Raw genomic sequence first — 69,455 nt, 5'->3', positions numbered from 1 at the left:
ATTGGGTGCATGACCATAAACGATATTACTCATAGAAATAGAACAACCATTATTCTCTGACTTAAACGAATAACCGTCTCGCAATAAACAAGATCCAGATATAATGTTCATGCTTAACGCAGGCACTAAATAACATTTATTTAAGTTCATAACTAATCCTGATGGTAACTAAAGTGAAGTTGTGCCGACGGCGATTGCATCAACCTTGGAACCATTTCCCACGCGCATCGTCACTTCATCCTTCGCCAGCCTTCGCTTATTCCGCAGTTCCTGTTTCGAGTTGCAAATATGAGCAACAGAACCGGTATCGAATACCCAGGCACTACTACGAGAGCTGGTTAAGTACACATCAATAACATGTATATCGAATATACCTGATTTTTCCTTGGCCGCCTTCTTATCAGCCACATACTTGGGGCAGTTGCACTTCCAATGACCCATACCCTTGCAATAATAGCACTCCGTTTCAGGCTTAGGTCCAGCTTTGGGTTTCTTCATCGGATTGGCAACACGCTTGCCGCTTTCCTTTGAGTTACCTTTCTTTCCTTTGTCGTTTCTCTTGAAACTAGTGGTCTTATTCACCATCAACACTTGATGCTCTTTACGGAGTTCTGACTCTGCGACTTTCAGAATCGCGAATAACTCGCCGGGTGACTTGTTCATCCCTTGCATGTTATAGTTCAACACAAAGCCCTTATAGCTTGGTGGCAGTGATTGAAGAATTATGTCAGTGATAGCCTCTTGCGGGAGTTCAATCCCCAGCTCAGCTAGACAGTTTGAGTACCCAGACATTTTGAGCACATGTTCACTGACAGACGAATTCTCCTCCATCTTGCAAGCATAGAATTTATCGGAGGTCTCATACCTCTCGATTCGGGCGTTCTTCTGAAAGATAAACTTCAACTCCTCGAACATCTCATATGCTCCATGACGCTTAAAGCAACGTTGAAGTCCCGGCTCTAAGCCATACAAGATTGCACATTGAACTACTGAGTAATCCTCCTTGCATGTTAACCAAGCGTTCTTAACATCTTGGTCAGCCGCGGCGGGTGGTTCATCTCCTAGCGCAGCATTAAGGACATAATCCTTCTTCCCAGCTTGCAGGAGCAACTTAAGATTATGAGCCCAGTCTACAAAGTTGCTTCCATCATCTTTCAACTTAGCTTTCTCTAGGAACGTATTAAAATTCAGGGTGACTGTCGCGTGAGCCATTGATCTACAACACAAATATTTTCAAAGTGGACTTAGACTATGTCCAAGATAACTAGAGTTTAACTAATCAAATTACTTGCTAAACTCCCACTCAAAAAGTACATCTCTCTAGTCATTTGAGTGGTTCATGATCCAATTCCACTAGCTCAAGTCCGATCATCACGTGAGTTGAGGATAGTTTCAGTGGTAAGCATCCCTATGCTAATCATATCAACTATATGATTCATGATCGACCTTTCGGTCTCATGTTTTCCAAGGCCATGTCTGCACATGCTAGGCTCGTCAAGCTTAACCCGAGTGTTCCGCGTGTGCAACTGTTTTGCAGCCGTTGTATGTGAACGTTGAGTCTATCACACCCGATCATCACGTGGTGTCTCGAAATGACGAACTGTAGCAACGGTGCACAGTCGGGGAGAACACAATTTCGTCTTGAAATTTTAGGGAGAGATCACCTCATAATGCTACCGTCGTTCTAAGCAAAACAAGGTGCATAAAAGGATTAACATCACATGAAATTCATAAGTGACATGATATGGCCATCATCATGTGCTTCTTGATCTCCATCACCAAAGCACCAGCACAATCTTCTTGTCACCGGCGCCACACCATGATCTCCATCAACGTGTCGCCATCGGGGTTGTCGTGCTACTCATGCTATTACTACTAAAGCTACGTCCTAGCAATATAGTAAACGCATCTGCAAGCACAAACATTAGTTTAAAGACAACCCTATGGCTCGTGTCGGTTGCCGTACCATTGACGTGCAAGTCGATATTAACTATTACAACATGATCATCTCATACATCCAATATATCACATCACGTCACTGGCCATATCACATCACATGCATACCCTGCAAAAACAAGTTAGACGTCCTCTAATTGTTGTTGCATGTTTTACGTGGTTGCCATGGGTATCTAGTAGGATCGCATCTTACTTACGCAAACACCACAACGGGGATGTATGAATTGCTATTTAACCTCTCTCTAAGGACCTCCTCGGTCAAATCTGATTCAACTAAAGTTGGAGAAACCGACACTCTCCAGTCATTTTTTAGCAACGGGGTTGCTCGTAGCGATGAAACCAGTCTCTCGTAAGCGTACGAGTAATGTCGGTCAGAGCCGCTTCGATCCAACAATACCGCGGAATCAAGAAAAGACTAAGGAGGGCAGCAAATCGCACATCACCGCCCACAAAAACTTTTGTGTTCTACTCGAGATGACATCTACGCATGAACCTAGCTCATGATGCCACTGTCGGAGAACGTCGCATGGGAAACAAAAACTTTCCTACGCGCACGAAGACCTATCATGGTGATGTCCATCTACGAGAGGAGATTTGGATCTACGTACCCTTGTAGATCACATTGCAGGAAGCGTTAAGAAACGCGGTTGATGTAGTGGAACGTCCTCACGTCCCTCGATCCACCCCGCGAACCGTCCCACGATCCGCTCCGATCTAGTGCCGAACGGACGGCACCTCCGCGTTCAGCACACGTACAGCTCGATGATGATATCGACCTTCTTGATCCAGCAAGAGATACGGAGAGGTAGATGAGTTCTCCGACAGCGTGACGGCGCTCCGGAGGTTGGTGGTGATCTATCCCAGCAGGGCTCCGCCCGAGCTCCACGGAAATACGATCTAGAGGGAAAAACGTGGAGGTATATGGTCGGGCTGCCGTGGCAAAGTTGTCTCAAATCAGCCCTAATACCCCAATATATATAGGAGGGAGGGGGGAACTTGCCTTGAGGCTCAAGGGAGCCCCAAGGGGTCGGCCGAACCAAGGGTGGAGGAGTCCACCTCCAATCCTAGTCCAACTAGGATTGGAAGGTGGTGTCCTTCCCTTCCTTCCCACTTCCCTTTTTTTATTTTTTCTTTGATTTCTTTACCTCCTGCACATAGGGCCTCTTGGGCTGTCCCACCAGCCCACTAAGGGCTGGTGCGGCACCCCTAAGGCCTATGGGCTTCCCCCGGGTGGGCTCCCCCCCCCCCGATGAGCATACGGAACCCATTCGTCACTCCGAGTACATTCCCGGTAATGCCCGAAAACTTTCCGGTAATCAAATGAGGTCATCCTATATATCAATCTTCGTTTCCGGACCATTCCGGAAACCCTCGTGACGTCCATGATCCTATCCGGGACTCCGAACAACATTCGGTAACCAACCATATAACTCAAATACACATAAAACATCGTCGAACCTTAAGTGTGCAGACCCTGCGGGTTCGAGAACTATGTAGACATGACCCGAGGGACTCCTCGGTCAATATCCAATAGCGGGACCTGGATGCCCATATTGGATCCTACATATTCTACGAAGATCTTATCGATTGAACCTCAGTGCCAAGGATTCATATAATCCCGTATGTCATTCCCTTTGTCCTTCGGTATGTTACTTGCCCGAGATTCGATCGTCAGTATCCGCATACCTACTTCAATCTCGTTTACCAGCAAGTCTCTTTACTCGTTTCGTAATACAAGATCTCGTGACTTACATTAAGTCACATTGCTTGCAAGGCTTGTGAGTGATGTTGTATTACCGAGTGGGCCCCGAGATACCTCTCCGTCACACGGAGTGACAAATCCCAGTCTTGATCCATACTCACTCAACGGACACCTTCGGAGATACCTGTAGAGCATCTTTATAGTCACCCAGTTACGTTGTGACGTTTGATACACACAAGGCATTCCTCCGGTGCCAGTGAGTTATATGATCTCATGGTCATAGGAATAAATACTTGACACGCAGAAAACAGTAGCAACAAAATGACACGATCAACATGCTACATTCATTAGTTTGGGTCTAGTCCATCACATGATTCACTTAATGATGTGATCCAGTTATCAAGCAACAACATCTTGTACATAGTCACAAGACCTTGACTATCCTTGATCAACTGGCTAGCCAACTAGAGGCTTGCTAGGGACAGTGTTTTGTCTATGTATCCACACATGTATTTAAGTCTTCATTCAATACAATTATAGCATGGATAATAAACAATTATCATGATACATGAATTATAATAATAACTTATTTATCATTGCCTCTAGGGCATATTCCAACACTTCTTCCGCCTATAAATCTCCGAAAAATCCAAAACCATGGGAGAGTGCCACGAAAATACTTTTCCGCCGCCGCAAGCTTCTGTCTCCGCAAGATCCCACCTGGGGCACATTCTGGTGCCCTGCTGGAGGGGGGATTCGGACACGGAGGGCTTCTTCATCAAAACCATTGCCTCTCCGATGATGCGTGAGTAGTTCACCATAGACCTTTGGGTCCATAGCTACTAGCTAAATGGCTTCCTCTCTCTCTTGGATCTTCAATACAAAGTTCTCCATGATCTTCATGGAGATCTATCCGATGTAATCTTATTTTGCGGTGTGTTTGTCGAGATTCGATGAATTGTGGATTTATGATCAGATTATCTATGAATCTTATTTGAGTTTCTTCTGATCTCTTATATGCATGATTTCATATCCTTGTAATTCTCTTTGAGTTGTGGGTTTTGTTTGGCCAACTTGATCTATGATTCTTGCAATGGGAGAAGTGCTTGGTTTTGGGTTCATACCGTGCGGTGACCTCACCTAGTGACAGAAGGGGTAGCGAGGCACGCATCGGGTTGTTGCCATCAAGGGTAAAAAGATGGGGTGTATATCTATTGCATGAATTTATCCCTCTACATCATATCATCTTGCTTAAGGTATTACTCTGTTTGTCATGAACTCAATACACTAGATGCATGCTCGATAGCGGTCGATGTGTGGAGTAATAGTATTAGATGCAGAAAGTATCTGTCTACTTGTCTCGGACGTGATGCCTATATGTACGATCATTGCCTTAGATATCGTCATGACATTGCGCGGTTCTATCAATTGCTCGACAGTAATTCGTTCACCCATCGTAATATTTTCTATCATGAGAGAAGCCTCTAGTGAACACTATGGCCCCCTGATACGTCCATTTTGCATCATGTTTTCATGTTGATATTTATCTTTTTTTGGATGTTATTTCACTTCACGGTACTATTCTTATGCCTTTTCTCTCTTAGTTTGCAAGGTTTACATGAAGAGGGAGAATGCTGGCAACTGGAATTCTGGCCTGAAAGTGGAGCAAAGTTGAGATACCTATTCTGCGCAACTCCAAACGCCGTAAAAATCAATGAGGATTTTTTTCCCGATTTATCAAAAATACTCGGCCGAAGAAGTGCCAGAGGGGGGCGTGCAGGTGGCCACAAGCCTGCACGGCGCCCCCCCCCCCCCCGGACGCGCCATGAGGGCTTGTGGGCACCCTGTAGGCCCACTTGCCCCCCTCTTTTGCTATATGAAGGGTTTCGTCCAGGAAAAAATCAGAGAGGAGCTTTTTCGTGGTTTCGCCGCCGCCACGAGGCGGAACTTGAGCACAACCAATCTAGAGCTTTGGCAGGACGATCCTGCCGGGGAAACTTCCCTCCCTTAAAATCTGGCAGACCCTTTCCTCGTTCTTGCTACCGCTCAAGATAGCTTTTGTCCCATCATATTTGGCAGACCCTTTCTCAATACTGTCAATGCTCATATTGATTGTGAGAAGCAAACTGTCACTGTTGGCTTTGAAGGTGTGTCACATGAATTCAATTTCTCCAAATTTGGTAGACAGCATCATGAAAAGGAGTTGCCTGGTAAGGATGAAACTATTGCCTTAGCTTCTATTGTCGTGCCCCCTACTGATCCCTTAGAGAAATACTTGCTTGAGCATGAAAATGATATGCATATGGATGAAAGGGATGAAATAGATAGAGTTGTCTTAGAACAATATCCCATCCTTCAGAATAATATGCCTGTTGAACTGCTTGGGGATCCACCTCCACCAAAGGGTGATCCTGTGTTCGAGCTTAAATAGTTGCCTGATACTCTTAAGTATGCCTATCTTGATGAAAAGGAGATATATACTATCATTATTAGTGCTAGCCTCTCAGAGCATGAAGAAAATAAGTTACTAAAAACTCTGAGGAAGCACTGTGCTGCTATTGGATATACTCTTGATGATCTTAAGGGCATTAGTCCCACTCTATGCCGGCACAAGATTAAAATCGATCCTGATTTCAAACTAGTTGCTGATCATCAAAGGAGATTGAATCCTAAGATGAAAGAAGTAGTAAGAAAAGAAATACTAAAGCTCCTGGAAGCGGGTATTATCTATCATGTTGCTCATAGCGATTGGGTGAGTCTGGTGCACTGCGTCCCTAAGAAGGGAGGCATTACCGTTGTCCCTAATGATAAAGATGAATTGATCCCACAGAGGATTATTACTGGCTATAGGATGGTGATCGATTTTAGGAAGTTGAATAAGACCACTAGGAAAGATCATTACCCTTTGCCTTTTATCGACCAAATGCTAGAAAGGCTGTCTAAACACACACACGTCTGCTTTCTAGACGGTTATTCTGGTTTCTCCCAAATACCAGTTGCACAATCTGATCAGGAGAAAACCACTTTCACCTGTCCTTTCGGTACCTTTGCTTATAGACGTATGCCTTTTGGCTTATGTAATGCACCTGCCACCTTTCAAAGATGTATGATGGCTATATTCTCTGACTTTTGTGAAAAGATTGTTGAGGTTCTCATGGATGACTTCTCCATTTACGGGTCTTCCTTTGATGATTGCCTTAGCAACCTTGATCGAGTCGTACAAAGATGTAAAGACACCAACCTTGTCTTGAATTGGGAGAAGCGCCACTTTATGGTTAATGAAGGCATCGTCTTAGGACATAAAATTTCTGAAAGAGGTATTGAAGTCGATAAGGCTAAGGTTGATGCAATCGAGAAAATGCCATACCCCACAAATATCAAAGGTATAAGAAGTTTCCTTGGTCATGCTGGTTTCTATAGAAGGTTCATTAAAGACTTCTCTAAGATTTCTAGGCCTCTTACTAATATCTTGCAAAAGGATATTCCTTTTGTCTTTGATGATGATTGTGAGGAAGCCTTCGAAATACTTAAGAGGGCTTTGATAACTGCACCTATTGTTCAACCACCTGATTGGAACTTGCCTTTTGAAATCATGTGTGATGCTAGTGATTATGCTGTTGGTGCTGTTCTAGGGCAAAGAGTTGATAAGAAGTTGAATGTTATTCACTACTCTAGTAAAACTCTAGACAGTGTCGAGAGAAACTATGCTACTACGGAGAAGGAATTTTTAGCAGTCGTGTTTGCATGTGAAAAGTTCAGGTCTTACATAGTTGATTCCAAAGTCACTATTCACACTGATCATGCTGCTATTAAGTACCTCATGGAGAAGAAGGACGCTAAACCTAGACTTATCAGATGGGTTCTCTTGCTACAAGAATTTGATTTGCACGTTGTCGACAGAAAGGGTGCTGATAACCCCGTAGCAGATAACTTGTCTAGGTTGGAGAACGTTCTTGATGACCCACAACCTATTGATGATAGCTTTCCCGATGAGCAATTGAGTGTCATCAATGCTTCATGTAGTGCACCGTGGTATGCTGATTATGCAAACTATATTGTTGCCAAATAAATACCACCTAGTTTCACGTACCAGCAAAAGAAGAAATTCTTCTTTGACTTGAGACACTACTTTTGGGATGATCCTCACCTTTATAAGGAAGGAGTAGATGGTGTTATTAGACGTTGTGTACCTGAACATGAACAGGGACAGATCCTACAAAAGTTTCACTTCGAGGCCTACGAAGGACACCTTGCGGGAGATAGAACTGCACACAAGGTATTGCAAAAAGGTTTCTATTGGCCCACTCTCTTCAAGGATGCCCGTGATACGTCTCCGTCGTATCTACTTTTCCAAACTCTTTTGCCCTTGTTTTGGACTCTAATTTGCATGATTTGAATGGAACTAACCCGGACTGACGCTGTTTTCAGCAGAATTGCCATGGTGTTGTTTTTGTGCAGAAATAAAAGTTCTTGGAATGTCCTGAAAATTTACGGAGATTTGTTCTGGAATAAAAGAAAAATACCTGCACAAAGATCCACCGGAGGAGGTGGACCAGCGGGCCACAAGCCCACAGGCCGCGGCCACCCCCCCTCGACCGCGCCGTGAGGGCTTGTGGGGCCCACGTGGCTCCACCGCCCCCAAACTCAGCTCTATTTATTCCGTCTCGCCCGGAAAAAAATTAGAGAGAAGGTTTCATCGCGTTTTACGATACAGAGGCGCCGCCACCTCGTGTTCTTCATTTGGAGGGCATATCTGGAGTCTGTTCCGAGCTCCGGACAGGGGAAATCGTCGCCATCGTCATCATCAACCTTCATCCATCGACAATTCCATGATGCTCTTCATCGTTCGTGAGTAATCTCATCGTAGGCTTGGTGGACGGTGATGAGTTGGATGAGATCTATCATGTAATCGAGTTAGTTTTGACGGGGATTGATCCCTAGTATCCACTATGTTCTAGATTGATGTTGCTACTACTTGGCTATGCTTAATGCTTGTCACTAGGGCCCGAGTGCCATGATTTCAGATCTGAACCTATTATGTTGTTGCCAATATATGTGTGTTTTAGATCCTATCTTGCAAGTTGTAGTCACCTACTATGTGTTATGACCCGGCAACCCCGGAGTGACAATAGCCGGAACCACTCCCGGAGATGACCATAGTATGAGGAGTTCATGTATTCACCACGTGTTAATGCGTTGGTCCGGTTCTTTATTAAAAGGAGAACCTTAATATCCCGTAGTTTCCATTAGGACCCCGCTGCCACGGGAGGGTTGGACAATAGATGTCATGCAAGTTCTTTTCCCTAAGCACGTATGACTACATACGGAATACATGCCTACATTAGATTGACGAACAGGAGCTAGTTACATATCTCTCCGTGTTATAGCTGTTACATGATGAATCACATACGGCATACTCATCCATCACCGATCCACTGCCTACGAGTCTTTTACTTCTGGTCCTCGCTACGTTACTTTGTATAGGCTTGTCCCTTGCTACAAAAGGGATTGGGCCACTTTGCTGCTGATGTTACTCTGCTGCTGCTACTACTGTTGTTCCTTGCTACTTCGCTGTTACTTGTTTCAAGATCCCTTTTCCGACACTGTTGTCGGGGAAGAATAGTTACTCGTCCACGTGCAACTTACTGGCGCCATTGATACAACAGTTAGGAATAGTCTGCCGTCAACACATCATTTCTAGCACCGTTGCGATCATACTACTTTGCTACTCATACTTTGCTTGCAGACACTAATCTTTCAGGTGTGGTTGAATCTGACAAACTCAACTGCTAATACTTGAGAATATTCTTTCGCTTCCCCTTGTGCGAACCAACATATTTGGGTTGAATACTCTACCCTCGAAAACTGTTGCGATCCCCTATACTTGTGGGTTATCAAGACATTTTTCTGGCGCCGTTTCCGGGGAGTCCAAGTCAAGAATATTCTCCCGTCAACGTGCTTTTTCTGGTGCCGTTGCCGGGGAAGCACAGCTGTATCCTCTGAGTCGCTTGGGATTGATGTTTGCTGATCACCATGAGGAATTCGAAAGATCCAAGAACTAAAATATTGCCTTCCACTACGATGAGATGTAAGGAACTACCATCTAGCTCTGCACTTGATTCACCTTCAGTTTTGAGTAAGTTTGCGACTTCGCCTCCTGCTAGAAATCTTGATATGTCGCATGTGCTTGATGATGCTACTTCTGCTTCCCATGATGCTATGCTTGATACTATGTCTGATGATGCTATGCCTGATACTGCTTTGCCACTAGGTGCATTCCTTGATGCACAAATTGCTAGAGTTGCTGCTAGATGTAATGATACTTCTGAAACTGCTGATGCTATTGAAGTAGAACCTGCTACTATGCCTGAATTGCCTGTTATGCCTGATACGCGATATGTTATGGAGGGAGAGATAGCTGAGGACTTTCTTGTGTGTAAGGATAGCTATGATGTTGAGAAACTACTGCGCAAGTGGAAAGAAAAATCTCTGAACGCTAGGATGAAATACGACCCGAAGTTTGCTACTTCGCCTATCTTTGTGACCGATAAGGATTATGAATTCTCTGTCGACCCTGAGTTAATCACTCTTGTCGAATCTGATCCTTTTCACGGTTATGAGTCTGAAACGGTTGTAGCCCATCTTACCAAACTGCACGATATAGCCAGCCTATTCACTAGTGAGGAAAAGATCCGCCACTACTACATGCTCAAGCTGTTTCCTTTCTCCCTAAAGGATGATGCTAAGACTTGGTTCACTTCTCTTGCTCCTGGTTGTGTGCGTAGCCCCTAGGATATGGTCTACTACTTCTCTGAAAAATATTTCCCTGCCCATAAGAAGCAAGCTGCCTTGCAGGAAATATACAACTTTGCTCAAGCTGAAGAAGAGAGTCTCCCACAAGCTTGGGGAGGCTCATCCAACTACTGAATGCTTTGCCTGATCACCCTCTTGAGAAGAATGAAATACATGATATATTCTATAATGGACTTACCGATGCTTCCAAAGACCACCTAGATAGTTGTGCTGGTAGTGTTTTTAGGGAATGAACCGTAGAACAAGCTGAGATTCTATTGAATAACATATTGTGCAATGAGAATGCTTGGACTATTCCCGAACCACCTCCTAAGCCAACTCCGAAGAAAAGAGGTATTCTATTCCTCAGTCCTGAAGATATGCAAGAAGCCAAGAAATCTATGCGAGAGAAAGGCATTAAATCTGAAGATGTCAAAAATCTACCACCTATCGAAGAGATCCATGGTCTCGATAACCCGATACAGGTAGTAGAAGTAAATTCTCTGCGTAGGTTTGATGAGAGTGATATTCCCTTTTGATAAACCTGCTAGCCTATGCATGGATGAATTTGATAACTTTGTTGCCAAACAACAGAGTTTCAATGATTATGTTAGCAGACAATTGGAAAAGAATGCTCGTATGCTTAGTCATTTAAGTGCTTGTGTGGACAGAAATGTCAATGATCTTAAGCTTCTGAGTAAACATGCCTCTATGGTTACTACTCAGGTAGAACAAGTACTTAAAGCTCAGAATGACTTGCTCAATGAGTTGAATGAAAATTCCGTCAGAGTCGCTACTAGAGGCGGTAGAATGACCCAGGAACCTTTGTATCTTGAGGGTCACCCGAAGAGAGTTGAACAAGATTCTCAAGGAGTTAGCACTGATGCACCTAGTCATCCTAGAAAGAAGAAGAAAGATGATAGGAACCTGCACGCTAGCAACCATGTTGCTGCTACACCTGAGAGTCCAAACGATGCCTCTGTCTTTGATGCTGAAACACAATCTGGTGATGAACATGAGCCTAATGCTAATATCAATAGTGATGTTCATGATGATGCTCAACCTAGCAATGATAAGGATGTGGAGATTGAACATGTTGATCTTGATAACCCACAGCCTAAAAATAGAAGATACAATAAGAATGACTTCGCTGCTAGGAAGCATGGTAAAGAAAGGGAACCATGGGTTCAGAAACCTATGCCCTTTCCTCCCAAACCATCCAAGAAAAAGGATGATGAGGATTTTGAGCGATTCGTTGAAATGATCAGACTTGTCTTTCTGCAAACGCGTTTGACAGATATGCTCAAAATATCTCCGTATGCTAAGTACATGAAAGATATTGTGACTAATAAGAGGAGGATACCTGAGGTTGAGATTTCCACCATGCTTGCTAACTATACCTTCAAGGGTGGAACTCCTAAGAAACTAGGTGATCCCGGTGTGCCCACTATACCTTGCTCCATCAAAGGCAACTACGTTAGAACTGCGTTATGCAACATTGGAGTCGGTGTTAGTGTTATGCCTCTCTCTCTTTATCGTAGACTTGAACTGGATAAGTTGACACCCACTGAAATCTCTCTGCAAATGGCCGACAAATCAACTCCTTTCCCTATCGGCATTTGCGAGGATGTGACTGTTGTGGTTGCTAATGTCACTATCTTAACAAACTTTGTTATCTTGGATATTCCCGAGGACGATGCCATGGCGGTCATCCTTGGAAGACCCTTTTTAAACACTGCAGGGGCTGTTATAGATTTCAACAAAGGCAATGTCACTTTCCATGTCAATGGTAATGAGCATATAGTGCACTTTCCGAAGAAACAATATCGAGTACATTGCATCAATGCTATCGAAAAAACTTCATCGATTCTTATTGGGATCTTTGAATGCCCTATTCCTCGTGTCAAGATGAAGTATGATTTGCTTGTTGGGGAGATACATATCCCCATTGAGGTAACCTAGTGACTATTCGAAAATTCTCCGTTCTCTTTTGTGATTCGAAAAGGTTTGTCGAGGAGACTTGATCAACCTCATTGACGGATTTCTTTCGATAACCATGAGATGGATGAATCGAGGAGTCACAAACCTCTGTTCCAAGCTTTCACTTTAGGTTGCTTAGAAGAAAAATGATAAATTTAGTTTAGTTTTCCCTGTTTTCTATTTTAGCGTCCGGTAGAAAAGTACCCCAAAAATAAAAGTTCTCCGAACGTCCTGAAAATCAAGTATGATTTTTTCTGGATTTTTTGAAAAATTCTGAGACAAAGAGCTTGTCTGGGGGCCACACCAGTGGGCCACAAGCCCTTGGGGAGCGGGCACCCCCTGGCCGCGCCACCCAGCCTTGTGGGGCCCACAGGCACCCCTCCACTCATTCTTGCTCTCATCTGGTTCTCCTATCTCCAGAAAAAATCGTTTCGCAGCTCAAACCCGTGGTCTTGCTCCTCTTGCTGGGATTTTCGATCTCTTTGATCAAATCACCATTCTCCAAACTGTTTTGGAGAAATTACTCCTTGGTGAGTGACTCCTCCACTGGTCCAATTAGTTTTTGCTCTAGTGCCTTATACTCCGCGTATTTTTGCTGCCTTGGTGACCATGTTCTTGAGCTTTGCATGCTGATTTTAGCTGGTCCCAAGTAGTTTTGATGTGTAATATGGCCTCTAGGCACTTGTGGGAGTAGTTGCTACTAGTTTGGTTGAGCCTTGTTCATTTTTCCTTTGGGTCACTGAAAATTTCAGAAAAGGAAGATGTTCAGGAGAAACTATCATGGTGGTTCCTCAAGCAAGAGAGGTCCCCGTCTTGCAATTCGGGAGCCTGATCCTTACCAACCAAGGGACGCGCGGGTACAACCATGTGAATGGCCTTCTGATGAATTTATGATTGAGGCAGGTTTCAAAGATGAGTTTGATGCACTTGTTCACAACGTCAGACTCGAAGAATTCATATCCGATAAATGTGAACAGTATGTTGCTCTCACTGCCTCTTTTGTTCGTAGATTCAAATTTTCAGCTGGCCGCGAGACATCGGTACTGTTTGATCTCTATGATAAATCGTATACCATGGATTTAGAGGATTTCAATAGAATTTGCAAAATACCTATTTGGGGTAGCCTCAGTGATCCTCCTAAATCTTCGGTTAGAGATTTCTGCTCTGGTATTACGGTTGGAGAAACTAGAGACATTACGCAAGTTACCATGGGGAGTATTCATTTTCCTGCCTTGCATTACTTTGCCCTCTTCATAGGCAGATGCATTAATGGCAAGATTGAGCATTGTCACCTCTACGCACCCGACTTTAGTATCCTTAAGAGCGCAGTGACGGGTGACAAGAGTTTCAACATGGGAGCTATAATAGCAAGGAGGCTGAATAAGAATGCTAATGAAGGGGATTTCTTTGGTGGGATCTATGCCACTCGCATAGCAAATTTTCTTGGAGTACCCATCCGCGAAGGAGATCCCCGCTCCATACAACTTTCCTTGACCGCGTCGCTTTGACACGCTACCAGTTCCTTGAGAGGGATGAAGAATCCCTCCTATACCGTCTGATATTTAACCGGCAGCGTGTTTTCCATATTACCCTTCCTGCTCCTGCCCTCTTTGACTTTCAGGTAAAACAAAGATATTACATAACCAGAGGAGAGGCAGAGGAGTATGAGAGGGAGGCAAAGGCTGCTTGTCTCCGTGAGGCAGCTATTCAGGCAGTGGCTGCAGCGCTCCCGTATAACCCCCATTATGATTTTGGGTTTCGCCAGGACCATCCGTGGGAGTAGACCAAGTTAGGCCAAAAGCCTAAGCTTTGGGGAGTACGTGTTCTCACCGACTTTTGGCCTAACTTGGTTGTTGGGAGCTTTCCCGTGTAAATATTTTTCTTTTTCTTTGGGTCAACGTAGAAGACCATGGTTACAATGTTTAGTGGCTCTTGCATGCATACTTGTTTAGCTTTCAAAGAGCCATATTACTTTGTCTTCTCCTTTGTGTTTGCCTGCAGATTCTAGCTTTAGTCCAATGTACGAGCACACTTATTATTGTTCACATCGTTCGGACGTGCAAGTGAAAGGCAATAATGACGATATATGATGAAGTGACTGAGCCTGGAAAAGCTGGTATGAACTCGATCTATTTTGTTTTTGTAAATATGACTAGCTCATCATGCCTGATTCAGCTTTGTTGTGAGAGAAACATGTTTGCAATGACAACTTAGAGATCATAGTTGTTTATGCCATGCTTACTTAGCTAGGAGCTTATAATGGTGTGTCTTGGTTGCCCACACGAATTTTGAGATGACTGTGATGTAGTATGATAGGATGGTATCCTCCTTTGAATGATTCAAGTGGCTTGACTTGGCGCATGTTCACGCATGTAGTTGAAACAAAATCAACATAGCCTCTATGATGTTCATGTTCATGGTGATTTATGTCCTACTCATGCTTGCACTCAATGTTAGTTAATCTCAATGCATTTTGATGACTGTTGTCGCTCTCTAGTTGGTCGCTTCCTAGTCTTTTGCTAGCCTTCACTTGTACTAAGCGGGAATACTGCTTGTGCATCCACTCCCATAAACCCAAAGTTGTTCCGTATGACTCCACCATACCTACCTATGTGCGGTATCTACCTACCGTTCCAAGTAAATTTGCATGTGCCACTCTCTAAACCTTCAAAAAATAATCTGTTTTGCATGCCCGAACCGCTCATGTGGTGATAGGGGGCTATTGGTATCTTCCATGCTAGGCGTGTTATCCTCTATATGTGTTTATTCACTATCATTCACGAGAAAGGGGCCGGTAATTGGAATTCCCAGTTCCATGCTCAAATCGAAAAGATAATTGCAAACAAAACTCCCCCAGGATTGATGTTGGTATGGACGGTACCCGAGGATTCGGCTAGCCATGGAGTGTGATTGATTGGTGGTGGGGGAGTCAAAACTTTACTTTTATGTTTGGGAACCGCCTATAGCATGTGTAGCGTGGAAGATGTTGAGAACTCTTAGTCATTGCGTTGACAATGAAAGCATGCCACCCAAAATTATTATCTCTGTTTTCAAAGCTTGAGCTCTGGCACCTCTGCAAATCAATGCTTCCCTCTGCGAAGGGCCTGTCTATTTATGTTCCTGTTGAGTCATCCTCCTCTTACAAAAGCACCAATTAGAGAGCACCTCTGTCATTTTTATGCTTTGCTTTTAACTGTGTTGAGTATGACTGTGACTGGATCTTCATTGCCTTGAATTACAATGTTTAGTCAGCCCTTGGTCTTTGAAGGTGCTCTACATTTATGTTTTGCGGTCTCAGAAAGAGCTAGCGAGATACCGTCTATTCGTACTGCTTCATGTTATTTTGATTGAAGTGTTGACGTTTGAGACTCATTATTATTTGCTCGCTGGTTGATTATGCCATTGATATGAGTTTACTCCGAGACCTAGATGTCATTTGCTTATGTGGTTTGCTTGTGATATTGCTGAAATTCTGGTTATGAGTTAGACATAGTTGCAACAACAAGATCAAACAGAGTTCGTCAAAGTTTTTCTTTTGTCTCTTTCAATTTGTCAACTGAATTGGTTGAGGACAAGCAAGGATTTAAGATGCCCGTAAGTTTGTCTTGTCTTGTGACGAATGCCAAAGAATAGGTAATATTAGCAAACGTCAGGAAATGCCTATGAACTATTCACTTGTCATTGAACCATTTGATGTTTGGGGCTTTGATTATATGGGACCTTTTCCAAAATCCAACGGGTATACTCACATCTTAGTTGTTGTTGATTACGTCACTAAGTGGGTAGAAGCTATCCCCACTAGTAGTGCTGATCACAACACTTCTATCATTATGCTTAAAGAAGTTATCTTCCCTAGATTTGGAGTCCCTAGATATCTAATGACCGACGGTGGTTCACACTTCATTCATGGTGCTTTCCGTAAAACGCTTGCTAAGTATGATGTCAACCATAGAATTACGTCTCCCTATCAACCTCAGTCCACTGGTCAAGTAGAGCTAAGTAATAGAGAGATTAAAGTGATTCTGCAAAAGACTGCCAACAGGTCTAGAAAGAATTGGTCTAAGAATCTCGATGATGTAGTGTGGGCTTATAGAACTGCCTATAAGAATCCCATGGGCATGTCTCCGTACAAAATGGTGTACCGTAAAGCATGTCATTTACCTCTTGAGCTAGAGCATAAAGCTTATTGGGCAATCAAAGAGCTCAACTTTGACTTCAAACTTGCCGGTGAGAAGAGGTTATTTGATATTAGCTCGCTTGATGAGTGGAGAACTCAGGCATATGAGAATGCCAAGTTGTTCAAAGAGAAGGTTAATAGGTGGCATGATAAGAGGATACGAAAGCGTGAGTTCAATGTAGGTGATTATGTCTTGCTATATAACTCTCGTTTAAGATTCTTTGCAGGCAAGCTTCTCTCTAAATGGGAAGGTCCCTATGTTGTTGAGGAAGTATATCGTTCCGACGCTATCAAGATCAACAACACGGAAGGTAATTGTCCGAGAGTGGTAAATGGGCAGAGAATCAAGCATTATATCTCAGGTACCCCCATAAATGTTGAAAGCAATATTATAAATACCATAACTCCGGAAGAATACCTAAGGGACATTTATCAGCCTGTTTCAGACTTCGAAAATGAAGAGGTATGTGATTCGGTAAGAAAACAGAGTCCAAAACTTTTCCAGTAGGAAATTTTCTCCGTTTTGGAATATTTGAAAAAATTAAAAAATTGGAAGTAGTCCGGAAAGTGCGCGAGGAGGCGACAAGCCTGCACAGCGCGGGCCCACCCCCTGGCCGCGCCGTGAGGGCTTGTGGCCACCTCGTGCGCCTCCCGGACTCCGTTTTCGTGCAGGGTACTCCTTCTGGTCTGAAAAATCATTATATATACTTCGGTTTGGTCTGACCCCTGCATCACGCAGATTTCCTCTGTTTTTCGTTTCGAGCCTGTTTCTGCCGTAGATCTAGGTCAAGATGTCTTCTCATGATTCAGAGGGGGGAGCTATGTGGCTGATTACCTTGCTAACCCCAAGGTATATGGGGACCTTGATCCTTATGGCTGGACCTCTCATGAGGAAGAAGATTATGATCCCAAGGGGAAGGAACAAATGAGTTCCGATGAAGAGGAGGCTCCTCTACCTCAACTTGGACGCACGCATGTGGAGTTCAAGAAGTCGAGCCTCCCTGACTCAAGGAAGAAGCCTAAGACCTTGTTCATCCCTTCTCATTTCTTGCAGGAGAGTAAGCAGGAATTATGCCAGAGGGTGTTGAAGCTTGAAGAGGAAAATGATGATCTGAGGGAGCAAAATTTTATGCTTAGGTGGAAATTAAACAAGCTCAAGACCGCTTCAACAACTCCTCCACCTTCACCACCAAAGGAAGACAACTGAGCATTGGTATGGGCAATCCCCTTGGCTTGTGCCAAGCTTGGGGGAGTTGCCCCGGTATCGTATCACCATCACATCTTTTGCCTTTACCTTTGTTTTAGTTTTTCTTTTCAGTTTTTTTCTCTACTAGTTTTAAAAGTCTTAGTGTTTTAGTCTTGAGTTTTGCTTTGTGTCACCCCCGATGTATTCGAGCTCGTGAGCCATATAATAAAGAGTGTCTTAGTTGAAGGGCTTTGCCTCTTGCCATGATCAAAAGAGTGAGAATAGAACAAAAGCATAAAAGATCATGTAGTGATCTTATGGGAAGTGATGGCTTCACATATAAAAAGAATGAGGATTGAAACTTGTTGAGGGTAGGCAAATGTAGACCTTGGTCACTGTTGCAATTAATAGGAAGTGATAAAGAAGGAGAGGTTCACATATAAATATATCATCTCTGACACCATCTATGATTGTGAACACTCACTAAACTATTGCATGCCTAGAAGTAGAAGTTGGACAAGGAAGACAACATAATGAATTGTGTTTGCTTGGCTTCGAACAATGTTATATGATTAGAGATCCCTTAGCATGGGACGATTGCTTCCACCTCACATTAGCCAAAACTCCCGCACCAAGTAGAGATACTACTTGTGCATCCATAAACCATCAACCCAGTTTTGCCATGAGTATCCACCATACCTACTTATGGATTGAATAAGATCCCTCAAGTAAGTTGTCATCGGTGCAAGCAATAAAAATTGCTCTCTAATATGTATGATCTATTAGTGTGTGGAAAATAAGCTTTATACGAACCTGTGATGAGGAAGACATAAAAGCGACAGACTGCATAATAAAGTTCTTTATCACAGGAGGCAATATAAAGTGATGTTCCTCCGCACTAAGAGGACACACATCCAAACCTCAAAAGCGCATGACAACCTCTGCTTCCCTCTGCGAAGGGCTTTACTTGATCCATGCTTTACTTTGTGAAGGAATTATCACTTTAGCATGAGAGATTATATGTTGGTATTGCTGTTCTGATCTTGATTATGATGCATGCATGTCCGTATCTTGTTTTGTCGACACCTCTCTCCCTAAACATGTGGACATATTTATTGAGCTCGGCTTTCGCTTGAGGACAAGCGAGGTCTAAGCTTGGGGGAGTTGATACGTCCATTTTGCATCATGTTTTCATGTTGATATTTATCGTTTCTTTGGCTGTTATTTCACTTCACGGTACTATTCTTATGCCTTTTCTCTCTTATTTTGCAAGGTTTACATGAAGAGGGAGAATGCCGGCAACTGGAATTCTGGCCTGAAAGTGGAGCAAAGTTGAGATACCTATTCTGCGCAACTCCAAACGTCGTAAAAATCAACGAGGATTTTTTCCCGATTTATCAGAGGGGGGCGTGCAGGTGGCCACAAGCCTGCATGGCGCGGCCACCCCCCCAGGTCGTGCCATGAGGGCTTGTGGGCACCATGCAGGCCCACTTGCCCCCCTCTTTTGCTATATGAAGGGTTTCGTCCAGGAAAAAAATCAGAGAGGAGCTTTTTCATGGTTTCACCGCCGCCACGAGGCGGAACTTGAGCAGAACCAATCTAGGGCTCCGGCAGGACGATCCTGCCGGGGAAACTTCCCTCCCGGAGGGGGAAATCGTCGCCATCATCATCACCAACACTCCTCTCGTCGGAGGGGACTCGTCACCATCAACATCTTCATCAACACCATCTCATCTCCAAACCCTAGTTCATCTCTTGTAACCAATCTCCGTCTCGCGACTCCGATTGGTACTTGTAAGGTTGCTAGTAGTGTTGATTACTCTTTGTAGTTGATGCTAGTTGGATTATTTGGTGGAAGAGTTTATGTTCAGATCCTTGATGCTACTCATTACCTCTCTGGTCATGGATATGATTATGCTTTGTGAGTAGTTACTTTTGTTCCTGAGGACATGGGATAAGTCATGCTAATAGTAGTCATGTGAATTTGGTATTCCCGGTAATTTGATATGTTGTATGTTGTTTTTCCTCTAGTGGTGTTATGTGAACGTCGACTACATAACACTTCACCATTATTTGGGCCTAGAGGAAGGCATTGGGAAGTAGTAAGTAGATGATGGGTTGCTAGAGTGACAGAAGCTTCAACCCTAGTTTATGTGTTGCTTCGTAAGGGGCTGATTTGGATCCACTAGTTTAATGCTATGGTTAGACTTTGTCTTAATTCTTCTTTCGTAGTTGCGGATGCTTGCGAGAGGGGTTAATCATAAGTGGGATGCTTGTCCAAGTAAGGGCAGTACCCAAGCGCTGGTCCACCCACATATCAAACTATCAAAGTAACGAACGCGAATCATATGAACATGATGAAACTAGCATGACAGAAATTCCCGTGTGTCCTCGGGAGCGTTTTTCCTCCTATAAGACTTTGTTCAGGCTTGTACCTTGATACAAAAGGGATTGGGCCACTTTGCTGCACCGTTGCTACTTTTGTTATTTGTTGCTTGCTACGAATCGTCTCACCACACAATCACTTGTTACCGACAATTTTAGTGCTTGCAGATTTTTCCTTGTTGAAAACCACTTGTCAGATCCTTCTGCTCCTTGTTGGGTTCGACACTCTTACTTATCAAAAGGACTACGATTTATCCCCTATACATGTGGGTCATCACCCCCGGGTCTACTTCACATTATATTTTCAGCTCCACACTTTTACTTTGTTTCACTTTCCGCCTTCAGATCTCACCTTACAATCAATCTTGAAGGGATTGACAACCCCTTTGTAGCGTTGGGTGCAAGTTTGCTGTTTTTGCGCAGGTACTTTAGGAACTTGGCTTGATACTCCTACTGGATTGATACCTTGCTTCTCAAACTGAGGGAAATACTTACTCCTACTGTGCTGCATCACCCTTTCCTCTTCAAGGGAAAAACCAACGCAATCTCAAGAGTAGCATTTAACCAGTGTCGTGTTGGTCCTTTGAGCTTTAATAGCAAGTATTTTATGGCATGGATATCATCTCATGGGCCCATATGAATGTGGAGAAGGAAGTGTTCGATCCACACAGCCGGGTCTGCTGTCCCGTTGTATAGTTCGATGTTTACGAGTTTAAACCCTTCAGGGAACTGATGCTGCATCACCTCGTCCGTAAAGCACATTGGATGAGCGGCGCCCCTGACCCGGGCTATGTCACGCCCAAGGTCGGATGTCATCCAGACACGATGTTGTTCCCAATCTCTATCATTTCGGTCGAGCCAAGCTTGGTATTTGTCCCGTCTAGCAAGAGTATACCCTCTAGATCCATAGATGGATCTTGTGTGACCTTCTCTAGCGCCCAGGTCATGTCGTAGGTCGTATGGGTCCTCAGGCTCCTTCATTCTCCTGTAGGGAGTGCAGGTGGGTATTCGACCTCTCCAGCCGCTCTGTCCCGTCCTCGAGGGGGCGGTCGGGCTAGTTGTCCTGAGTGCGTCTGTGGTGTGCAAGCTCAAGGACTTTGTCATCAAATAGTGGCAGCAAATGTTGGCATGAATAACTTTTGTTTTGATTCAGTCGTTCATTGTCGTACCCTTCTTTGGCTGCTAGGACTTTTGTCCATCTGTCGTTAGGGTATCTTGTTCGGCTTTTAGCTGTTCATGCTGTTTCTTCAGACTTTGGGCAGTGGCTATAAGTTGCCGCTTGAACCGTTCTTGATCTAGTGGATCCCCGGGTACAATGAAATCTTCGGCTCCGAGGCTAACCTCCTCTTTGGAGGGAGGGAGGTAGTTGATGTCCTCGGAGTCATTAAGCCTGAGGGTTATGATCCCCATGCCCCTCTGAGTCATATGGTTGTTGTTCGTGGGCAGCAAGGTCGCGATGTCTTCTATGTTATCCGGGGTATCATCCTCTCCGGTGCCCGTGTTGCTTTCCCTGCCCTTGCGCCCCTTGGATCATTTGCGGTGACGTCGGCGCTTGGGTGGCTCCTCGCCATTCTTTCTGGGGATGCCATCACCACTCTTTCCAGTGTTGTTAGGGGTGTCTACCATACACACATCATAGGTGGAGGTAGCTATCCACCGTCCAGTGGTGTGAAGGGCATTGGCTTCGACATCTTCGTCGATGTCCTCGGCCTCCTCAGAGGCGTAGTCCAACATATCGGTTAAGTCTTCAATAGTGGCTACTAAGTGGGTGGTGAGTGGGATGTAAAATTCCCTATGGCCTGCCTCAAGACTATCCGAGTACAGGGCGAGGCCGGGCCGTCCATAATGTTCATTGTTTGGATCCAGGCCAACGTCCCGTTCAACCGCGAGAGGTCGGACGACTTGGCCTTCCAAAGCCTTTTGGAGTTGACCTCCGACGTGTTGGCACAAGGATAGTGTTCGACCGAGGCCGACCCCTGGTCTTAGGATGCCGTAATCAGATCTGAGCTCAAAACCGGATCCAAGGTGAGAATTGACCCAGGGACGGGGTCGAGCATGAGGCCCGAAGTTAAGGCTTTGGAATTTCTGGGCTCACCGGGTGAGGCCGAGAGCTCGGTAAGGATCAAATCGCCCTGGGAGTCGGCGAGGAACTCTAGGTTCCTAAACCTAATCTCTTGATTCGGGGAGAAACTTCTGACCTGGTCAAGATGGGCGGTCGGACGAGTGTGCAACACAATACTGCCAAACACGAGTATCTGTACAGGGAAGAGTACGTCCGTGTTGGAGATATCATTGCTGATGATTAGGTGAGCCATCGATCCTTTGGTGATCCCACAACGGAACTCTTAGTGAAAGCACCAATGTCGGTGTCAAAACCGATGGATCTCGGTTAGGGGGTCCCGAGCTGTGGATCTTGGATCAATGGGGAACAGGGAACACAGGGACAATATTTACCCAGGTTTTGGCCCTCTCGAAGAGGTAAAACCCTACGTCCTGCTTGATTGTATTGATGTGTGTATGACGATTATAAAGTCGATCCGCCACGAGATCAGATGAACTAAACCTTAGATGGTGATTCTACCCTCTACAAACTAAAACCCTTTGGTTTATATAGACGCCGGGGGTACCTAGGGTTACACATGGTCGATTGCCATCAGGGAGGTAAACACTCTGATTCTTCCATCTTGACTTGGAGGACACACCAAGACAACACAAATTTCCTTCCTAAACACGGGGTCGCTTTATAGTTCGGTCTTCAAGTAATAGCCAAAGAGCGGCTCACTTGTCTGGCCCATAAAAGATAGGCCGGCGTCCCGAGGACCCCTTAGTCCCGTACTCCCTCAGGAGCAAGCAAGGGAGGGACAACAAGAAGGGAATAACGGGATCGAGCATTGATAACCCACAAGCGTAGGGGGTCGTTTGTAGACTTTTTCAATAAGCAAGAGTGTCAAACCCAACGATGAGCTAAAGGTAGAACAAGTATCCCCTCAAGTTCTGTCGACCACTGATACAACTCTACGCACACTTAATGTTTGCTTTACCTAAAACAAGAATAAAATTAGAAATAAATTGCAAGATAACAAAGAACAAATAAATAAAAGTTAGGTGCTTCTTAGTAAAAAGCTTTTTGTGTAACGCAAGAAAAAAATTGTCCATTTGCAAGTGAATATAACATGATAAATACTTATCATGTGCAATGAGCGAGAGACATACACTAACACACTTTCCGTACTTGAATCATATGCACTTATTATTGGACCTCTAGCAAGCATCCACAACTACCAAAAATCATTAAGGTAAACCCAACCATAGCATTAAACATCAAGTCCTCTTTACTCCCATACGAGCACAACTCCCTTACTCGGGTGTAAGTTTCTGTCACTCTCGCCACCCACTATAAGCGAACCATGAATATATTGCAAACCCTTCAAAGTGTATCCTTCACGTGTGCGCCTCACGGAAGGCACCTTAAGATAGCACCATATCAACACACAACTCATATCACAATTATCATGTAGGACAAATAGATCTACTCAAACATCATAGGATAGCCACATATCGTCGGGAGTATGTAGCGTTGAGCACCATGTTTAAGTAGAGAGTTACAGCGGGAAAAGAGGAGTTACACCGCTGCATAAAGGGGAAGAGAGTTGGTGTTGACGGCGACAAGATTGTTGATGTAGATCGCCGTCACGCTCCTTGCCCCAGCGACACTCTGGCGCCACCGGGAGAGAGGGGGAGAGAGCCCCCTCCTTCTTCCTTGGCCTCCCCCTAGATGGGAGGAGAGTTCCCCCTCTGGCCCATGACCTTCATGGCGGCGGAGGGGCAAGAGCCCCTCTGAGATTGGATCTCCCTCCGTGGACCTCCGTTTACGTTGATTCCACCTCCCAAAAATCACATATATTCCAAAATAATTCTCCATAAATTTTTATCGCGTTTGAACTTCGTTTGATATGAATATCCTGTGAAACAAAAAACATGCAACAAACATAAACTAACACTTGGCACAGGATCAATATGTTAGTTCAATAAATTATATAAAATGTTGCTAAAAATATATGAAAGTTGTATAATATTGACATGAAACAATTAAAAATTATAGATACGACGGAGACGTATTAAGCATCATGTCGGTCACCGACAATCGCCGAAACTCTTAACTAAAGCCTTCATCGTCACAAGATCTCAACAATTTATTGCGATCACCCAAAAAAACCAATACCATCGGCCCCACACCACATTATTGAGTCACCGCCGCTGTCATCACCGTCGTCCCCATTGTCGTTGGCGTCGTTGCTGCCATTGCCACAACCACTGCCCCCTTGGTTTTCCGATGTGGTTTTGCGACAGAGATACACCTCATTGACAAATGAACCTCTATGTGAAGTCGGACATTGGGAATGGGTCTTTTGAGGAGGTGCAAAAAGGACCCACTTGAAAATCCATATGTTTAAGAGACGTGATGAGATTTATATTGAGGAAAGATACTCGGTTGGATGGTTATCCCTAGAAGAAACTCGGTTGGATGGTTAAGTGGACAACGATATTTCTAGCCTATGAGGGTTCGGATCCCGTTGCTCGAGTTTATTTCTGAATTTATTTTAGATTTTTTGACAATGCACATTCGTTGAAAGGAGAACATTCCGTTGGGTACAAGTCGTCTTTAATAACTTCGTCAATCTTAAAATGACATGTCGGTTTTGTCTCTCAAAAATGCTTATGGAGATAGTATGCATGTATGTGTTCGTAGGGATGAGTGTTTTCACGTGAGCGTTTCAAAAAATCTTTGATGTCCATTGCAAGAAAAATAAAAAAGAAATCTTTGATGCCGGTTGGGACGGCATCACCGTTGGCTGCCTGACCGGACGAATTGCCCCCGTCGTCCCCAAAGAATCGTGATGGAGACCTGGGTCCGCGCCGCCGTGGAGGCCATCCACTCGTCTCGAGCCCAAGCCGTCATCTATCTCGCCGGCGGCGCCTCCCAGGTACCGCCCTCTTCTTCTGCTCCCCCGCGGCAGCTCTACTGTAAATCTGTACTCGCCAGATTCCAACTGTCCGACACCTCGACCGCCGCAGGCGGTCGGTTGGCTCCTCTCCGTGCCCGGCGCTTCCGGCAGCGTACTCGAGGTCGTCGTACCCTACTCCAGGGCCTCCATGGCGCAGCTGCTCGGCAAGGTAAACGCGACCGCATACTCCCGTACTCGGACCCCTTTGGACTTTGGAGCCATCAGACTGACCAACCGACCGACCATGCTTTTGGTTTCTAGTTGCCGCTGCAATTCACGAGTAAGCAGGCTGCAGAGGACATGGCACTGGCCGCGTTCAACCGTGCCCTGAAACTTTCTGGACCAGGTCTCTGCCCCTTAACTTCATATCGCGGGATCTGTCGATCATTCCGCACACGGGCTTACATTCTGCACACAACATAATCTGTGTTTGCCATGAATTTAAGTAACCGGGTGAGAATACTCGCAGGTCTACAAGTAATGGGTGTTGGATTTACTGGGTCTCTCGCTAGCTCACGTCCAAAACATGGCGACCACAGGTATGCCTCCCCCCCTCCCCCCTTTTTACAGTAGCAATAATTTGAGGAAGAAGGAAACCACCAAAGATTTTATAGTTGCTAGCGCAATGCCCGTGCGTTGCAACAAAACCATAAAACAAGGAGTTACCACTGGCTTAGGAAATCGTCAAAAGATGATGGTGTCCTGCGGCTGTTCCATGGTTCACGGTTAAAAAGAGAGCAAAAGTATAACTAAAGATCATGTTGCAGCCAATACAGGGTCTCTAGTGACCATAGCAGGTCATTTGCAAGATATATATTGAGATAACTTTTGGAATTTTGAAACATAGGAGAAGTGCATGAGTAAGTTGAATGCACAAGATCATGGATTAGGTAGGATGACAACATCTATCGCCGTGTTGAAATTGGAATTTGTTTGCCCTCTTCTGCTATGACGTAGAAATGGAAGAATTGGCTGGGCAGAGAAACTAAAATCAAGAACCATGATTTTGAGTTGGAGTCGCATACCTGCATTTATACCATGATCCCTTGAGTGGTTCTATTATTCAGTAATAGTTACAGTACCTAACCCAAAGCTTATCAGTTATTAGAGTTAGTTTTTTTTTGCAAGAAGTTATTAAAGTTAGTTAACTGGGTACAAGTTTAAAACATTAAATGTTCATCAAATTAGGGCAGTGACTATACTAGCATGTCGACATAACATGTGATATGAACATACATAAGCTAACCTATTATTGATACGAATTAACTTCTTGCTTACAATTTTTTTAATGTGCCTATGACATTTAGAGCTTTGTTGCTCTAGTTTCTATGACAGGAGCCTGAATACATGATGTATTACGCACAATTCCCAGCTTTTGGGGTAGCAGTGGATCTTTTTCTCTTTACTATGATAATAGCATTTAAGTTTGTTAAGTTTGCGTCTTTCTGCTCTATATGATATTTGAAACTCGTGTTCAAACAGGTTTTATGTGTCAACGCGCACACAAAATTGCCTCAGGACATCACATGTAACATTGTCGAAGGTACTACCAATACTCTTTACTCTTAACAAAGCATTTCTCCGGGATCAATGTCATGATTATGCTGTGCTTCTGGGCAATTTTTGCATCCTGGCATTTACAGTATTTTTTGGAGAAAAACTTCTATAGCATCTTTATGTAGGGTTTACGGAGCAGAGAGGAAGAAGACAAGGTCTCAAGCTGCTTTGTGCTTAAGGTTTGTTATATACTCCATATATACTAGTTCTGATTGATAACAGTTTAGTAGATTAGTGAATAGGAGCAAGCAATCCTGAGATCATTGTCTCAGGATTAACGTTACTTTTCCTTAAGCGATATTCACAGTTAGCTCTCTTCCTTACAAAAATCTACTGTGCTCCAGGCAATCGCTGATGCATGCAGAGTTTCTGCAACCATTCAGTCAGACGTTCAAGAACCTGAAATTCCAAAAGAAAGTGTGGAACAATTTGATGAAGACCAAGAGCTCCAGCAAGTTATTGATGGTCAAGTCTGCATGAAAGTATACCACTTTGCTGGTATACCTGATGCTCAAAGTTGCTATCTTTTTTCGTACCAGATTTTTTTCATTTTCATTCTTAATCATATTAGTATCGTGATTTGTAGATCCAACGGAAAAGAACTTTGACAGGAAACTAATTCTACCTGGTTCATTCAATCCCTTGCATGATGGTCACCTTAAGTTGTTAGAAGTTGCATCAAGGTGAGATATAATCAAATCAAACATTTGCACAGCTGGATTATGTCATTCTAAAAATTAGCAATGCGAGAATATATTAAAATTATACACAATAATGTGGTGTATAATTTGCTCTGCTAAATTGGAAGGTGAGATATAATGAAATCAACTATTTGTACAATTGAATTTTGTTATCCTAAAATTTATCAAGGTAAAAATATGTAAAATTGGGTATGGAGTTATGTGGTGTAAATTGTACTTTGTTAAACTGGAAATGTTTCTTACAGTAGTGACTTAATGGAAAAATGATAATGCAATACATTTTGATATAGCTGTTTGTGTAGAAAATATATGCTACATTATTTTATTAAACCTTTTGCTTGCTGAAGTCCCCAAAGAGTATTTGACCTTTTTTCATGGATCCGCTCATTGCAGCATGTGTGATGATGGGTTTCCGTGCTTTGAGATATCAGCAATAAATGCCGACAAACCCCCCCTGTCTATTGCAGAAATTAAGCGCCGTGTTGAGCAATTCAGAAAAGCAGGTATGACTATGACTAACTGCTATAGTGCATAGTATTACAGTCATACTTGGATTTTCTTTCGAACTATTTATCATGTGGCCTACCCTCTATTTGGCTATATTCCTAGTGCTCTTATTCGATTGCTATGCCAGTCTAATGAATGTGCTTTAGTTTGAGGTTACAGAGGTATAATTTCGTATTCAGTCATGTAGTCATGTTTGCTGATATATCATTTAACAGTGATTCTGGGACACAGATGTGTCCAGACATGCTTCTTACTTTGTTTTACCAATCACCATCTACTACCTCTGTTTCTTTGGCTTTGTGTGGCAAGATAAAACTATGTTTATCTTTAAGGGAAAAATCATCCAATTAATCAGTGACTATGCGAGTCTTTGATTCTTTTTGATGCAGGGAAGAATGTGGTCATATCTAACCAACCATACTTTTATAAGAAGGCAGAACTTTTCCCAGGCAGTGCTTTTATAATTGGTGCAGATACTGCAGCTAGGCTTGTAAATGTAAGCTTGCTGGAGCTGACCGTTAGATTACCGAGCAGTTAGTTTGCTTTGTAAAATTAGCTTACCAAGTGTTCCCTTTTTCATTAGATATAATTAATGATAAAATGCTTTGTGGCATTCTTCTAAATAAAAAGGCAGTGGTCCTGCCGGTTCCTCGGATTATTTATAGATATAATTAATAATAAGATGCTCTGTGGCATTCTTTTAGTTTCTTCTCAGCTCATGCTTACTTCTGAATATGAAATGTGATATGTCATTTAGTTATGTGAAAGAAAAACCCAGCATCTACTGACATGGTTAAGTAAAATAAAATAAAATACCAACTGCTCAACTCAGCATTCACAGTATTGAGCTCTTTCAAAGCCCAGACTGCATTTCTGCATTGGTTTCTACAAATGGACACCCCTACCAAACATGTTAGTAAAATGATATGCCCAATTCCAAAAGAATCCTTTTCTTACGCAAGCAAATCTTTTCACCTGGGCACCTAGCATCAATGCAACATTCAGTATAACCGTAACAAGTGAAATTTCATGTAGATCTGATTTAGATGCCATTATTGTAAGTTATAAACATAAACTGATTTGTTATTCAGGATATATTTGGCCGAGACATATAATTCTCAAATTCAGTTCTGAATGCTATCTTAGAATGGGTGCTTGAAAATTGAGTGTTTTATTTCCCCAAACTAAATGAAGTTTACTCATGGCAGCCTAAGTATTATGGAGGTGACTACAACAGAATGCTGGAGATTCTTCTTGAATGTAAAAGCACTGGCACAACATTTCTGGTTGGTGGTCGAGAGATTGAAGGAGTATTCAAGGTATGAGATGACCTTGATGTTTTGTTTTACATGCACTGAAATTCTTTGTCTGCTTACGTACTTCACTATTTGTATTGAAGGTCCTTGAAGATTTGAACATTCCAACAGAGTTGAAGGACATGTTTATCCCTATACCAGAGGAGAAGTTCCGCATAGACATTTCATCTACTGAATTAAGAAAAAGCCAAGGGCTCTGATGTCTCGATCACATGGTCCTATTCTACACCAGATTCAAGACGTTTGTGTCTTGGGCGAATCTTTGTAACTAGTCATGGCAGTGTTTGATTTCATAGTTTTGCAATGCAAATAATAATTGTTATGTTTGTATTAGTAAACACAGGAACACATTCCATCACTACTACAAATGTCAGAAGGCAATGATTGTCCTGTTTTCTTTTCTTGGAAAGCCATGTAATTCTTTCTGTTTGCCTTTTTTGCTATGCTGTATTGTACACTTTTCATGTGTCATGAATGTACAGTCTCATTGGTGCCACAATTGAAAATGAGCAGAGTTGAATTCTTGGTAGTGACATACTTTTTTTTTTGAGATTATAGCATCACAGCTCTTCTCATATACTCCCTCCGTCTTGCAATATAAGACATTTTTGCAAGTTATATTAGCTTGCAAAAACGTCTTACATTATGCGACGGAGGGAGTCGATTGCTTAGCTGATGGAGTATGCTTGTATACATTAACAGGTACCGCACATCTGAATGCTAGCAGTCAGGTCTGAACTCAACTGGTGTTTCATCAGCTTCGCTCATCTGGGACTTGGTTTGTTCAATCATATTTTCTTATAGTTGGTTCATTTTTCTTGAAATCTACTCTAGTATCTTGGTAGGAATTACTATTATGCCCTGACAGCTTCATGGTGTTTATTTTATCTGAATTTCGTCTTGACAGGGCCTCTTGGTATTTTGTTGAGCAAATTGGAATCAACCTTCTCATAGAACTTCTTGATGTCTTGGCCACCCCTTGCAATGAGATGGTCAACTTGTGTCTCGTATTGTTGGTACAACACTGGCAAAGTGTGGGCGCACAAGAATCCTGTGGAAGTAAGAAGCACATACTTGTTATAGTATTTGGAATTTCAGTTTTATATTTTTCTGTGAGACTGCATTAGTTTATGTGTTCTCCTAGCATTCTTTCTGTAGTTACTAGCTAGTTAGTTCTACCTTTTGTATTTGGTTTTGTTGCACCTTGCTATTTTCTATTCTACTTACCAACATAGAGTAGGCTTGTGAAGCTGCAAGAACCTCCAATCACTGACAATACCAGCAGGGATCCTACCACCTTAACGATAGAAACAATTTGAATGTCAGTACAAGTTTAACTTGGAAGAGCAATAGCAAAATAACGTTGTGAATTATTGGCTAAAGACGTTGTTTTGAGTGGTGCGTCGTGTCTAATCAGGTTGATTTATAGATCTTTAAAGTGTCTGTATTAATCCATAATATCGGTCTGGAACAAGACTTGTCACATGGTCTGTCTTTTCTTGTCAAAGATACGTGGCAAATAAGTGGATTTAGTACCATGAGGAATTTCTTCAGATCATTTCCACATGCGATATCATAAAGAAGAGATAGAGCATATTCCAATTTGTGGTGAATGGTCAAGGCCATTTCTCTGAAGGCGTGCTTAGAGATGACGACTTTTGGTATCCTTGGTGGGGCTCTGCAATTTGAAATTGGTCAGCTGACCTTTCGATATTCTTGAAAGCTAAATGCTGGGATAGTTGCTCGGAAAATAAATAAATACTGGGACATCTCCTCTCTATGGAAAAAAGGAAGTCATGCCTGTCGAAGAGTGGTGCGGCATTTGACGCGATGAAGATGGCAAGCGTAGCGAAGATGGCGATCTGGCAAAGGAGCGGAACCACATTGTATTCAACCACGTCGAACAGGAACCATGTCAACGTGGCCCCAGCGAGAACCCCAACAGACACATTCCTGTTCTTCCACAGCAGAACGTCCGCGGCTGCAAAACCCTAACACCGGTGTCCATAACTACTACATCGACTTGGAGAGAAACTATGGTAATGAAGATAGTGTAGGGTAATCGCCTAGAAACAGAACAAGAACGGCGCACCTTTCCCTCCGCCCAGGATCCGGTGGATCGACTTGTGCCTGTGGAATGGCCTTGCGACGTGTGATCCATGGTCGGGATTGCTGGGGAAATGAGGCGGCATGGCTTCACGCGTTTGGGACGTTCACCTTGATTGATTTGTTATGTCTGATATGTTTAGTTGCAGAAATTGCATCTTTATAGGCACCTGAATGCTAGTATGACCTCTAAAGGGTAGGGAGCCTAGTTGGCAAGGAAAGGATAGCTTGGCCTGTAGGAGGATGAGCCATTGAGGGATGGGAATAAACTGATGCAGGGCAAGGGTTTCCTTCAACCAGGTAGTAGATGTTTTCTTCGTTACAGCCTAGAAGCAGGTTTAGCTGTTTGCCAGTAGTTTATGCCAGAAGCTTGCCGGAATTGCGGCAAAATCGACAAATCTAACCTCTCTAATGAAAAAAATCACAAACTGAACCGTATTTAAAAAAATTCGCTAAGCTGACCCTTTTATGTGGTGCCCAACACATAGGCGTCACACTACACTATGTGACGCCTTGGACGTAGGCGTCATACTCCCGTCCACGCTGGCGTCTGACCCCACCGCACCGCACTCTTCAGCATGTGCCACACCCTCACTTATTCGCTGCTCCTCGTCTCCCCGTCGACCAGGCCATCATCGCCCCTCTGCCTTCGTTTTCTCTTCTCCTTTCTCTGTCTCTTAGCTTCATCTCTATCTCTTCTTCCTGCATAGGAACGACAATGGAAGGGTAGCTTCGTCCGCAAAGTGTTGGAGGCTTCGTGCAACTTCCACGTGAGTCTGCTACGGCGGTGTGCACTATCAACAACTATTTTGAAAGAACAGAGTTCAGAACGAAGATAAAAAAAAGGAGGAGGACGCACACAGATTCACTCAATCACGACAGCCACGATCCTTAAACAGACAAGGCACCCAAGCCGGTCTCACCTCGCTGTCGTCGTCCTCAACCAGCAGGAGCTGCACCTGCCCCCGCTCTACCCAGCGCCTTGCCCGCACCGTGCCGGGCCCGCGCCTCCAGCTCCTCTCCCGCTGCCGCGCCCGGCCTTCGGCTCCCGCTGCGTTGCGTGCCGACGTCGCGCGCCCCAGCTCCCGGTTCACTTCGCGGTGTGCCTCTGAAGCTTGGTGCACCGGCAAGGCATGGGGGATAGCCGCAGTTCCTGTCGGTGTTAGCTCCCCCAACGGGCCCAAAGTGCTCCGGTCGGGTTGGCTCATTGGCCCCCTCCATCTCCATGGCGCCGCCCCGCCCGTGTCAGGATCCTCCATATGAGCACCTCCTTCCTCCTCTGAACTCTCTCGTCTTGCTTCGTTTCTCTGTGTCAGGAACAGAACAGAATCTCGTCGCCGCCGCCCATGGAGCTCGCCCGTCCGCATCATCCCAAGGCCCATCGTCACCGGGAATGGATTCCTCGTGCTCGGATCCGTCAAATCCCCAGCCTCCTTTCGCGTTTTCTCGCCATGGCCGCCGGCCTCTCACCAGGGTGTGACGCCTAAGCACTCGGCGCCACACTACCGTGAGTGCAACGCGTGAGGCTTAGGCGTCACACCTGCTGGGGGTGCAGTGCGGTGGGATCGGACGCCAGCGTGGACGGGAGTATGACGCCTACGTCTAAGGCGTCATATAGTGTAGTGTGACGCGTGTGTATTGGTAGTGTGACGCGTGTGTATTGGACGCCACACAAAAGGATCAGTTCAGCGAAAAATTTCAAACATGGTTCAGTTTATGAATTTTTTCATCAGAAAGGTCAGAAATATCGATTTTGCCCGGAATTGCGGATATTCTGTCAACATCGATGGGGTTCTGACCGTGAACTCGCGACGCATCCTGGCACGCTGCACTCGCCGTCTCCTACTCCAGCGTGAGAGTTTCCGTGACCCGGCCATGAAGATGCTTGCTGCTGTCTTTCTTATCTCTCACGGTGCTCGTCGCTGCCTTGTTGATTGTTAGAGCATCTCCAATAAGTCTGTATATGTAAAAATAACTAACTTATACAACACTTAAGCCCAAAAATAGTGCTTCAACAGTGTTGTATATGTAATTTTTTTTACAACACCAGCTTCAAGTGTTGTAAAAATTTGACTTTGATGTTGCAAATATACAACACAAAGGCTAGGTGTTATAAAACAACCAGCCACGCGCCAACCCCCAACTGCTCTTTCGTTTCCTTCCCCGCGCCCGCTAGCCGCTGCCCGAACTCGCCGCCTCCCGACCACGCCGAGCCCGCCGCGACTTCGCCGACCCGTTCCCGGCCGCCTTTCTCGCCGGCGCGCCACCGCGAGCTGCCCGATTTGGTCCCGGCCACAGGCCAAATTCATGGCGGCCGGAGCTTCTCTAGTTGGCCGAGGCGATGGGGTAGGCTTCTGCCTTGGCCGTGTAGTCGTCGCCGCCCAACGGCCCGCGGTGCAGGTGTAGCCGCCGCCCGCGCACCCGACGGCTCCCCCTTCTCGGTGAAGTGGCCGCCATCGGCCTGCTCACCGCTCCTCTCTGCCGCCCACCTGCTCCGCTGCGCTCCGTCTCTGGCTGACTGCTCCCGGCTGCTGACCGCTCCGCCGCCCGGTTGCTGACCGCACCGCCAGCCGATTTCTTCCACCTCGCAAGCAAGGTGTTCGACAAAATTCCAGAAGGTAAAAATAGATGAACTTGACCTTTTTTGTTGCATGCAAAGTAGTTTACCATTGATTTTCCGCATTGTAGATGAGCTCGTGTGGTTCTTCTTACGTGGACAATTACTCATCCTCATCGGATGATGAATTTGATTTGAACGAAGAAGAAGACATTGCAATGCTTGTGGCGATGCACAAGGGGAACTAGCAAACACGCGGTAGTTTCCGTTTATGGACGTGCTTTCATTCGGAGAGAACGGGTGGAAGCGCACAAAAGGTTGATGCGCAACTACTTCGTTCCACAACCCGTTGTTCCGGATAAATATTTTCAGCGCCGGTTCAGAATGTCCAAAGACTTGTTCATCCATATTTGCAATTCTGTGAAGCAACATGATCGAAGCTTCGAGCAGAGGAGGAATTGTGCAGGGTTGCTTGGACATATCATCAAACATGGATTTGGCATGCATACTTTGACATGCCTGGATCTTGCAATGACATCAATGTGCTCGACCGGTCACCTCTTTTTGCCAAGTTAGCAAATGAAGAAGGACCACCGGTGACCCTTGAGGCAAATGGCCACACATACAATTATGGGTACTATCTTACGGATGGCATGTACCCAAGGTGGAGTACATTTGTCAAGCCAATTTCCAAACCCCAAGGTAAGAAAGAACTCATCTTTCACAATGCACAAGTGGCGGCTAGGAAAGATGTTGAGAGGGCTTTTGGAATATTGCAATCCCAATATGCTATTGTGCGAGGGCCATCTAGTTTCATTTAGTTGTTTGTGTATTGTGTAAAACTATGTTGTATGTGTGATGCATTTGATGTTGTGGATTTGATGAACTATGTAATAATTTGATATTGTGGACATGTATATTTTTTTATTTCATTTTGTGTTGTTTTAAATTATGCAAATGTGGCTGGCAGCCAACCAACAGTGGTTGTGCAGCCGAACAACAACAGCATAACAGCAGCTTGGCAGCCGGCTGATTTTTACAACATCGTTTACAACATCTATTAGAGTTGGAGATTTATAACACGAATATACAACATCTGTTGGACTTGACTGTTTTTTTGTGTTGTAAAACACACTTTTTTGTCACAACATCAAAATATACAACATCTATTGGAGATGCTCTTAGCCTTTTTAGGGTCAGTTCTTTTGATAGTTTTTTGAATAAGCTGAAATAAGCTGTCTCTTATTCATTCTAGAAGCCCAACCACATTTATCTCTGTAGAAGCCTATTAATTAAGATTTGACGAATAGACTTCTAAAAATACAGTATATTTTTAGTTAGACTTCTAGAATAAGCAGGATAGGTGGCCTAAAAAGCTACCAAAAATACCGGCCCTTAGTCCAGTAACGTCATTTCGCCATTGCTCAACATTGGCAAATCTTGTGCCTCCGTTTCTAAAAAAAGCATTGGAAAATCTGTTCAACACCTGTCACTAGGCTCGCTGTTACCAACACTTGGTTGGATGTTTTCAGCCCAGACAATTTCATCGGTGCACTCATATCTCTCATACAGTATTAATCAATTAATCAATTAACAAACGTAAGCAGCAGCAGCAGCATGCTTCACGCTACCCGGGCTCCGAAGCAGTGCCGGAGTCGCAAGCGCTCATGGGAATGCCCGTGCTGTGCCGTCTACGCAACCGTGCAATTCGAAAGCCTTTTTAAAAATCTTGGCGGCACGATAGCTCCATACAGAGCATGGCGCGGGTGCCGGCTGCGCTGTTTCTCCTGCTACAAATAGCATACAAACCCTCTCATCTGCTCCCCAAACCAGACAGAGTCCACCGCAATCAGTGACCGAGAAGCCATGAAGCCCTGCGCGGTGCTGTTCCTCGCCGCCGTGCTCGCCGCGTCCGGCTCCGGCGCGGTGCGTGGGGCGTCCCGGGCGGCGCGCTCGGAGTGCGACCCGTGGGCTCTGCGGCCGTGCGTCCCGGTGATCCTCTGGAGCGCGCCCCCGTCCGGCGCGTGCTGCGCCAGGCTCCGGGAGCAGAGGCGGTGCCTGTGCAGGTACGCCAGGGACCCCGACCTGGGCAGGTACATCAACTCCCGGAGCAGCAAGGAGGCCGCGGCCGCGTGTCGCGTGCGGGTTCCTACGTGCTAGGAATGCACGGGCGGTGCTACTAGCTGTTTTCGTCTTGGCCGTCTCCGTTTCTGACATGTTCGCCATTAGCAGTGCTCTTGTGTGTCATGCCATCAAATGTGGGTGTGGTGATCTTGTTTTGAAACATATGGTTGCAAGATTAAGTTATCTGACGCTATAACCAGTCCTGTTTCTGACAACAACGACATGAAGTGCCCATGTTGCGCTCTGAAATCCAACACTACACAAATCCAAAAGCAGGTGCATTTCCATGAACATTGTTTACAACCATGTCTTTCACCCTTCATGGGATTCTTCTCGGCAATTCCAGGTCCGCGCTGCTACCCTCCAGCATCTCGACGACGCCGCTCATCGACGGCCGGCTCGCAGGCGCCGTCTGCGAGCACCACAGCCCGACTATGATCATCTTCCTCACAAGCTCTCTGGTGCCGCCATTGACGTCCGAAACACTGTCACAGAACTCGTCCAAATGCTCGTAGAGCCACTGGGCGAAATACTTGCCGGTGGTGTCAGCGCCAACCTTGACGTGCCTCTTTGCCCTGACCATCTCCAGCACCATCACGCCGTAGCTGTACACATCGGACTTGCCAGTGACCGGCCCGAATCTCCTGGACACCACCTCAGGCGCGTCGTAGCCGTCCCTCTCCCTCGCACCGCGGGCAGACGGCTCGCACAGGTTTGCCACACCAACATCGGATATCTTCGGGCATAGCTCCTGATCCAGCAGAATGTTCCGGGGTTTGATGCCGACGTGCATGCCGTTAGCACCGTCGTCGTCGCCGTGGAGATAGTCGAGGCCTCGCGCCACGCCGATGGCGATGTCGAACAGCTTCTCCCAGTACAGCCACAACGAGTAGTTCTCCTCCACGGAGTCGTCGCTGCTGAGAGCATAGCTCTCAAGGGAGCCATTGGGCATGTACTCGTTTATCAGAGCCCTCGTTGGCCCCTGCAAGCAAAACCCTAGCAGAGGGGCGACGTTGGCGTGAGATATTGCGCCGATGCCCGCGACCTCTTTCATGAATTCCTTGTCGCCGCCTTTGCAGTTCTTGAGCACCTTCACCGTGATCTGCCGCGCGTCGCGGAGGTTGCCTCTGTAGACATCGCCATGGCTGCCTTGGCCTAGCCTGTGAGCAAAGGTCTTTGTCATCCTTTCCACTTCAGAGTAAGTGTATCTTTTTGGATGATGAGCTCCCAGTTTTGGCTCAGATGGCTCTTTGTTTGGAGGGGTGGTCGATCCCTCCACTGGAGGCGACGAGCCACGGTATTTCTTATGGCAGATGAAACAAGTGGTAAGAAGAAGGAGCAGCAGGAAGATGCCACCGACGACTCCTACTATTGTATCTGTATAAAGTATAAACAACAAGGAGGTAAAAAAATTGCAATTTTCATCGAAATGAAATGTCAAGGAAACGACCAACTTGCAAATTCTTGAGTTAGGTTGTGCATGTACTGTCACTCCACTCTATTGAGTAAGGAAACATAACCAGAAAAACAAAAGGTAACCACTTACAGATTCTCCTTTTGTAATCTGATGACGATGCGCCGTTCCCTGTAATTTTGTCAAACAAAACATTAGCTTATACGGAGTAGATTTTAGAATGAAGGACGGGCAACACAAATTCTCAATTGAAAAAAATGGTATCAGGTCGCTGTAAGCCTGAAAGCAGAAGAGGTCCAACCAACCTGTGTTTTCGTTCCGGTTTTGCAAGTTGCTCTGCAGCTTCACGCTAAAGCCAGAGACCTTGTCGTAGGAGCGGCTCCACAGCATGACCCCGCCGTAATTGGGCGCGCCCTCCACCAGCGGCAGCACCTGCGACACGAGCGTGTCCGCGTCGACGAACCCGCTGCCGGCAGCATCCGGCGACGCCGGCAGGCCGAGGTACACGGCCGCCGACGGCAGAGCCGCCGTCCACTGCCGCCACGCGCTCTGCAGCGCGCCCGCGTCCCCGCGCGCGAACTGGCACGGCGGGTTGTTGTAGAACTGCACCCACACGCGGTCGAACAGCCCCGTGCCGAGCGCGGCCGCGAGGGACGCGTCGGGGAACGGGCACTGCGGCGCCGCGGTGAGCGTGTACTTCCTGCCGCCCGTGTCGCCCTTGTACAGCGACGTGAGGCTCCTGGCGAGGTCGTCGTAGTACTTGGACGGGGCCTCTATGTCGAAGTCGATGCCGTCCAGCACCGCGTCGCCGAGCGGGCGTGGCGCGGCACCGGCGCCGGTGCCGGTGCCACCGAGGAAGTTGTCCCACAGGTAGGTGGCCACGTCCTGCGCGTCGGAGGGCGAGGAGAGGTTGTACCCGAGCGCGCCGCCGCCCACGCTGAGCAGCACCTTGACGCCGGCGGATTGGCAGGACGCGACGTCGGCGGCGAGGGTCGCGCAAGTCCCCGACGGGGGATCGCAGTGGCCGGCGAGGTTGAGGACCGGAGCACGGCCGGCGCCGAAGATGGAGAGGAACGCGAGGTTGACGTAGGCGTAGAGTCCCGTGCCGCATGTGTCCCTGAGCGTGCCCTCGGTGGCGTTCTGACCCCAGTAGACGGCGATGTTGGCCGACTCCGCCGCCGCCGCCGCGGCGGCGGCGAGGGCGGACGCCGCTAAGAGCAAGATCGTGAGAGCGCACGGCTTGCCGGGCATTTTTAAAGATGGCGAACGCTTTTGTGTCGTGTGCTTTTATATACGACGTAGATCCAACAAGCGTACGTGGAAGGAGTAAAGAAGTTGGATGCTGCAAGTGACAGCCTTGTCGTGTTATTATCTCTTGTGCATGGAGTAATCAGGAGGCCAGCGGACATATGGAAGCTGCTCTGTTTGTCTCAATCGCAGCCCTGGAGCACAGATTTGGACACCGCAGACAGGACAGCAAGAGGGAGTAAAAGGCTACATACACCCAAGGAAGATTGGTATAAACTGAATTTATTTACACGATGAGTCGGTTTGGCTCACGGTGAAAATCAGAGAAGAGGTTAGCGGGGGTAAAGGCACGTAATTCTGCAAGAAGTGTCCGAGCTGTTTACAGATTATTATGCAAATGCTGGAGCAAGTTGGCGAGAACAATATATAAACATGTCAACTCAAGAGCACTTTTGGTGGCAATTCGAGGCCGGCTGTGCTCCCTTCAAGCATCTCCACGACTCTAGTCATTGTTGGACGATCTGTAGAACTCAGCTGAATGCACCACAGCCCAACCACTATCATCTTCCTCACAACCTCCGTGATCTCTCCATTAATCTCAGAAGCACCAATACAATATTCATCTAGATGTTCATAGATCCACTGTGGGAAATACTGGCTGCTAGATTCAGTATTTTGACTGATGTTCTTGTCCCTTGCCCCAACCATCTCAAGAACCATCATTCCATAGCTGTAAACATCGGACTTGCTACTCACTGCTCCGAATTGCTTCGAATAAACCTCGGGAGCAATATAGCCTATTGTTCCTCTTGCACCACCAATGGAAATAATACTTTCTTTGTTCAGGCACAGCTTGGCCAGTCCGAAATCAGAGATCTTTGGACAGAAGTTTTGATCCAATAGAATGTTGTGGGGCTTGATATCAAAATGCACTATGCGAGTATTGCATCCTCTATGCAGATATTCAAGTCCTCGAGCAATTCCCACTGCAATTTCAAACAATTTCTCCCAACCTAATGTATTTCCACCTTCAGAGCTATCTTTGAAAGCATACTTTTCAAGTGAACCATTAGGCATATAGTCATAAATTAGTGCCCTTTTCGACCCTTCCAAGCAAAATCCTAAGAGAGTAACGACGTTGACATGAGAAGTTCTACTAATGCTAGCTAACTCATTGATGAAATCCTCTCCATCAGTCTTGAAATCTTTCAGCATCTTTACTGCTATCTGATGACCATCAGAGAGGCCGCCTCTGTAAACAGCACCAAATCCACCTTGACCTAGCTTTTCAGCAAATGATCTCGTCATTCTTTTCACTTGTGCATAAGTGTATCTTTTTGGATGGACCGTTCCATTCTTTTGTAGGAAGGACTCAATCCTTGCTGTGTCCTTTGATTTTCCTTTGGATCCGTACTTCTTGTAGCCCAACCAGAATGCAAAGGAGAGTACACACAGCATAAGTATGCTCAAGCTGCCTGCTATTGCATCTGCATAGAAAATTTGAAGGGAGAAAGGCATCACAAGGGGAAGCAACTTACACGATCTTCTAGTTAACTGTTTTATTTACATTTTGTTTACTGCATAAGAGTAGAGGCATAAAAATCAGTGCAAACAGAGAAGAACTCAATTTCAAGTGTCATGCAGTAGAGAGAACCTCGAGTTATTGAAGGCCCTTGTTGGCAAACCTAATGTATTGTATATTCTAAAAGGCTAGGTATTATATTTGCATCATAAACTCTGAATTAGTCTGCATGTGAAGAACTAGTGCCACTTTTCAGTTAAACTGGACACTGTGCTAAGTACACACAGATGAAGCAGGGTTTGCTACAGATGCAATATGCAAAACAATTTATCATGCGGCTGAGAGATATTTCTTACATATTATCATTTTGTTCGATTTCGGAGGACCTGCAAAATTTGAACATGAGGGCATATGAGTAGATGGAAGATGCATTTATTCACAAAATATAAACTTTACACTAACAACTAATACAATAATTAGTTTACCATACAAATTTAAAATGAAGGTAACATGGGTAATTTTATTACAGGAACAACCAGTCTTATTTTCCCGAGAATAAAATTCATCATCATTTCTATGTACAAACTTTGGCAGAGATAGTTTAACATGAAAAATAACAGTCATTTCCTTATTTTTTAAAAGAAAAAAAAAACGTCACTTGAAGTTGATCTTACTTCCTAGCAATAAAATCTTGACCCAAGTCTCTTAACAATTTTAGGATCAATGGTGGCGGATTTGCTTGAGATCAGAATGGCGTAACTGTTAATTGTTCACATGTCCTTGGTATTTCAGCAAGGCAGATACTAATGTCAATGGTTAAGTGAATATTGTCAAGTGACGAAAATGATTTAAATATTTTGCACATTAGAAAATGGCGATGATGCACTTCTGAGTTTGTCTCAGTACCAATCATATAAAAAAAGCAATGTAATGCAGCCTGACACACATCATTCATATGGATATGTCATGTAAACCTGAGCATAACCCGGTCAGGGCCGGGTTTTGGACCAGGAAAAAGCCCAAACTAAAAAACTAAGGCCCAAACCCGTCCCGGTCTGATTGTCAGGCCTATTAATTGGGCCTGAACCCGACCCGAACCTGGAAAAGCCCAGCCGGCCCAGCTTGATCTAGGCTAATTTTTTTTACAAGCCCGAGCCCGACCCGCCGGGCTCACTTTCCAGGTCCTAGTCCGGCCTGATGGCAGGATCAGGCCCGGGATTTTCGGGCCGGATTGGGTCAGGCCGTCCGGGCCGGGCTGCCCATATCCAAGTTTAGACTCATGCCCAAAGACAACATAGCAACTTTAATCCATCCCCAATAATGTCATATCACACTTGACAGAGATAGGCAGTTGCTTCTCCAAAAAAGTTGACCCGAGAGAGCATGCCACATACAATTACACAACAACGTCTACAAAGAAAAAGTTTCAATTCAAAGAGCTGGGCATCTACAACCCGACGACTTAAATGATTCTCATACGTGTGCGGACGCGTCCGGTCAATGATAAAAAAGAAAAACAAAGAAAAAAGTGACCCAATCAAATCTTTCATATCATCTTATACAACCGGATTGTTCGCGAACCCTCATATCTATCTCAAATATAAGAAGGATACGAGGGCTCGCGGACGCGCCCGAGCACGTCCGGTCAGTCCGTCACATAGGACGTGACCTTATCTTGGATCATCTTTTTCTTTTCTTTATTCGTTCTTTTTAGAAGTTAGGCCAAGGGTTTGATGAGAGTTAATTGCAAAAAACAACCACATTAAAGCGAATGATTGCAGAAAATATTCTTCTATACATTCGTTGCAGGAAACGCATCAAAATTATCTATTTTTTAAGCACTGATCCGTCTGTGAAGTGTTTTAAACACGATTATGATAGGTGGGTCCATTTTTTATGACGTGACGTCATGGCTCCGTCACTAACACCGTCGCCTCAGACTTGACGCGCTCGCCGCCGGCCGCGCGACCTCATGGTGCAGCTCATGGCGGGGTCAGAGGCCTGGTGACTACGGCCAATCCGGGGCCGGACGACCGGCGGCGGGAGCTAGATTCAGTGGAGGAGGCGGCGGCTGTGGAGAAAAAGAAGAGGAAATCGAGGGGAAACCAAATGGAATCCGGGGAGGAATTGTTGCGCGCTTTGTTCGCGGCCGGCTGGCTGGATGTGTTCTGAGCGCTTCTAGAGGAAGCCATCCATTAACAGCGACCTCGGCGTGACTGCCGTCGAGCGACAGGACGTCCGGGTCGACGCGCACGTCGGCGATGGCGGCGGCCGCGAACCGCCCCGCGATGAGCAGGCGCGCGGCGCGGAACTCGAAGAGGAACAACAACAGAGTGTACCAGATGATTCACTGGAGCATGACGAGCTGCACCATGAGGTCGCCGGCGTGGCGGCCGGCGGCGAGCGCGTCAAGTCCGAGGCGACGGCGTTAGTGACGGAGCTGCGACGTCACGTCACCAAAAGTGTTTTTTTTTATCTTTTACCATACTTTATCAGGGGTTTGATGATTTACCACAGGATTGTGTGATTAGCAAGTGGACCCGACCCCACCTGTCAATCTCAGGGGATGGTAAATTATCAAAGTGAAAAGTAAAGTGTGGTTTAAGATTCAGTTTGTCCTAAAAATGGACCTTACCTATCATAACCGTGCATAAAACGTTTCAACAGACGGATCCGTGCTTTTTGCAAAAAATTAAGCAACCTCAATGTGTTTTTTGCAACAAATGTATAGAATGTTTTCTGTAATCCTTCGCTTCAATATGATGCAATTAACTCGGTTGGGTGGCTGCGTGCACCGGGTCCTTTGTTTCCTGCGGAGGCCTCGCGAGTTTCTCCGACGGCTGGCAAAGGCAAGCCGACGAGAGGGACATGTCGGGAAGGCCCCCTCCTCTTGCTGAACCTTTGACCAGTCCGACAAACTCTCTCCGATCCAAAAGAAGTGTCGTAGTTTTATTTCGAATTTAAAGGCCCGATTAGAGGTGAGCATTATATAACCGAAAACCAAAAAACCAAACCGAACCGAACCGTATTAACCGATTTGTCGGTTTATTTGGTGGTTTGATTTTTGATTCGGTGAGAAATTTTAAGGTTGTTCGGTGTTTTGTTTTTGTTCGGTTTTTGGTGCCCAGAAACCGAATAGACCGAACAAACCGATATGTGAGATACCCCGTGTAATACCTTTTAAAAGTGCAACAGTATGAATGCATCACACATTTCTCCGCACATAATACATTTCACGGTCCATGTGCTTTTTCTACTTATTTATGGTTACTACTTTGCTTGACCGAATAAACCACAGAATGATATTAAGGTTGGTAGAACTTGTGATTATCCTTTTGCATATTATACAATCTAAAACAGTGCTCTCGAGTCATTACACTTATATTGACAAATGCATGAATTTTGTTTTTTCGGTTAACCGAACAAACCGAACTGATATATTATGATTAATATGGTTCGGTTTTTAAATTTTGAATGATTATTTTGATTTTTATTCTTCCAAAACCGAAATTATATAGAACTGAATAAATCGAACCGTATTAACCATATAGACCGAACTTACAACCCTAAGCCCGATAGAGCATGCCAGACACACCTGCACGGCTGTTTTGGAAGGCAAAAAAGACGCACCTACGTACAGGGCTGCACAACAAGTAGACACGCAACTTTTACTTCTACAAAGAAAAGTTGAATATTCGAAGAACTTACCGGTGCTATCGCAGTAAACGGTGCTATTCGAAGAACTTCGGCCGTCAGGGCACAAGCAGCCGATGAAAACCCCGGCCCGGCTGTAACCGCACCGTCCCTTGGGATTGGATGCCTCGCACTGGACACATTCCTGTGGCTTCGCGCTGGCGTTCCATCCCACCTGGAATTCCTGACGAAGAAGGCCGGCGTATCCACCGTTTTCCCATCCAGGATCAGCATAGTTGATCGGGTCTTTGTGCACAGGCAGTTGTATGACTTTTCTGCACGCTTGCGGCCAGTGCCCGAGGGGCACTTCATCATCCGGAAGCACGAACGAGGATCCTGTACCACCGCCAAAGGTTTGGCAGCTCATCGGGGTGATCTTACTCGGCTGGAGGAAGGTAGAGTTGAAGGTGCAGTTGATGAAGAAGATAAGGTAATCGACCGTGCTGTCAGGAAAGTACAGCAGCGATCCCTGTTGCAAAGTCACGTTGCTGTCGGTTTTTGGTCTCGGGCAGGGGCTGCCGTCGTCGACCTCCGGGTAGGCTAGAGAGACGGTTGCTAGCGCGCCGTCGATGCTCTTCACCGTGTAGCTGGCGGCGCCGTTGAGCTGCAGGATGGGCCTCTTGTCGTCTTCGCAGAAGATCCCCAGGCCAGGATATCCGCAGTACGAGTCGGCGTTGCCCTTGAGATCTTTTGTCTTCCCGACGAGATAGAACGGGTAGCTGATCTGCAAGCTTCCGCAGCTGGAAGGTTCATTCAGGCACATGGAGGAATCGTAGGTGTCATCAGATGAATCGCCATGGGAGCCGGCAACGGCAACCAAGAGGATAAGCGGCAGCAGCTGGTGGTGGTGGCTGGGCAAGAGAGGCATGGCTGCCTGGCTAGATAGCTAATTCAGCGGTAGTGTTCCATTCTCTGCTTTGATCTTTAAACCGGTGGTAAGCTGCCCGCCCGCATGCCTTCGTTTACATGTTGCGAGGGCTCTTGGTCCTGGGTAGAAGTTTCGGAGAAGGATGCATGGGCGACGTGATATACGGCACTACGGCAGGATCATGCCGGTCATCGGTATCTTGGTCATCAGTCGTCTGCCATCTCTATCTCTCGATTTTTTCCGTCGAGACTAGTGTGCGTGTATACAAATTTGACCGATTTACAGCCACAGAACAATTTCCTGAGACCGACATCTCCTCCCGTTTCCAATTAAAACTATCTATTTTGGAGTTGCCAAATGCATACATATTTCAACTAACTTTAGCATGACAAAACTAGATTTGAACTAACCTTAGCATGATGAAACTAGTTTTGAAAAGAAGTATCGATCGAGAGCAGGATCCAGCCAGATGATTGGGCCAACTGGCAAATGAGTTGTTAATTATTGGCTTTTACAGTTTTTTTTCTTCTTCTGTAAAGGGTTCCCCGACGGAAATCATAAACGAGCCCAGCATGAAAGCAGAAAAACTCCCGACGGAAATTAAAACTGACCGGCCCAACCACAGCTTCAAAGGCTCAAGAGCTTATCAATTTAAATAAACCTTGTGTTTTGCAGACGGGATCAGTTTTGCACAACCTGATGCAGACAATTGGGTTTGGATACTATCGGCCATTTGTTTTTCAGAGGGAATAAAATTTAAGGAGCAGTTCTAAAGAACTTACCTGATGAAGGGTCTGGATACGCAGCAGCGGCGCCGCTGCCGTTGCAGTCCGGAGCACCCACCTTCCCACCGGAGCACAAGCAACCGATGAATTGCCTGTTGTCGCTGTGGGCGCAGCGTCCCTTGGATTCCTCGCACAGGTTGCATGCCAGCTCTGTGCTCTGCTTCCATTCCAACTGGAATCCATGCTTAAGCACGACACCGTAATCATTCGGTAACAGGGGCGGCTCGCTCATCAGAACTTCTTCATGTACGGGCACGACCACAATCTCGCTGCAGTGCTCAACCAATCCGTATTCTCCAGAAACGTTGCCTTGCTCAGAGGTGAAGACGAAGGAAACGCCATCTCCACGCCTTGCAGGCGAATTGATGCCTTTGCAGTCGACCTGGAAATCTTCTGCCTGAGAATCAGGAGGCTGCTGATCGCCTGGCCTGGAGTAGCAGTCCAAGAAGAAGGTGAGGTTGGTCAAGGAGTCGGTGTAGTTGAGCCACTCGTAGCTGAATGTCACGTTGTGGCTCACTGTGGGGCACTTGCCGCTCTTAAGGACTTCCTTATCCCCGAGAACGATGGTGCGATTGTCGTAGATGATGCCGTGGACGGTGTAGTTGTATTGGTCCAGTGGAAGGGTTGCGATCGCAGTTGCCCCCTCGCCTTGGCAGAAGATCTTCATATCGGTGTAGCCACAAGAGTAGTGGGATGTGTAATTGGGTGTTTCTTGGATCGCGTTTGACAGATAGAATGGATATTTGATGTCAACGCCGCCACACCAGAACGACTCCGAGCACATGGAATCGTTGTAGGTGCTAGACGGCGGAAGAGGCAAGCCATGGGAGGCGACGAAGCCATGGACGGCGAGGAAGAGGAGGAAGAGCGAGTGTGGTGGTAGGTGAGCCATTGGCAAGACGAGGGTCAGGAGAGGCCAGGCGTTTGGTTTTGACGAGTGTGTTTTTGACTGTTTCAACTCTGATGATTATACACGCGTCTGGTAACGAATGTGGCCGTATATAGGCTTGGCGTGGACTCGACCTTGGTAGGCCACGCCCCACATTATGTGATGATGAGTGAGACGCGATCAATCAGCAATTCAGCAGGAAGACTGGTACATTTACGTAAAAGCAACTTTAATAGACAGCGGCCCGCTGCGTTCCACGTGTTCTATAAATCCCGCCCACGGGCGCTCGCCAACCGTCGTCTCCGCCTCTTTCTTCGACTCTGTCAATGCCCCGCCGCCGCCGCGCCCTTCTTCCTCGCCTTCGTCGCCTTTCTCTTCACCCCCGCCGTCTTCTCCCCTGCCGCCGCCATGTCGTTGCGCCCGCAGAGCAACTTGGGCTATCGTGGCGTCCGTCCCCGTCCACGTGGGCTATCTACGCCGAGATCCGTTCCGACCATATGCACCTCGGGCTCGGCACGTTCGAAACCGTCCATGAGGTCGTCCGCGCGTACAACGCGGCGGCTTGGCGCCTCCAGCATCCGAGGACGCAGATGAATTTTGAGGACGTTTTCACGTGTCAGCAAGTGCAGGATCCCATCCTTCCCCGCGTGTGGTCATCAAACAGGACCGCCGCGCTCAGCGCAATCAGGAGCGTCGCCTCTTGATCGCCGAGTGGGACGAGGCTATCATGGCGAAGTGGCGCGCGTGACATCCGGAGGACGTCGTCCTCGAGAGCGAGTTCTGGGCGAGCATGAAGGAGGAGCGAGCCACGCAACGCGAGGAAAAACGTATGCGCAAGGCACTGGCGATTTCATAGATAGGGAACCTGGACACGACGTGGAACTCAGAACGATGAACGGTGGGAGGACGTGATGCTGTAATCGACGGACTACATCAACGAGGAGAAGGAGGAGGAGTCTAGATGTACTAGTTGAATTTGAATTTGCTTGTAGTTTGTATCTAAATTTTAATGTTTGTCGATGAGGTAGTTGAATTTTTATTATTTATCTATTTCTCATGTTTGAATGTGCGCGATGTATTAATCATGAAGATATATTATTTGTGTTGGACGCGCGCGCTAAATTTAGCATGTTTGGTGAAGTTATAACGTCCCGCTGGAGCAAGCGCCCTTTCACGCGTTAAAGAAACTATTTCGATGCTGTATTTTCCTTTTTTTAACGTGCCACGTTACCGTGCGTCTGCTGGGATGCTCTGAGTGCCCTCTTGGTTGCGTCACAAGATGTGTGGCGCAACTGCAAGGAACTCGATCATCAGTCATCACGTCCACACGCCCACCGGTCAAAGTAGAGTAATGACTAGGGAGCGAATGGAAAAGTCGTACGTACCGCTAGCGCACGGGCCGCCGTCGCAGAAGCAGGTGAACCCCGCACCTCCGTTCCACTGGTTGCGCCGGTTGCCGCACCATCCGCCGGAGCGCTCGCATACGCCGCACTCCAAGGAGTGCGGGCTGTAGTTCAGTTCGAACCCACCCTTGAGCACCTCAACGTATCTTGACGCGGGAGGCGCCTCCATCATGGCCTTCTTATGAGAGTCCAGCACCGGCGCCACCACCGCCGCCTCGCACCCGTACTCGTCCGCTGCGCCCGTGTAGCCATCGCCCGTGAACGCGTACGAACTCGAGTTGTAGTCTGGACAGCCAGTCAGTTCCACGGCAGAGGGCCATGAGGCGTTCTTCTTGCAGTTGTAGAAGAAGGTGATGTTGGAGTCGGAGCGGGTGAGGTGCAGCGCGGAGCCTGCGTCGATGGTGAAGTTGAAGTGGAGGTGCGGGCAGCTGGTTGTGTTGAGGGCTTCGGCGGCGGCGTCGTCGACGAGGAAGACGGAGCGCGTGTCGTAGTCGATGCTGGAGACTCTGCACCGATGGTGGGACTGGGCGGGGAGGATCAGGGTGGTATTGCGCTCGCAGGCGAGGCCGAGGCCGCGGTAGCCGCAGCTGGAGGCCGAGGACGAGTTGAGCCAGAACGGGTAGGCGATGGTGAGGTCGCCGCAGGTGGCGTTGGTGCAGGTGGACGGGTAGCCGTTGGCCGTGGCGGAGAGGAGCAGGACGGCGAGGAGGAGGAGCAGGGGAGGCATCGCGGCGGTGTGGATGGGCAAGGGGGAGGGGGAGGGGCGCCGACTTTAGCTGGCGCGATCGTGGCGCGTGAGAGTCAAGTGAGGGTGGGCGACAGGTGCTTCGACTGGATGTGGAAATTTCAAGCCTCCACGGAGCACGCGGCAGCTCGCGGTTGCACGGTGATTCTGTCAGGGCAGATCCCAGAACACAAACACACGCGAGGTGGACACACGCACACACGGAACCATACAAAAAATTCAGAGTCGTAGAGACGAACAGCCGGAAGAGGAGACACACGAACACAACCTTTTTGCAACGCGAACTAATTGCGTCTTTTTCGTTTTTTTTATTCCATCAAGTAACTAACTTGCGCAAGACTCTTGCCCACGACCCTTACTCCGCGCTATCTCACGGGCGTAATCGTGGCCAACGGCATCACACGTTTACAGGAAAGATAAAACGATTTGAAGACTGAAACTACCCTAAGACTCGTACGCCGCCGCAACGTGAACAAAACACATGTGTGGCCTAAACAAACCTGCGTACAAAAACGCTTATGTGCTAACTGAAATAAGGGAAACAACTGAACTTGCATGGGTGTAGCGTGATTAACATGACAGATTCGACCTTGAATCATCCTTCATTCATTGGGGATGACGACTGGGGAGCACCGCGCGCCGGTGATGGGGATGGTTGTGGGTCGGTCTGCATATTACAGGACGATAGGATGCGCGTTGTTTTTTGTTTTTCTGAACAAAGCAACGCATCAGCAGGTGCCCAATTCCATTGACAGCTTACAGCAACAGAACATGAGAGAGTACAATGGCAATAAGATAGAAAGAAGAGAAAGCACAGCCAAAGGAGTGAAGCTGAATGAAGAAAGCGGATATAGGTTGAGCACAACTCAACCAGATGAACTGCAGCTATTAAGAGAGAACTACTACAGACAAGTCATGAGCCATCACAAAGAAGAAGATGCAGCAGAAAGAGAGCTGGCATCAATATGCTAGTGAGCATACAGCAATAGAGGAAGGAGTCCGGCCCTTCAATCCAAGGTTCCTGTAGAAACAACAACATCGAGTTGAAAGTAACAACATTGTAGCGCGTGAGTGTCAAGTGAGCGTTTTAGGTTGGGGGCGAGTGGGCGGCAGGTGCTTCGACTGGATGTGTAAATTTCAAGCCTCCACGGAGCTCATTGCGGACAACGACGGGGGTGCATGTTGATGGGGATGATAAAGGCGTGTTGTAAGTGTTGGGAATTAGCACACAAATGTATTTGTCATTAACTGAAAACTGCAGCGAAAACAACGTAAACTCAGCATCCTATCATGTACTAACTCAAGGATCGTTGCTTTACATGGAAGGAAACATATGCAGCAGCATATATGAAGGAGAAAATGTTACTTAGCAAACAAGACGCTTCTCACACAAGTGTCTTGTGACAAGAGTAGCTTTCTGAACATCAACAAACATCAACAAAAAAGACACTAGATTTTTATGTGAAAACCCCTCAACTTGAGGGGAAAACCCACAGGCTGAAGCTATCCAAATCCTCTTCCACTATTATCAAATGTGGGATACAACAAGTTTCTTCTCTAGATAGCACTAGAGGATCTCATACATATATATTTCTGAATCTTGAATGAACACAACAAGATTTGGGGCTCAAGAGCTAGGAATTGGAACAATCTCACCAAAGATGATGGAACCACAGCTTGAGGGAGACAAAGTAGTGGATCTCGATCATCACAACCTTGGGGAGGAGCTCCCTTTGCTTCTTTCTTTAATCTTTCTTTTCTTTCCATTCTCACTTGGTTTTTTCTTTTTTTCTTCAATGAAGGCTGAACTAATTTTCGTCACCCTAGACGATGGCTGTTGGATGGAGGGTAAAACATCCCCATCCACTCGCGTGCAAAGACCAAAACGACCCTAGATCATAACCTTAATAGGCAGTGGGCTTCTGCACCTCTTTTGGGCTGCCTAAAAGGCCTCAAATGGTCATCTCCTCACAGTCCACACAAGGAGGATATCCCAAATATGTCCCCCTCCGACTCATGAGGGGGGCACCGCCATGCCCGCTACCTCGCAACATACTTGTAGCTTCTCATTTGGCAATATCTTGGTTATCATATCCGAACCATTGTCTTCAGTATGTATCTTCTCAAGTTTCAGCAACTTGGAACTCAAACCATCTTGAATCCAATGATACTTCACATCAATGTGCTTGGTTCGAGAGTGATAGCTTGAATTCTTAGCAAGATGGATAGCACTTTGACTATCGCAAAACATAACATACTTCTCGTGCTTCATGTCGAGCTCTTGCAAGAAGTTCTTCATCCACAAAACTTCCTTGTCGGCATCAACTGCTGTTATGTACTCAACTATTGTAGTTGATGTAGGAACACATTTCTGCAATCTTGTTTGCCATGACACTGCTCCCGCTGCATAGATCATCAGGTATCCAGATGTGGACTTCCTATGCTCATTGTCACATGCATAATCTGCATCTGTATAGCCCTGCAATACAGGATCACCATGTCCAAAACATAAACAAGATGTCAAAGTTCCCTTGAGATACCTGAGAATCCACTTCACTCCTTCCTAGTGAGCTTTACTTGGATTTGTCATGAACCGGCTAACAAATCCAACTGCATAGGAAATATCAGGCCTAGTGCATACCATGGCATACATCAAACTGCCCGCAACAGAATGGTAAGGCACTTTCCTCATTTCTTGTTTTCCTTCTTACTTGTAGGACATTGTATTGAATTCAGTTTGTGATGGCCTGCAAGCGGAGAGATAACAAATTTTGCATCTTTCATATTGAACCTTTCAAGTACCTTCTCAATGTATCTTTCGTGTGAGAGCCAAAGCAGCTTCTTTGATCTATCACATGAGATATTCACACCAAGTATTTGCTTAGCTGGTCCTAAATCCTTCATGGCAAATGATTTACTCAATGTCTCCCTCGTGCCGCAGCAGGGCAGAGGACCTGGCAGCGACGGAGGCACTCCGGCGGGGGCCCGAGCGGCGTAGCTCGGGAACGGACTTCCCTGGGCCAGATCTGGCCGGATCGGGGCGGCGGCACGGACAGCAGCCAGAGGCGGCAGACGGGAAGCTCGGGCTGGCGGCTTGACTGCATGGGGCTCGGGCTGGGGAGGCCGGTTGGGCTGGCGGCCGGCAACTCTGGCTGGCCGCCGGCGGGCGCAGCACGACTGCGGGGCGCCGGCGGGGAGAAGGTGCGAGGCGGTGTCATGGGGTGCAGATCGGGGGCTCGGGAGGAGCTCGGGTGCAGGGGAGGAGCCGGCGGCTGGCTGATGCTTTGGCCCGGTTCGGGCCAAGGGCAAGTCGGGCGCAGGCTGCGGCAGGCTGGGGTGGCTGGAGGTGGGAGAGGAGATAGGCTAGCGGCTAGGTTTGGTTTGGCACGGGAACCGAGGAGGGCTAGGATTAGCTGAAATTAGGGGTCTGTTTATAGAATCTGGGGCTCGGCTAGGGGGTTTTGCATCCGATTTCAACCATCGTTCGCAATCGAACGGCCTCGGTCGCAAGCTTAGGCTAGGTAGGCTTAGTGGTTGTGTAGAGGGGGTGTAGGGCTAAGAAGAGAGGGATATTTGCGGCCCGACACAATATTTTTAAACACCAAAAAATGTCCGACGATAAAGCGATGACGGTGCCGCTACGGTCGACCGTTCGGGTATCAAACGAACTCTTATTGCGACAAAATTTGGTAGGCGGCCTACCTACACTAAAATGAGACCACACGCCAAGTTTCAACCCAATCAAAGAATATTTTATACATACTTTTAAAAATAATATTTAAATGATGCTGTGGGCGCGTGCGTGTGTGGTTGGTCTCGAAACGGTCAACAACGAGAACGGAGAGAATCAACAACTAATAATGAATGCAAGTTTTGAAAACTGACGGCAACAGAGTGCCGATGCAATGCGGATGCTGAATGCATCAAACAAATAATCACACGATGACAACGGAATAAAAGAAGAATCTTTTGGAACGTCGGTCTCAGGATGTTACAAAACCCGTCTTAATAGTCAAGATTTCCCTATGACTTAAACATAATATAAATATGGTAGTCAAAATAGTTGACATATTTTCTTCTTCTTGGTTTGTTTATGTGGGGTGGGAGAGACCACATTTAATGTTCAACCTTGAGACTAATACCTGGCCATTACATCTTGTAAACATTATCCCCAGTGGCGGAGCGAGAGGCGACCAGGCCCCCCCCCCAACGATTCAGCCTAACATGGTATATATACCATGTAACTAGCTTACTTGCCCCCCCGCTGCAGCCTCTGAGACAAGTAGTAGTATTAGTATTACACGTGAGATTGAGAAAAGACCCATCTATATAAGCCTAATCAATTTCAGCCTCGGACGTTAGCAGGTTTCAGCCTGGGCGTTCGGGTATTTTGGTTATTTCGGTTCGGGTAGTTCTGTTTATGAGTAATTCGGGTATTCGAAAATGGGAACCAAAATTGTTTCTGTAAAAAAAAATACCCGAACCCAAATTACCCAAAAATTCGGTTCGGGTAATTCGGGTACCCAAAATACCCAAAATATTCGGAGCATACATCAATTTTTGATATGAATAACTCAGATATTATGGGTATTTTTGGTAATATGGGTATTTTAGTTAGTATGGGTAACAAGTTAGTGTAATAATAGCATGGAAATTTTGGACAGTATGAATAATTTGGGTAGTATGGGTATTTCGGGTTTTCCAGACTAGAACCCGAACCCTAACCCGAAAATCGAATAGTCAAGAAATGAGAACCGAACCCTTACCCGATACTCGAATTACCCGACAATTAGGGTAATTCGGTTCGGTTTGGGTTCGGGTAACGGGTTCGGGTACCCAAACGCCCAGGGTGAAGCAGGTTGGTGGCCTAATCAATCAACTCCATCCATCGTGTCGTGTCTCTGCAGGTCTCTGCTACTCCAACTCTGACTAGGACTACTGGGCAGGCTTGTAGTACTACTCTATTAACCAGCCCGGCCGTTCGCTGTCCTTTCCCACAAGCCGTAATTAGCGTTTTGTTTGTTCAGATCGATCTCTACAGACTACAGCGGCGACAACGATTGCCGTCTCATATGTTTAGCCAAGGCGTTTGAGATTAAACCCTGGCGACAGACTACAGATTATCAAAAGGCGCATCGATTCAGTCTGTATTCTGTAGAAACCAAGGCGTCTGAGATTAAATCTGCGGGATAAAATTATCAAAAGGATCAAAATTATCCCTGGCGACAGCACTCGATTCCAGGGCGTCTGACGGTGTGAGATTGCTGTTAATTTGTCCCCTGTGTTCTACAAGGATTTCGTGAGGTGAGGATACATACGCCTTGCCGTCTTATATGTTTAGCAGTCAAGGGGCATCGTTCCAGACTTGAGACTTTCTGCTTCCTCCCATTCGATCTATACATGTGTTTTTTGTGTACATAGATGCGTCCTCCCGTTCGATCTATACAAGGCGGCAGGAGTTCAAGTCTTCAGAGCTTACACTGCGAAGGCCGAGGCGCGATGGATACAGGTTTGTTTCAGCGATTTTGTGCTTGATCAGTGTCTGTTTTGATCCCCATTCCTCAATAATTCATGCTAATTTGAGTTTTCTATTTAACAGCTATGAAGAGGAAAACATGAACAAACAATGCAAAGATTAATTCTTTTTTTAAGCCAGCTGAATCAAGTTCTCAGCCTACTGAAAGTGATGTGCAAGTTACAATTCCTAATCTAGTTGGCACTTCTGATCAAGATATGTCGGAGATGGAAAATGTTGCACAACAAGCTGAAATTGTAACCACACCTTATCAGAGAGATCCTGGTAAACGTTGTCAAATTTGGGAACTACCACCAGACAAGCAAGAGGAAGCTTGTCATTTTTATATTTCTGAGGGGTCATATCAACTGGAGTTGAAAGAATACCCATTCGATGATAAGTCTAAACACCGTCGCCGATTTCAGTTTGATTGGTTCACAAATTTCTTTTGGCTTGAGTATTCAACTCACACTGATAGTGCATATTGTTTGCCGTGCTTTCTCTTCTAAAAAACCAGTTGGAAAATGTGGATCAGATACATTCACAGTCAAGGGTTTCAGAAATTAGAAAAAGGTTAATGATGGGAAAGCGTGTGCTTTTTTAATTCATGTTGGAAAGGGACCTGACTCTGCTAATAATTATTCAGTTCGTTGCTATGAAGATCTCAAGACCAGTATGGCTCATATTGATAAGGTTTTAGAAAAGCAAAATGAGTAAGTCATTGCAGATGCAAGATTGAGGCTTAAGACTACCGTCGATGCCATGAAGTAAGCATTTTTTTACATCAACTATTATTTGACATGAGTTAGTGCATAAATGTCTAACAATTGCTCACTCTTCATTACTTCATTAGGTGGTTGATATTCCAAGCTTGTCCTTTTAGAGGCCATGATGAATCTGTGGGTTCTAAGAATCGAGGAAATTTTCTTGAAATGGTCAAGATTCTTGCTTCGTACAATAAAGACGTGGCAACAGTTGTTTTGGAAAATGCTCCTGGAAATGCAAAGTATACCTTCGGAGAAGTTCAGAAAGAGATTGCTGGCATACTTGCTCGACAAGTGCAAAAGTCAATTAAAGAAGAAATTGGTAATGGCAAGTTCTGTATAATGGTTGATGAAGCTCGAGATGAATCAAAAAAGGAACAAATGGCAATTGTTATTCGGTTTGCCAACAAAGAAGTAGAAATAATTGAGCGATTTCTTGATCTAGTTCATGTTAATGACACTGCTGCCTTAACTCTGAAAAATGCAATTTGTGGTATACTAGCAGATAATGACTTGAATGTACAAGATATCAGGGGACAAGGCTAAGATGGTGCGAGCAATATGAGAGGGGAATGGAATGGATTGAAGGCTCTAATTCTCCATGAGTGTCCATATGCCTATTATATTCATTGTATGGCTCATCAGTTACAGTTGGCTCTTGTTGCTGCATCAAGGGAGGTACATGAGGTGCATAACTTCTTTCAAAATGCAAATTTTGTAAAAAATGTTGTTAGTTCTTCTACAAAGCGCAATGATGAGTTATTAGCGAATCAAGCGGCGGAAATTGCTCGTCTAGTTGAGTTAGGAGAGCTTGATACAGGCAGAGGGCAAAACCAAATAGGCACCTTACAAAGACTCGGAGATACAAGATGGAGCTCACACTATAAGTCCATACAGAGCTTAAAAAAGATGTTTGCTGCTACGGTTGAAGTCTTAAGAGGTATAGCAAGTGATCGTTCTGTCTCAAAATTTTCTCGTGGAGATGCTGTTGGTTCCCTTAAAATGATCATATCATTAAATTTTATGTTCGTTCTACACCTGATGGAAAAGATTATGAAGATCACTGATGTATTGTGCCAGAAACTCCAACACAAATCTTTGGATATTTTGAATGCCTTGGATTCTGTTTCTAACACAAAGATCCTACTTGGTAAGCTAAGGGAACATGGTTGGGAATCACTTTTAGAGGAGGTCAAATCTTTCTGTGTGAAGCATGAGATTGATATCCCAGATTTGGACCGCAAGTATGTTTCTTTACTCTCTAAATTCTAAAATTACTTAACTTATATTAAGTTATATCCTGCTTATTTCTTATCTCGAAAATTGAGTTGACTTTGTTATGCAATTCATAGGTATGTTGATGTCACCAAATCTCGAAACAAGCATGACAACACAACAACGCTCCATCACTACAAAGTAGATGTTTTCAGTGTTGCAATTGATCAACAACTGAGTGATTCGGATGATCGATTTAGTACCCAAGCAACAGATCTCCATACCTTTGTTCATCACTGGACACAAGGCATGAATCTTTTGATATCCCAAAAATAAGCACTCTTGTAGAAATTTTTTATCCCGCAGATTTCTCAAGTCAAGAAATAGCTCAATTGGAAAGTCAGCTGCCTCATTTTCAGCTAGATGTGTGTAACCATCCAGAACTGATTACCTTGCCATCAATTGCTAGTTTAGCAAAAGGACTAGTTAAAACAGGTAAAGCTTCTTCATATCCAATGGTTGACAGGTTACTACGGCTAGTTATCACTCTCCCAGTCTCAACGACAACTGCAGAGCAGGCTTTTTCAGGTATGAAAATTATCAAGACACGACTTCGAAGTACAATGGGAGACGATTTACTTCGCCATTGCATGATAATTTACATAGAAAAGGATTTAGCAGATACGATTTCTTCCGATAAAATTATTGATATTTTTGATCTTACTGGCAAACGTAAAGGCCATTTTAAGCTAATACAAATGTAATGATGTTTTTAAGTCATCGAAGCAGAACGAGTTGTTCTATATATGAATAATTTTGTACCGGATATTTTTTGTTTACTTGACTCCCCCCCCCCCCCCCCCATATTCAAATCCTGGCTTCGCCCCTGATTATCCACTCTAATCACTTGTCATTTACAGCAAACCCATTTAGGGGCTAAATTGTACATTCTTGAAGCCTACAAGCCAAAATGTCCCCTCGGAGGATCAACGTCGTCTCGTGGTAATCCTCCATCACTTCTAGATGAGCCAGACCCGGTGTGACTTGTCAAGAGGCTCAAGGAAACCTCAACGGTCCCATGAAAGGAGCACATAACACGACTCCTTGAAATTGTAGAATTGTATTTCTTATAGCCCAACAAACATGCAAAGAATAGTAGGCATATCAGAATTACACTCACTGTGCTTCCTATTTTATCTGCAAATAAGAGGGAAAAACATTAAGGGAGATTGTAGTATCATTTAGATTGGTTGAGTGGAATTTACCTACATACCACCCTAGTCAAATTTAAGTAACTTTGAATGAGATAAACATATGTGAAGTTAATACTCCTTAATAACTGAAGTGTCTTATGAAAATATATGACCTGTATTTTATTTCCAACGGAATTGGCAGACGCTATGCCTATTCATCAAGATACGGATAATGAAAAAAAAGACAAGAGTGTATGTTCATTTCACACGTGTGAGATATAAGTTGGCTAGTAAAACACATGTTCACGTGTAAACTCAATTTTTAATTTGCCAGGTTTTTTTCCTGTTATTCAAATGTTGTCTGCTATCACTTTAAGTGCACCTAGTGGAAGCAAGTTTAATACTCCTTTTTGAAATACCAAAACCTTCTTGTCTTATATTAAATCTTGTGCTCCCGCTTGGAGTGTGATACTAGTTTGTTTGATAACAATATATGACCGCAAACAAGAAGCTAAATGATGAACTCGAGAATAAGAGATGTCTCTTACACAGTTTTTGTCTCTTCCAGTGTAAAGAGCGTGCATCCCCTGCAATAGGTGAACACAAATGCTAATGAGCACATGAATTATAAATTTATGGAGCTGCTATACTGATGTACCATAAGGTATGATGTTATCACTGTATTACATTGACTCTATGTAAAGGTATGATGGCGTTATGAAACAAGTTTTAGATCTCTAGTTCCTACCTTTGTTCCATCCAAAATATGATTCATTTTGCAAACTTAGATTTCTAAGACTACTTATGAATCAAATTAAGAGAAGGAAGATCATTTTTCAGGACCAACTATGAAAGAATGTCTACTAGATTGTAAAATCAGTTTCATGTGCTCATTTGAATGAAAATGGAGCCAAGAGGCTGTAACGGAGGAAATAACAGTTGATTTGCTTGATCGAATGATTAAGTAGAAGAAAGCTGCCTAGTTAATCAACAAAAAAATGGACGAAAACGAATACAAATAAGCCACATGTGAACTATTAACAAATCATGAAACCCCATGAAACAAACGATCTCAATGCGCAACAACCGCAAACCATCATACCTCTACATCGCAAAAGAACACCTCAACTAAATACAACATACGTCATCAAAACCACATTGATACGCCAAACCATGACGATAGGCCAAGAGACCAAAGACCATCCATCAAGGAGCCGCATGCAGTCTCCCTAGGGCGCCACCCTTCCTACTTTGCTCCTAAGAGACTTCTACTTTAGGATCGGCACGAGGGCAAACACCCATGTTCTTGATTTGGCCCCTCGTTGCCTTCCCGTCAGGAGGCATACCATTGCCTTGTAAGATCCAAGGCTAGTCGCCTCCAAGTTGGCGAGCAAGCCGCAAATCTCTTTTGCTAAGAGAGGCTCGGAATGAGATTCCAACACACCTTTCGCAACAAGATTGTCACATACAGACACATGTGACTGCAGGAAGGTCACATCCAAGCCTCCACGATCCACGATGATTAGCAACTGCACGGGCTCTAACGGTCATGAGGGCGTTGTGCCATCACCAAGGCCCCAAGCAAGCTCACCTCATTTTGAATCGGAGGAGGGTAGCATCTGGGAAGCAATGACACAGGAGCGCAAGGCGCACTATGGTAAATCCCTCTCCTGTCCGTGATTGTTGGAGTGATATGGGAAGCGAGAGAAATCCTATTCACCCCTCACATGTGGTGATGGGATGATGTGGATTTCACGGGATGAGATATGGAGGGGGTAAGGCCATGAGGGAGTTGAGGGTCCCATGGAGATGCTCTACCACATGATTTCGAAAGTGACTTTCTAAAGAGTTATCTTTAGGTGCTGTATAGAAAAGCACACATAAATGTTGAAGGATTGATGAGAGAGAGTAGTAGAGTGCAAGTGCGTTGAATTCCTCAGGGAAAAAGATAAACTGAGGTTTGAATTTATATTGAAATATCCATGGAATGATGGGCATCGGAATAAATTCCATAAGAATTTGGTGAACCAAATCCTACTATCACAAAAGCTTCTATAGGAACAATGCATATGAACTGAAATCCTCCAAAATTCTTATGAAATTCCTTCAGTTCAAAGAGCCGCCTAACTTATGTCCCACCTCCGCTTTTACTGGCTAGCGCTATAAGCTTGTGCAAGCGTGCCATTTCGATATACTGTACTTTTTTTGTTGTATTCATACTACTAGCGCGGCAGTGGCCCTGTTTGGATCCTAGGGTTAGAGTTAGATTGGGTTAGAGTTGAGCTATCTAACCCTCAAAAATCCAAACAGGTAGGGTTAGATTGGGTTAGATGCATCTAACCCATCCAAAAACTCTAACCCACCCAAGAGGTGCTTCTTTGGGTTAGAGTTAGGTGGGGACAAATAAAAGAAAAAAAAATCACTTGCTACTGCATCCAGGCCGCACCAGATCCCACCAACCCCCCGTCCCTCCCGTCGCTGTCCCTCCCGTCGCCCTCCCAGCCGCCGGCCGCCCCAGCCGCCGGCCACTGCGCCCTGCCGCGGCCCGCCCCGCCGCCGGGCCGCCGCGCCCCGCCCCGCCGCGCCCCAGCCGCCGGCCGCTGCGCCCTGCAGCGGCCCGCCCCGCCCCGCCGCCGGGCCGCCTCGCCCCGCCCCGCCCCGTCGCGCCCCAGCCGCCGGCCGCTGCGCCCTGCCGCGGCCCGCCCCGCCCCGCCGCCGGGCCGCCCGCCCCCGCCCCGCCGCGCCCCGTCGCGCCCCAGCCGCCGGCCGCTGCGCCCTGCCGCGGCCCGCCCCGCCCCGCCGCCGGGCCGCCCGCCCCCGCCCCGCCGCGCCCCGTCGCGCCCCAGCCGCCGGCCGCTGCGCCCTGCCGCGGCCCGCCCCGCCCCGCCGCCGGGCCACCCGCCCCCGCCCCGCCGCGCCCTGCCGGCCACACAACGACCGGCCACACCAAATCCGGAAGTGAATATGGACAAAAGTAACCAAATGATTGAGAAAATGCATTTATTATCAATCTAACCCTCTCATCCAAACACCTCTTGGGTTAGAGTTAGTTCAGGGTTAGTTGAGGGTTAGAATCTAACTCTAACCTCTAATCCGGTTAGAGTATCCAAACAGGGCCAGTGACGGGAGGAAGCCCTACAGCTGATGCAGGGTTGCTATCATCCTATGCCGTCGTCTACTGCTACTGGTCACATCCTGCTTGCCGCTCGACGTCTGACTTGGTAAGTCGTGCATGGATGGGAAGCTTCGGATGCCATAAAAAATGGAAAATTTCATACCCCAGCTCCCTGTTTTCTCTTGTTTAATGTATTTGGAATGGCCAGTCTTGTTGCACGATCTTCTACAGGAATATCAGCCGTGACTGAGACGTGCCAGTCTACCAATAGCAAGCAGACTACAGGTCAACGCATACTACCAGCACGCAAGACTTTGACTTTGCGGCTCGCAAGCGCGCGGAAAGACATTCTATCAGCGCAACAGCCACCAGCCCACCACGGCGAAGTCGCGCGGGCAGTTCGCCATGAAAATTCGAGATCGAGCGCAGAATCCATGCATTAAGCCATACCGAAGTAGCAAATCGATCAGTAGGAGTGCGTAGTACGTACCGCACCGGAGCGTGTTAGCGCCATCGTCGCAGACGCATGCGAAGCCCGTCCCGCCGTGCTCCTCGATGCGCCCGTATCTGCACCGTCCGCCGGACCGCTCGCACGCGCCGCACCGCTCGGAGCGATCACCGTAACGCATCTCGAAGCCGCCGCTGAGCACCTCACGGAGCGACGGGTTCGCCGGACGACGCGGGCTCGTCATCAGCACCGGCGTCGTCACCGCCTGCTCGCACCCGTACGCGTGCGCTCCGCCCGTGGCCCCGTCGTCCGGGAGCACGTACCAGGCCGTGCTCTGTTCCGGGCACCCGTCGAGCTTCACGGCGGAGGGCCGGGAAACGCCGGGCTTGCAGTTGTAGAGGAAGGTGAGGTTGGAGTTGGAGGGCGTGAGCTGCAGCGACGAGCGCGGGTCGACGGCGAGGCTGAAGCTGAGACGCGGGCAGGTCGTGTTCCAGGCGTCCACGTCGGCGAGGGAGACGGCGCGGTTGGCGTAGTCGATGCGCAGGACCCTGTACTGGTGGAACTGGACGTCGAGGATCGGGGTGTTGTCCTTGTTGCAGGAGACGCCGAGGCCCGGGTAGCCGCAGTTGGGGCCTGAGTTGGCGAGCCAGAACGGGTAGGCGATGCTCTGGCCGCCGCAGGTGGCGTTGCGGCAGGAGGCGGCCGGGTAGGCGTCGGCCGTGGCGAAGGGGAGCAGGACGAGGAGGAGGAGCATATGGTACATGGTGTGCACCGCTGGGGAAGAAGACTGGGAGGGGTGCCTGATTTTGTTTGGGATCGGTGACACGATGTGCCATGGCAATCGAGCGAGGGAGTAATAATATGGACATCGGGCTGTGTGGAACTATGGAATTGATCGGTTGTTCCACTGGACGGGGAAATTTGGTGGGCCAAACGCGACAACGACCACGAGTCAACGGAGCAGCTGATCCATTCCACGACCTCTTCCAACTTTTTTTTTTAATAAAGACCTTTTTCCAAGTGGAGGGGCGAAGCCACCGGGCTGTAACCCCATACTACTCCCTCCCAAAATACAAGGGCATGTATAGTGTGGTTGATAAGAGCATCTACAGTAGTATCCTTTAAATTCGGCCTTTCAAATGTCTGCGAACGCGTCTGGGCATGTCCGTGGACACTGACCGATCACGTTTCAAATAATTCATTCTATATCCGGACATCTCATATTATGATCCTTAAATCCATACAAAAACATGCAAGATATAAAACCTACGTACAATATAGAACCTATCTACTCCTCGTGAGAGATGTGGATGATCTCCGTGCTCTCCAGCAGATAAATGTCCGCCTTCCGCAGCTCCATCCCCTCCGGCTGCTCTGTTGCGGCCTCCTCCGCCTCAATCTCCACGTCCAGCTTGTCGAAGAGGGCGTCGGCCTCCGCGTGCTTCTGCAGGACGAGCTGACGGTTGGCCTCCACCTCGGCCTCATCCCGGATGGAATCCAGGATGGCCTGCTGCTCCGCCATCTCCTCCGATTGGGTGATGTCGAACTCCGCCCCTGCCGCCGCCATGCTCAAGCCGGGAGCGTCCTTCTCCATGGCCTCCGGCTCCTCCTACTGTTACTGCTGGTGCTTCTCCTCCTCCTCCTCCTCCTTCGTCTTCGGCGAGTCCATAGGGAGACCCGCAACGAGCCTAGACCTCCACCTCGATTTGAAGGTGGCGCTCCGGAGTGAGCTGCGTAGGTAGTGATGAGCCGCCGGATCATCCTGATGGAGAAGGAATTACGAGAGGAGGCGGATGGGCTCGGGTGGTAGTGTCGAGAAGGACGAGGCGGATGAGCTAGGGCTGGGGGCGTTGGCCCTGACCTTAGGCGGGGAGCCGGAGTGGCGCCACACGACGTTCACACTGCATCGACGGTCGAGGCACCCGTCGAACTGTCAAGTTTCCCGGCGAGTCCGCGTGGGGCCAAGCCATTAGGTCGACGTGGCGGGCATGCTCGGGATCCCCTATAACCGGCCCATCTTTTCGGTGGAAATGGGGGATGCCAGTCAGCCTGAGCGTTTGAGGCCGGTTTGAGAGGCCCATCTAGGTTAATTTTGTGTGACTGGGTAGTGACTGGGTTGTTGGAAATATGCCCTAGAGGCAATAATAAAATACTTATTATAATATTTCCTGTTTCAAGATAATCGTTCATTATCCATGCTAGAATTGTAATGAATGGAAACACAAATACATGTGTGGATACATAGACAAAACACTGTCCCTAGTAAGCCTCTACTTGACTAGCTCGTTGATCAAAGATGGTTGAGGTTTCCTAGCCATAGACAAGTGTTGTCACTTGATAGCGAGATCACATCATTAGGAGAATGATGTGATGGACAAGACCCAAACTATGAACGTAGCATGTGATCGTGTTATTTTATAGCTACTGTTTTCTCCATGTCAAGTATACATTCTTATGACCATGAGATTATGTAACTCACTCACACCGGAGTAATGCCTTGTGTGTATCAACTGTCGCAACGTAACTGGGTGACTGTATAGTGGATCAAGACTGGGATTTTTCACTCTGTATGACGGAGAGGTATTCGGGGCCCACTCGGGTCGGTGACTATATATAAAGGTGCTCTACAGGTATTTAACTGGGTGACTATATATAAAGGTGCCCTACATGTATCTCTGAAGATGTACGTTGAGTTAGCATGGATCAAGACTGGGATATTTCACTCCGTACGACGGAGAGGTATCTCGGGCCCCACTCACTAATACAACATCACAAACAAGCCAGCAAGCAATGTGACTAAAGAGTTAGCCACGAGTTTTTGTATTACGGAACGAGTAAAGAGACTTACCGGTAACGAGATTGAAATAGGTATAGAGATATCGACGATCGAATCTCGGGCAAGTAACATGCCCAAGGACAAAGGGAATGTTATACGGGATGAACTAAATCCTTGACATAAAGGTTCAACCGATAAAGGTATTCGTAGAACATGTAGGAGCCAATATGGACATCCAGGTCCCGCAATTGCTTATTGACCGGAGAGTGTCTCAGGTCATGTCTACATAGTCCTCGTAACCGTAGGGTCTGCACACTGAAGGTTCGATGACGTTTCGGTATTATTGAGTTATGTATGTTGGTGACCGAAAGTTGTTCGGAGTCCCGGATGAGATCTCAGACGTCCCGAGGAGCTCCAGAATGGCCTGGAGGTAAAGATTGATACATAGGAAAGGTACATTTGGCTTCTGGAAAGATTTTAACTATTACCGGTAAAGTACCAGGAGTGACGAATGGGTTCCAAGGTTTTATCGGGAGGGGCCACCCACCCGGGAGAGGACTAATAGGCCTAGAGGTGGCGCACCAGTCCCTAGTGGGCTGGTGCATCCAACCCAATAAACCTATTTCGGCTAAAGGTGCAAAAAGAAAAGGAAAAGAAAAAAAAGGAAGGAGTCGGCCAAGTAGGAAGGCTGTCCTCCACCAAACCGAATTGGAGGAGGACTCTCCTCCCTTGGCTCGATCGACCCCTCCTCCTTGGAGTAGGAGGCAAGGCAACCCTCCCTCCTATTCGTCCTATATATAGTGGAGGTTTTGAGGGCAAACTTCACCAGAAAAGCCACGTGCTACCCTCTCCTCCATAGATCGTATCCCTCGTCTAGATTAGTCCGACATTGCTTGGCGAAGCCCTGCTGGATTAGTTCACCACAACCACCACCACGCCGTCGTGCTGCCGGAGAACTGATCTACATCTCCGCCCATCTTGCCGGATCAAGAAGGCAGAGATCGTCATCGAGTTGTACGTGTGATGAACACGGAGGTGTCGTCCGTTCAGCGCTAGATTGGGACGGAGTTCGTGGGACGTTTGCGATTCGGATCGCGAAGACGTTCGACTACATTAAGCGTGTTTCTTAATGCTTTCCTCTTAGCGATCTACAAGGGTGTGTGGAACTGATCTCCCCTCTCGTAGATGATCATCACCATGGGTAGGTATTGCATGTGCATAGTAAATTTTTTGTTTCCCATGCAACGTTTCCCAACAGTGGCATCATGAGCTAGGTCTATGCTTAGATGATATCTCCAGTGGAACACAAAGGAGTTTGTGGGCGTTGATGTTCAATTTGCTGCCCGCCTTAGCCTTTTCTTGATTCGACGATATTGTTGGATGAAGCGGCCCGAACCAACATTACTCGTACGCTTATGAGAGACTGGTTTCATTGACTCACATACAACTTGTTGCATAAAGATGACTGGAGGTGTCTGTTTCTCCAACTTTACTTGAATCAGATTTGACCGAGGCGGTCCTTGGAGAAGGTTAAATAGCAACTTGCATATCACCGTTGTGGTTTTGCGTAAGTAAAATGCGATCATACTAGATACCCATATCAGCCATATAAAACAAGCAACAACAAATTAGAGGACGTCTAACTTGTTTTTGCAGGTTATGCATGTGATGTGATATGGCCGAAGACATGATATGATATATTTGATGTATGAGATGATTTTGTTGTAATACTTAAATATCAACTTGCACGTCGATGCTACGGCAACCGACAGGAGCCATAGGATTGTCTTTAATTATTTTGCGCTTGGTGATGCTTTGCTTTATCGCTAGTCAGTAGCTTTAGTAGTAACAACATAGTTAGCGCGACAACCTCGATGGCAGCACAATGATGGAGATCATGGTGTGGCGCCTGATACATCTCCAACGTATCTATAATTTTGGATTGTTCCATGCTATTATATTATCTGTTTTGGATGTTTTATATGCATTTATATGTTGTTTTATATTAGTTCCGGGACTAACCTATTAATCTAGAGCATAGTGCCAATTCCTGTTCTTTCCATGTTTTTTGAGTATTACACATAAGGAATATTAAACGGATTCCAAACGGAATAAAATCTCCAGAAGGATTTTTCGTGGACCAGCAGAAACGTAGCAGACTTGGAGTAGGGGGAGGGCATCTGTCGGGAGGCCACAAGCTTGCAGGGCGCGCCCTGGGGGGGTGGCCGCGCCCCCTGGCTTATGGGCCTCCTGTAGGTCTACTAAACTTATTCTTTGGTCTCTAAATTCCCAAATATTCCCGTATCACCAAAAAGAGACACGAAAATACTTTTACGCCACCGGGAGCCTCTGTTCCCGAGAGATCCAATCTGGGACCCTTTTTGGTAATCTGCCAGAGAGGGAATTGATCACGGAGGGCATCTACATCAACTCCATTGCCCCTATGATGATGTGTGAGTAGTTCACCACACACCTACGGGTCCATAGCTAGTAGCTAGATGGCTTCTTCTCTCTCTTTGATCTTGAATACCATGTTCTTCATGATCTTCATGGAGATCTATCCGATGTAATACTCTTTTGCGGTGTGTTTGTCGAGATCCGATGAATTGTGAGCTTATGTTCAGATTATCCATGAATATTATTTGAGCCTCTTATGAATTCTTATATGCATGGTTTCATATCTTTGCAAGTCTCTTCGAGTTATTGGTTTGGTTTGGCCAACTAGATTGGTAATTCTTGCAATGGGAGAAGTGCTTAGTTTTGGGTTCAATCTTGCGGTGTCCTCACCAAGTGATATAGTGGGGGTAAGAGGCACGTATTGTATTGTTGCCATTGAGGATAAAAAGATGGGGTTTTCATCATATTGCTTGAGTTTATCCCTCTACATCATGTCATCTTACTTAATGCGTTACTCTGTTCTTCATGAATTTAATACTCTAGATGCAGACAAGAGTCGGTCGACGTGTGGAGTAATAGTTATAGATACAGAATCATTTCGGTCTACTTCATACGGACGTGATGCCTATATGCATAATCATTGCCTTGGATATCTTCATAATTATTCGCTTTTCTATCAATTGCTCGACAGTAATTTGTTCACACACCGTATTATTTTCCTTTATGAGAGAAGGCTCTAGTGAAACCTATGGCCCCCGGGTCTATTTCCCATATTATATTTTCAGATCTATAAACCAAAAATACAAAAAATATATTCCTGCAATTTAGTTACTTGTGTTTCCGCAATCTTTCATATATATCTCTATCAGATCTCATCGTTGCAAATAACTCTAAAGGGATTGACAACCCCTTTGTATCGTTGGGTTTAAGTGTTTGATTATTTGTGTAGGTACTACTATTGGGGCCGTGCTTGTTTCTCCTACTGGATTGATACCTTGGTTCTCAACAAACTGAGGGAAATACTTATCTACTTCGCTGCATCACCCATTTCTCTTCAAGGGAAAACCAATGCAAGCTCAAGAGGTAGCAGCGCCGGTGATGATGGAGATCATGCGGGTGCTTTGGTGATGGAGATGAAGAAGCACAAGTTCATGGCCATATCATGTCACTTATGATTTGCATGTGATGTTAATCATTTTACGCACCTAATTTTGCTTAGGACGACGGTAGCATTATAAGGTGACCCCTCACTAAAATTTCAAGATAAAATTGTGTTCTCCCCAAGTCTGCACTGTTGCGGCAGTTCGTCGTTTCGAGACACCACGTGATGATCTGGTGTGATAGACTCTATGTTCAGATACAACAGGTGCAAATTAGTTGCACATGCGGAACCCTCGAGTTAACTTGATGAGCCTAGCATGTACAGACATAGCCTCGGAACACAAGAGACCGAAAGGTCGAACATGAGTCATATAGTAGATATGATCAACATAGAGATGTTCACCATTGAAGCTAACTCAACTCATGTGATGATTGGACTTGAGTTAGTGAATTTGGATCATGTGTCACTCGAATGACTAGAGGGATGTCAATTTGAGTGGGAGTTTACTAATAATATGACTAACTAAACTTAAATTATATTGAACATAGTCTAAGTAATCTTTGCAAATTTTATGTTGTAGATCAATGGCTCGCGCAATAGCAACCCTGAATTTCAATACGTTCCTAGAGAAAGCTAAGTTGAAAGATGATCGAAGCAACTTTGTTGACTGGGCTCGTAATCTGAGGCTTATCCTCATGACTGCCCAAAAGAAATATGTCCTTGATGCGCCTCTAGGTGATGAACCATCCCAACCTGCATTGCCAGAAGTTATGAACGTCTGGCACACATGCAGGGATGACTACTCATTAGTTCAATGTGGAGTTTTGTATGGCTTATAACCCGTACTTCAAAGAGGTTTTGAACGTCATGGACCATATGAGATGTTGCAGGAGTTGAAGTTTATCTTTGAGAAGAATGCTCGGATCGAGAGGTATGAGACCTCCGATAAGTTCGATGCTTGCAAAATGGAGGAGAACGGGCCTGTCAGTGAACATGTTCTCAGAATGTGTGGGTACTCTAACCATCTGGCAGAGCTGGGAATTGCTCTACCGCCAGAAGCTATCACTGACACAGTTCTTCAATCACTGCCACCTAGCTACAAAGGCTTTGTGTTGAACTATAAAATGCAAGGTATGAATAAGTCACTCGCCGAGTTGTTTGCAATGCCGAAAGTCGCTGAGTCAGAAATCCAGAAAGAACATCAAGTATTGATGGTCAATAAGACCACCAGTTTCAAGAAAATGGCAAAGGCAAGAAGGGTAACTCCAAGAAGAGTGGCAAAGCTATTATGCCTCCAACGATGAAACCCAAGTATGGACCAAAGCCGGAGACTGAGTGTCATCATTGCAAGGGGACTAGTCACTAGAAGCGAAACTGCCCCAAGTATCTGGCCGATAAGAAGGCAGCCAACGCCAAACAAGGTATATTTGATATAGATGTTATTGATGTGTACCTCACCAGCTCTCGTAGTAGTGCCTGGGTATTTGATACCAGTTCTATTGCTCACATTTTCAACTCGAAACAGGAACTGCGTAACAAATAAAGGCTGGCAAAGGAAATGGTTCCAAGGTTGATGCAATCGCCGTCGGCACACTCTCACTTCAATTACCGTTGGGATTAGTGATGAACCTAAATAAGTGTTATTTAGTGCGTGCGTTAAGCATGAAAATTATATCTCGATCTTGTTTATTGCGAGACGGATACTCATTTAAGTCAGAGTATAATGGTCGTTCTATTTATATGAGTAATATCTTTTATGGTGATTGATAACCCACAAGTATAGGGGATCAATTGTAGCCTTTCTCGATAAGTAAGAGTGTCGAACCCAACGAGGAGCTAAAGGTAGGACAAATATTCCCTCAAGTTATATCGACCACCGATACAACTCTACGCACACTTTACGTTCGCTTTACCTAGAACACGTATGAAACTAGAAGTACTTTGTACTAGTGATAGGATAGGCTTGCAAGAAAGTAAAGAACACGTAAATAAAACTAGGGTCTGGTTAGATAAAGAAACAACTACGAGTGTGGAGAAGTGGTGGTAGGAGTTGCGGAATTGTCCCTAAGCAATTGACTACGTTACCAGATCGATAGCAAGTATCATGTGGGAGAGGCCTCTGCTAGCATGTCATCCCTTACTTGGAATTCTATAAACTTATGATTGGAACTATTAGCAAGCGTCCGCAACTACTAACGTTCATTAAGGTAAAACCCAACCATAGCAATAAGATATATTGGTCCCCCTTCAATCCCATATGCATCAATTTCTATGCTAGATTTGAAGCTTCTGTCACTCTAGCCTGCCAATA

General features: G+C 46.1%; 7 protein-coding genes across 9 annotated transcripts; 2 read left to right on the top strand and 5 right to left on the bottom strand.

The window, feature by feature from the left end:
• The first annotated feature begins 25,019 nt into the window (after positions 1-25,019).
• On the top strand, positions 25,020-29,794 carry LOC123444157. The gene is made up of 12 exons (XM_045120786.1): positions 25,020-25,163; positions 25,255-25,353; positions 25,446-25,530; positions 25,654-25,723; positions 26,667-26,727; positions 26,867-26,920; positions 27,086-27,239; positions 27,328-27,424; positions 27,836-27,945; positions 28,339-28,445; positions 29,158-29,268; positions 29,349-29,794. Exons 1-12 carry the CDS (start codon positions 25,077-25,079, stop codon positions 29,463-29,465), a joined length of 1,152 nt encoding a protein of 383 aa, XP_044976721.1. The 5' UTR covers positions 25,020-25,076; the 3' UTR covers positions 29,466-29,794.
• On the bottom strand, positions 29,554-31,955 carry LOC123444159 (reticulon-like protein B9). The gene is made up of 5 exons (XM_045120789.1): positions 31,358-31,955; positions 31,066-31,246; positions 30,802-30,943; positions 30,493-30,562; positions 29,554-30,316 (listed from the first exon to the last, which is right to left on the bottom strand). The coding sequence occupies exons 1-5, from the start codon at positions 31,455-31,457 to the stop codon at positions 30,150-30,152; spliced, it is 660 nt and encodes a 219-aa protein (XP_044976724.1). The 5' UTR covers positions 31,458-31,955; the 3' UTR covers positions 29,554-30,149.
• A 4-nt stretch (positions 31,956-31,959) lies between these two features.
• On the bottom strand, positions 31,960-33,566 carry LOC123444158. The gene is made up of 2 exons (XM_045120787.1): positions 32,295-33,566; positions 31,960-32,175 (listed from the first exon to the last, which is right to left on the bottom strand). Exons 1-2 carry the CDS (start codon positions 32,751-32,753, stop codon positions 31,963-31,965), a joined length of 672 nt encoding a protein of 223 aa, XP_044976722.1. The 5' UTR covers positions 32,754-33,566; the 3' UTR covers positions 31,960-31,962.
• Positions 33,567-35,794: 2,228 nt separating this feature from the next.
• LOC123444156 (non-specific lipid-transfer protein 2-like) lies at positions 35,795-36,231 on the top strand. Its single transcript, XM_045120785.1, has one exon. The coding sequence runs from the start codon at positions 35,795-35,797 to the stop codon at positions 36,086-36,088; it is 294 nt and encodes a 97-aa protein (XP_044976720.1). The 3' UTR covers positions 36,089-36,231.
• Positions 36,232-36,332: 101 nt separating this feature from the next.
• On the bottom strand, positions 36,333-38,717 carry LOC123441832 (PR5-like receptor kinase). Its single transcript, XM_045118044.1, has 3 exons — positions 37,772-38,717; positions 37,599-37,637; positions 36,333-37,429 (listed from the first exon to the last, which is right to left on the bottom strand). The coding sequence occupies exons 1-3, from the start codon at positions 38,715-38,717 to the stop codon at positions 36,372-36,374; spliced, it is 2,043 nt and encodes a 680-aa protein (XP_044973979.1). The 3' UTR covers positions 36,333-36,371.
• A 261-nt stretch (positions 38,718-38,978) lies between these two features.
• LOC123444154 (LEAF RUST 10 DISEASE-RESISTANCE LOCUS RECEPTOR-LIKE PROTEIN KINASE-like 2.1) lies at positions 38,979-48,679 on the bottom strand. 3 transcript variants are annotated; one of them, XM_045120784.1, is made up of 3 exons: positions 47,857-48,679; positions 40,593-40,622; positions 38,979-40,201 (listed from the first exon to the last, which is right to left on the bottom strand). In XM_045120784.1, the coding sequence occupies exons 1-3, from the start codon at positions 48,599-48,601 to the stop codon at positions 39,150-39,152; spliced, it is 1,827 nt and encodes a 608-aa protein (XP_044976719.1). In that variant the 5' UTR covers positions 48,602-48,679; the 3' UTR covers positions 38,979-39,149. The 3 variants fall into 3 exon arrangements, with proteins under 3 accessions (XP_044976719.1, XP_044976717.1, XP_044976718.1); XM_045120782.1 differs by lacking the exon at positions 47,857-48,679 and adding an exon at positions 45,580-46,647; XM_045120783.1 differs by lacking the exon at positions 47,857-48,679 and adding an exon at positions 43,945-45,573.
• An 8,198-nt stretch (positions 48,680-56,877) lies between these two features.
• LOC123444153 (LEAF RUST 10 DISEASE-RESISTANCE LOCUS RECEPTOR-LIKE PROTEIN KINASE-like 2.7) lies at positions 56,878-61,720 on the bottom strand. The gene is made up of 3 exons (XM_045120781.1): positions 60,912-61,720; positions 57,855-57,893; positions 56,878-57,310 (listed from the first exon to the last, which is right to left on the bottom strand). The coding sequence occupies exons 1-3, from the start codon at positions 61,630-61,632 to the stop codon at positions 57,072-57,074; spliced, it is 999 nt and encodes a 332-aa protein (XP_044976716.1). The 5' UTR covers positions 61,633-61,720; the 3' UTR covers positions 56,878-57,071.
• Positions 61,721-69,455: the final 7,735 nt, after the last annotated feature.

This window comes from Hordeum vulgare, chromosome 3H (genome assembly GCF_904849725.1).
Source record: "Hordeum vulgare subsp. vulgare chromosome 3H, MorexV3_pseudomolecules_assembly, whole genome shotgun sequence".
In the NCBI taxonomy this organism is placed as follows: domain Eukaryota; kingdom Viridiplantae; phylum Streptophyta; class Magnoliopsida; order Poales; family Poaceae; genus Hordeum; species Hordeum vulgare.
Note: the sequence above shows the minus strand (reverse complement) of the source record. Positions and strands in the feature narration are given on the sequence as shown.

Bases quoted from the DNA above. Each gene is read 5' to 3' on its own strand.
- LOC123444159 (XM_045120789.1), bottom strand. From the start codon at position 31,457: ATGCCGCCTCATTTCCCCAGCAATCCCGACCATGGATCACACGTCGCA. The intron at 31,247-31,357 runs GTGCGCCGTTCT...AGGGTTTTGCAG, and splicing joins GATCCTGGGCGGAGGGAAAG to CCGCGGACGTTCTGCTGTGG. The intron at 30,563-30,801 runs GTACTAAATCCA...TCTATCGTTAAG, and splicing joins ATCTGAAGAAATTCCTCATG to GTGGTAGGATCCCTGCTGGT.
- LOC123444153 (XM_045120781.1), bottom strand. From the start codon at position 61,632: ATGTACCATATGCTCCTCCTCCTCGTCCTGCTCCCCTTCGCCACGGCC. The intron at 57,894-60,911 runs GTACGTACTACG...CACCTATTGCAG, and splicing joins CGCTAACACGCTCCGGTGCG to GGGATGCACGCTCTTTACAC. The intron at 57,311-57,854 runs GTAAGAGACATC...TCTTATTTGCAG, and splicing joins CTGGAAGAGACAAAAACTGT to ATAAAATAGGAAGCACAGTG.
- LOC123444156 (XM_045120785.1), top strand. From the start codon at position 35,795: ATGAAGCCCTGCGCGGTGCTGTTCCTCGCCGCCGTGCTCGCCGCGTCC.
- LOC123444154 (XM_045120782.1), bottom strand. From the start codon at position 46,474: ATGGCTCACCTACCACCACACTCGCTCTTCCTCCTCTTCCTCGCCGTC. The intron at 40,623-45,579 runs GTAAGTTCTTTA...CAAATTTTGCAG, and splicing joins GTATCCAGACCCTTCATCAG to GTCCTCCGAAATCGAACAAA. The intron at 40,202-40,592 runs GTAAGAAATATC...TTTTCTATGCAG, and splicing joins ATCGAACAAAATGATAATAT to ATGCAATAGCAGGCAGCTTG.
- LOC123441832 (XM_045118044.1), bottom strand. From the start codon at position 38,717: ATGCCCGGCAAGCCGTGCGCTCTCACGATCTTGCTCTTAGCGGCGTCC. The intron at 37,638-37,771 runs GTTGGTTGGACC...ACAAAATTACAG, and splicing joins AAACCGGAACGAAAACACAG to GGAACGGCGCATCGTCATCA. The intron at 37,430-37,598 runs GTAAGTGGTTAC...TACTTTATACAG, and splicing joins AGATTACAAAAGGAGAATCT to ATACAATAGTAGGAGTCGTC.
- LOC123444157 (XM_045120786.1), top strand. From the start codon at position 25,077: ATGGAGACCTGGGTCCGCGCCGCCGTGGAGGCCATCCACTCGTCTCGA. The intron at 25,531-25,653 runs GTCTCTGCCCCT...GAATACTCGCAG, and splicing joins CCTGAAACTTTCTGGACCAG to GTCTACAAGTAATGGGTGTT. The intron at 25,724-26,666 runs GTATGCCTCCCC...GTGTTCAAACAG, and splicing joins CCAAAACATGGCGACCACAG to GTTTTATGTGTCAACGCGCA.
- LOC123444158 (XM_045120787.1), bottom strand. From the start codon at position 32,753: ATGGGCCTTGGGATGATGCGGACGGGCGAGCTCCATGGGCGGCGGCGA. The intron at 32,176-32,294 runs GTGAGACCGGCT...CTTTCAAAATAG, and splicing joins TTGAGGACGACGACAGCGAG to TTGTTGATAGTGCACACCGC.